Below are 71040 nucleotides of genomic sequence, written 5' to 3'. Positions count from 1 at the left end.
TTTCTAGGACCGATTGTTATTAAATTTTGATAATGAGATACAATGATAATGTTAAATATAGAAATTGATCATATTTGCATTATCAAAATTTAACACGTAAACTACAAACACAAAATTGAAAAATCCTAAAATTCAAAAAAAAAATTATGTGCAAGAAAAAGATTAAATAGCTGAAGAGCTCACCTACAAAAATCTAACGGTTGATGTACCTAAAATTAAACTACGTACATGTGAGAAAATAACAATCGATCCTAGATATCTATATCTATATGCTTTAAAAATAAAACTAAAATTCATTTTTCTAAGAAATTAAAAAATCCGAGGAAATAACTACCATTTCCACAAATACATATTTATTTATTTTTAAAATTTAAAATAAAAATTTAAAAATAAAGAAAACTCAGAAAATCAATAAAATGGTGAATGATCCCACAAATCTATAACTATATATTTATAAAATTCAAAATTTTATTATTTAGAAAAAGCTCAAAAAATTGAGAAAATTTCATTTAAAAGAGAAGTGTTCTGGGACTATTTGGCACGACTCACTTTTGTTCTGCTTTTATATATATACAGATAGGAACTCAGACATATTATAGTGCAAAGACAATAACCATAATAAAATAATCGTTCCAGCAGAACTTCTGTCCAACAAGTTGAACCATGCTAAAATTTTATAGAGATTGGTCTGCACAAATTTTGTTGAAATGGTTATGTTGGCATGATATGTCTAAGTTCCTATATTACTTAATATAATAACAGATGTGGACTTTTTTTATTTGCTAATAACAAACTTATAACTGTTATAACACTTCTTTTCTATTTAATTTTTTTTAACATTCAAATCAACATACATATATATATAAGTACCTAATTCAAACTTATAATCATTCAAAGAAGTCATATTTTGGTAGATGTAATTTTTGAAAGAAGCCATATTTTGGTAGATGAAGGAACAAAAACAAACTATGTGATTTTTTAAAATTATTGATATTTTGGTAAATGAGGGAAAATTTATTGATATTTTGATAGATGTGGGAAAAAAGCAAACTACGTGATTTTTTGGATTAAAAAATTTGTGGCATGCCATTCACGTGGGCAACCGTCTGCCACATCAGCATTGTTAACGACCACGTCAGTAGTTTTCACGGTCCCATTAACAGATTGATAGATGAGAGAAATTGAGGCAAATATTGTGATTTTTCAGGCCAAAATTTTAAAAAATGGTATATCGAAGAATTTCATGAATGTAATTGATTTTTCAGTCTATTTCAAAAAAAAAAACAGTTGGAATGATTTTGCTTTCAGAAAAGCCCTCCCTTTTATTTAATTAATTAATTAATAATCTCAATTAGAAATTAGCGTGTACCATGATATTTGGAAACCTAATTAGTTTCGACTAATTCAGTTCGAACTAAGTCGGCTCACTGAGAGGTAAAAAGTCTCTCAGTCATTTTTTTCCATTCAAAATACTTGAATCAAGACTTTTTATATAAAGAACAAGTGTGCAACCACTTGAACTGATACATTATTTGCGAAGACCAAGAAATTGACATAAACAATAATAAGATAAGCATCACGGTGAGTTGCTGATGGGGACTATTATTCTAAAATGATTAGTCCCGTCATTAGACAGTGCTTTGCAGCCTATACAAATTTATAATCTCGACAACATTCTAGGGAGGTGGAGAAATCCTCTTCCTTTGGGAAATTAAAAAAAAAAAGAACTGTTCAATAATTCTATAATGATGATATTTAAGGCTGTCAAGGGTTTTTTTTCAAAGGCCCTTTTTCCTAAATTTTTTATATTATTTTGAGCCATGGAATATTGGGAGCAGCAAAACAAAGATGAAAGCTGAGGAGAGCTGTTGTGTTGTTGCAGCCAGCAGAGAATTGTGATGTGGAGGAGACAGCATTCTTCTGAACAGCATGGGAGGATTGATATCTTATATATAAGGCTCGTTTTCAAGTAAAATTGTGCAAATGTTTCAATTTTGGTTGAAAGATATGCCTTCTATTTTGTTTCCTTCTCCTATCCATTCTGCTTCTAGTCTGCTACATTGTTCGATTCTTCCGATGTTATTTATCGATATCTAGAGAGCAAAATGTAACACAAAAAAGAATCTAAATTAAGGGGTTTCTAGAGTTAATACGATCGAGTTGAACCAAGAACGGACTGAACCATGTGGGAGACAACATTCTTCTTAACAGCATGGGGAAATTGATTTCCTAAGGGCTGAAACTATGCAAATGTTTCAATTTTGGATGAAAGATATGTCCTATTTTGTTCCTTCTCCTAGCCATTCTGCTTCCAGGCTGCCAAATTCCCTTTTCTTTAATGTTTTTATAGATATCTGAAAAGCAATCTCTCTCTTTTCCCTTTTAATGTTGTTTAAGGCATCAAGTTAACCTAAATTTAGCGTTTGTGAGATGTAATGGCGAGTTGAGTGAAAGCAGGGACCGATTACTCTCTTGGAGGATACCAGCAAGAGCACTAGACTGTTATTTATAAGTTTGAAAATTACGACCTATCATGACTCTCTTCTTAGTTCAATCTGATAGTAAGATTTTCAAACTCATATTATGAAATCGCAACTCATGATGTACCATAAAGTACTAATTTGATTGTGCATGTTGGGATGCCAAACATGTCTTGTATGGTCATTAGAAGAATTAAGTCACTGAAAAAACAACGCTGGCATGATCAATTAAATCAGTTAAAATAAAAATCATAATATTAGTGTTACCCTATCTAGCCACACATGGAGGTGCCTAAAGTCCACTAGACTGCCCTTTCTTGCAAAATCATAAAAGGAAGAGAGAAAATGATGCATTTAGCAATCTTATTCTCCCTGAATTTATCTCTATGACCTTATTTGCCTTTGCATTACTCATATTTGTCCGTAATGATAATGTGGTCAAAACCTAGCTACAAAGGCTAATATTGAGCTAACTGCGAGCCCGATATCTCGAGGATTGTACCTTTGGCTTTGGGATAAATCACATGAACACCCATTATTAGAATAGACCCACTGCTTTTTCCATGGAAAGTCGAGGAAATTCTAATTATTAATTTACCATACAATTTATATATATACATGAATCTTTTGTCCCCACCAAAAAACAAATGTCACATATAGATCTAGTGTGGCATAAATTAGCAGCCTTTACTCCATATTGTAATTTTCGATGTGGGCCAGCTTTCACTGTAAAGAAAATGACAGAAATATGAGAGTGAAAATAAAAACAAGAAACAAAAGAAAGGAAAAGGAAAGGAAAGGAAAGAACAATTTATGGGATAAACATAAAGTAATCCTAGTGGCCTTTGTTTACATTAAATAATGTCTCCAGTTCGAGTTTTGTGAATGAACGTTCATATTGAGAGAGTTTTAATCATTAATAGGCTGATTCGACTCGAATCAGATTAGTCATGATCATTGAACATCGGGACTCAAAAAAAAAAAGCCATGGGGGATGGTACCAAAAAATTGTCCTAGGGAAGCCCAAAAGGTAAAAGGGGGCTGCCTAATTTCTCTTCTTGAATCGAAAAACTTGACAGTCACTAAGTTGTAGTTTTCAACGGTAGAGAAGAATGAGGCACAGTCGTGTTATATCTATTTTGTTCCCATGAAAAGGAGGAACAATTGCACTCTTCTTCAGTTTTTGTTCTCTTTGGTCGTATTAGAATCGTCTCATCTGTCACTCCATACAATAACAAAGGAACCTAATGGATAACTCCGATATTTTTTGGATTATAATGGAGCCCGAGAGTATAATAAATTAAAGATATGAAAAGGTGATGCAAATGGGTTTAGAAGGTATAAATTTTACAGAAGATCAATTAACTAAATGAGATTTGAACGAGTTAATAACCTTTATACAACATAATGTGCAAAATATAGGTTTTTTTTAATACTATTCATGAAGGCTATATGGAGACTCAATGAGCAATATATAAAGGACTTTTCATATTGTGAATGTTAATCAAATAAACATCAGGTTAGATCTCGATGGAGTTATATAATGCTGTTCACAAAGTTGTCGCAAACAGTGAAACAGTGAAATAGCTCAAGAACTTAAATCCCGTTTGGTTTTGCAATCTAATTTTAAGATTTTAACTCTAACTTTAATTCTACTCACTATATAATAAAAATAAACTCTTCTAATTCAAAAAGGTGGGCCTCATATATAAACTCACATACAACTTCATTATACTAAATTCAATGTTTAATACTAAATTCTCTCAACTATTCATTACTTTTTCAATAATTCAACAACACAATTATTACGCAATCATCACTTTCTCTTAACTATTCATTACTTTTTCATACTTTTTCTCATAATTCAACGACACAATTATTACAATCCAATTAAAATCAAAATTCAACTCCACTCAACTCTAAAATCAAACACACATTTAGTATTGGATGCATTTTAGTGCAATTTTAATCATCAATGGAATTGTTCACCTAAAAAAATCATCTATGGAATTTTATTGATTACCTTTTATATCGTACTAGGGAACGTGCTTGCGCTTCGCCGCAGGTACAAAAGTTTCCTCAAATAATTTGTTAGACAAATGCAATATTAATAAATTATTATTTATAGTACCAACTTATATTTATATATGATTATAATATCCGAAAATAATAGATTTGGAATATTTAAAGTAGTAAGGATAAATGGAAAAAATATTACTTGTAATTCAAAAAGTATGTGTATAATAACTCTTTACGCTTTGTCTACAATTTATTTATAATAGTTATAAATCTATGTTCTATTTTATTAGGCTATTTTCTCAATCGATATTTGCTAAGATATTGAAATATATAAAAAGAATTTATTTGATATTTTATTAAGAAAACTATTATGATATATCATGACTTATTATATAACCAGGGTATACACCTAAAAGTATATGGTACTCTAAATTACTTTCAGAGCTATGTTACTATTACAAAAGTATTAAATGAATTGCTTAAAAATTTCATTATATTAAAAAACCTTATTAACTCTCAAGAAACCACCGTATAATCAATTTAATCAATTCATTAAAAAAATAAATACAATAAATATTATTATTTTAATTAAAGAAAATATGTCCAAAGAAATACTAAAGAAAAATGCCAATCACATATTGTTATTTTATTATTAAATAAATATGCATATTTTTTAGGAAATTAAGAATTATTTAAATTATATTAAACTTTTCTTTATTTATTTTAACAATCATTATTGGCCTTATAAAAGTTACATTAAGTAAATCTCTCAACAAAATGATTGGTTATTTTATTTTAAATTATTCATATTCAGAATACTTAATTTATGAAATATGAGAGAGTATAAGACAGTAATAAATATTTAACTTTAAAACTTTATAGAATTTATGATTATCACAATATTTTTTTTGATAACAACAAGTTTATTCTCTCTAGGCCCATGAACACTTCAGAAGCCCATGAATCCAAGTAAGTTCATGTGCAAGCACATGTGCAGGTGGCCTTACCAAGAGCTACGCGCGCAATGGGGAATTTGAACCTACAACCTTGTGAACTACTCACAAAGCGTACGCAAGTCCTAACCACTTACGCTAACCCTTAGGGGTTAATGATTATCATTATATTAATATATAGAAAAATTGATTTTATATTGTATAAACTTTAATATGGTAAATTTCAAACTTACGCTAGATAATGTAATTGAAGTGATCATAAGCAAGTATTTCATGTAAAATATGTCATAGACATATAATCCCAATTATCAATTTAATCAGTAAGAAAATTAGAATTATAAATATTCAAAATTCCTAGATTTAGGGTTTTAGGTTTTTTAGGGTAAGGAGATCTCATTACCCTAAAACCACAGGTTTCCGCAAAGTCGTAAGACCATGTATGGGGGCTGACGCTTGCCCTGTGTCGGAAGGTCAAGGAAGTTGATGACCTGATGACGAGGGAGTCGACGATCGAAGCCCCGGTGGACGAAGACTGTAACTATAACAGTCCTAAGGTAGGGAAATTTCTTGTCGGGTAAGTTCCAACCCGCACAAAAGGCGTAACGATCTGGGCACCACATTAGCATAGAACACATATTTCGATAAGAAAATGGAAGAAAATACTTAAAGTCAACCCCTTATTGAGCCACTTTTCTTTCTATAAACGTATAACTTAGTTTTTATGATATTATGATATTATTTCAAACAATATTATTCTTTAATAATTTTTTATATCACCACGCATGGTACGTACAGTCTCGGGCGTGAGTCTTATAATTGGAGAATATTCACGATCGGGGAAGATTTATTCCTTAGTGGGTCGTCTTCACTCGAACCTAGATTAATCGGACCTATTGGACTTTCGAATATTACATGGAGCACACTGAAAAATCAAAAATGAAAAGTGACTATTTCAATTAATGACTAATTGTTGAGCCGAAAAATTGATGATGAATTGAAATAGACTTTTTATTAACGTGGATTGATCACGTTGGTTTTAGGTGAGTCGGCACTTATTATCCTTCGATAAGGCATCAGTGAAAGATTTGTGATATGAGAAAATTTACAATTGGGAGAGATTTATCCCTTAATGGGTCGATCTCGCTCGAATCTTGATTAATCGGACCCAATAAATTTCAGAATAACAAATACTATACACTAAGGAAAAATGAAATCCGTATAATTAAATTTAATAAGAATAGAAAATACAAAAAAAATTAAAAAAACAGGAGGAATGCGGCTGCGGATGGGAAAAACCCACCTACGGTCCCCCTCCATCAGACGGACCTTTCATTTTTTAGTCTAATATCATGTATAATAGTATATACGATACAAAGCTTGTCACTCTTTATTTCCTTAGATGATGGACCAAAAGATTATGGTGCACGTTAATATTACTGCAATGGCTAGATATCTCATCTCAAGAATGACTCTTTCAGGGATGAACTCAAGATTTAGATTTAGGGGTGATATGAGGGGCAAATATAAGATTGTTTTACTAAGTTGGAGGCCAATATGAGAAATTTCATCCAAATTCAAGAACTATATATGAATTTCCTTAATTTATGAAAATACTTGGGGGTGACTGCCATGGTCCATCCTTGGACTTCCCCCATTAAAGAGCGGGACTTCTCAACTCAAAGTCGATCCTCTTCTATAATCATTGGAATTGAGTACTCATATATGACATAGACAATATATGCAAATGGAGAATTTGCATGTTTGCCAAATTACACTAATTAAATTTAATTTCTCAAAGCAAGAGATTGTAGCGCAATGACGCATATCTTCATCTGTCAACCAAGAGATTTCAGGTTCAATTCTCATGGTAAGACTACTAGTGCGTCTTTATTAACTATATTGGACATTCTAATAGGCCCATGAGCCCTCCTCATATAATTTTAATCTCTCACCGCTAAATAGCTAGAAATTAATATTTATTTATATACACTTATTTTAGAAATCTACTAGGTGTAAAGTTAATTGTAGATATCCTACCGAAAAAGTTGATTGTTGATAATAAGGCAGGCGGAAATCCTAATAACTGGGGACATGGCCCAAGGTGTAAAGCCCAATTTCCAGGCCCTTTGCTACAAGATCCTAAGCCTACATGTGTTGCTAACTTGCTATAAATTGAAGGGTCCCGAAAGGGGAAGTGCAAGTCGCATTGTTTCCCATACAATATAGCAATAGACACAACACTCGCCGCTACCTCTCATCTCCGATCACCAGAAATTCATTGCTTACCGTACTGCTGACCATATTCAGACGTTTATCACCGTGACACTGCCGTATAGGGCTTTAGCTCTATCAATTTTAATATCGAATTATATTCTCAAAGTGATTAATTAAAGAAATAGATATGATTTCTTGAGGTTACATTCAGTTTAAAACTGTTATGCTTGAGATAAGTCCATCAGATAAGCGTTCGTTGAGTTATCCAATTGTCAATGGCAAGTTAAATCAAGCAGGGACCGACTGACAGGTGATAACTCTCATGGAGTAGCAACAAGAGCATTAGAATGCTATATATGCACTCGAAAGATGCAGCCTCTCAAGACTCTTTCTCAATCCATTCTAACAGTGAGATTTTCAAACTCATATTATTAACTGATCGCAACCCAAATGTATCGGAAGATACTGATCTGGTTATGCATGTTGGGATGCGAAACGTGCCTTGATATGTTCACCTGTTAAGAACTAAGCTATTGGAACAATGACCTTGCCATAATCAAAATCCATCAAATGAGTCGTAAAATTAGCATATGTGACCCTAGCTAGCTACACACATTGAAATACTTGACTGCCCTTTCTAGCAGAATCTCACTTTTGACCAAATAATTTGCGACTATCACATATGAGGAAGAGAGGAAAATGATGCATTTGGTCATCTTATTCTCCCTGAATTTATCACTATGACCTTATTTGCCTTGCATTACTCGTCCTTGTCCATAACGATAATGTTGTCAAAACCTATAGGCTAATACATCTTGTGCTAATTGGGAGCCCGATATCTCGAGAACAGTACCTTTGGCTTTGGGACAAATCACATGAGCACCCACTAATTAATAGAATAGACCGACTGCTTTTTCCAAGGAAAGAAGAGGTCCTGATTATTAATTTACCGTACATTATGTATATATATATATATATGTATGTATGTATGAGCTTATTCGGGTGCAGGGACGGAACATGTTCATAAGAATATAATCGATTACAAAATAAATATAGTCGATTGGAGTAACATGTTATTTATTATGTTACCCTGGATCGATTCCGTTTCGAGACTGAATAAATTTTCATATATATATATATATATTGAACATATATGAATCTTTTGTCCTCATCAAAAAGCAAATGTCACGTATGGATTTAGAGAGGCATAAATTGGCAGCCTTTACTCCATATTGTAATTTCCGACGTGGGCCAGCTTTCACTTTAAAGAAAATGACAGAAATATGAGGGTGAAAATAAAAAGAAAAAAAGGAAAGGAAAGGAAAGAACAAGCTATGGGATCGATCCGGGTCTGTTAATAGTTTGGTACTAATTTTCTTTAAATAAAATCTAGAATTCGAATCTTGTGAGTGAAAAAATTTCATATTTCAGAGTTTTATCATCTAATAGATTGATCTGGTTTGAACTTAATTAATTTGACATTGTGTATGTCATGATACATATAGAAACAAGAAAAAAAATTATGGGGATGGCATCAAAAATTTGTACTAGGGAAATCTTGTTTCGAGTAAAATCAAGAAACTCCACTTTCGATGCCTGCTAGGTGAATCTCTCATGAGATTAGAGTTGCCAAGCATGCTAGGGCACAGTCCCAATGATTGGTTGCGAAATCACCGGCTGACCTCACGGAGATAGAGCATGGCGCCACGGCCTGTAGGTCTAGTTGATAGATAGGTTTAGGAGAAATGTCATTGAAGTGGTTGACAATGCCAGTCGGACGATTATGCGACCTAAGGATTTGGCCACTAGGATTCTTCCCAATACAGGTGCTAACAATCGGATAATTTCTAGAAACGGCTAGAAGCCGGTCTTGGATGTGTGATCTCACGGCCTTAGTTGGCTCGTGAGGAGTTGTATGACTTCGTGGGGAGTTGTATGACTTCGTGGGCTAATTAGCCGGAAGTGGCATAAAGTACTGGGTCTCAGCTATTAGAAGCCGAAAAGGGTGAGCGCAAGCCGGAACCCTAGCTCATGGAAACCTCCTTGATCTTGGAACCAAGACGGATAAAAGGACATGCCGATGGATCGGCAGGATTTTGTCGGAAGGTTAGTGCATTTTAAGGAAATAGTGCATGGAAAGTAGATATTGAAGATGCAAGTTCAAGGAATATAAAGACTGATGTGCCGAAGGGATAATACAATAGATATATTTAACTTCAATAGGCAAGACATTAGAGTGCTGCCCAAGACGACAAAAACTGGAAATAATATAGCAAACTAAGCAATTAACTACCCTAGGACAATGGAAAATATTGTTCCAGTTATTACCTAAATGCGTACGACTAATTAGAGAAAGACGAATAGAATGTGGACATGGGCAGCATGTCCAAGTCTTCTCCAGCAATGCAATCTTCCATATATATTGCCATGTATATCTTCTTCCTTGGAAATTATCTTCCATCTTGGGCTCCTTGGACTATTCATCTTCCAATTCGGTATCAAGGACGCCATCTTAAGATCAAACTCGAATAGAAATTCCTTGATGCTCACTCAATCTTCGTACGTGCTCAAGAATTCATCCACGTCTGTTCTTGCCTATGCTTGAAAATAATCCACGATTTTCATCTTCGATTCACCCACCCATTTCACTGCATTTCGGGTCGGGTATTATCGCTAATTCGGATTGGGCATGTCATGGGCTTCGATTGTGGGCTATCCTGCTTGCATAGGCCAATCTCGTGGACCTTACATGCCTAATTCTCATTTATCGCAAAGTGCGAAAAATGGATATAAACAATACCCCTGTATGCCTAACAATACGAGAGCATTAATTAAGGCTAGAGATGTAATTATGATTTGCCGCACGAGCCTAACTTAAAAATGAGTGTAAACAATATCCTTGCATGACGAGCAGTCCTCGAAAGTGCAAAAAATGACCATATCCTCTCTTTTGTCTTCTTTCTTATCCAAATAAACAGGATAAAAGAAATCGTTTCATGTATGCGCCTTCAAAATGGACCTTCCATTTGGGCTTCAATTTAATTTCAATTCTAGGCCTAATCAGCCCACTCGGCCTCAAATCTCAACGGGCTTTAATCCAATTGCATAAACCTGGTTGTAGTTTCGGGAATTCCGAAACATGGTGTCAGTAGTTCCCAAGGATCCCCTCCATGCGAATTTACTCGTACCACAGCTGGTCTATGCGAGGGAGGAGAGAGACAGCACGGTCCATTACATTCCTGGCGTGGTTGATGAACTTGTTCTTCATCTCCATCTCTGCATATTTAAGCCACAAAGTGTGGTTCCTGTAATCAACATCCAAGGCACGTTCCTACACCACGCAGGCCCTGTTGAAGTCCTTATGTGACTTCTCCCACTGCGCATACATCACCCGCACAGCAACGTTCCATCTAACTCCGCAGATGAGATCCTCAAATTCCTTACACCTCCTCAAACAGTAGTCTGCAAGCTCAGTGGAATCCGTAAATTTCTGCTTTGGGGGCTGGATCTCAGCCTCCTGCCACTACCAGTCCTCACGTAGAATCTGCTCCGCGGTGATTTGGAATGGCACAGGCGCCTTGTTCTTAACCCTCGTTGGACGTGGGAGCAGCGGTATTATGGAATAGCGACGAACATAGCGAGGGATCGGATCTATTGCTAATCTGTCAAAATATTTTACCGGCGGATTAACGAGGGATTAGTGAGGGCTACTTAGCGAGGGATCGGATCCCTAGCTAAGAACAACATTTTTAGTAGTGCCACCTGTGTGGGAGTGGACTGCGCGACCAAGGGAGCTAATTCTCTCAATGACTGATTTTGCTGACTTATAGTATATTTAGGCTAAAGAGATATATGAGCCAGAAAATATTAGCTTGACAACTGTCCCATATAAACAAGAGATTAGTTTTATATAGCAAAGGAGTCTGCTGGATGCCGCGGATCTTCAAAATAGATTTCAGTCAAGAATATTTTCATATGATAAAAGTGTGATAAATGATGTTAGTAATATTGGAAAGTATAAATATTAATAAATTAATATCGCCTCACTTATTTTAAAATTGTGATAACACTCTAAATTTGAAATTCCCTTAATTTAATAAACATATAGAGATATAATTAATTTTATAGAGAAAAAATGAAAAATTTAAATAAATAACATGACAAGAAAGTATGAAATTATAAAAGTTTATATGTAATATTAAATATAGAGATATAATTAATTTTATGAATATTAAAATATTAATTCGTGCTTTACAGGTATGCCATATCTATTTGTGTTACACATAGAATTGTCACTGTATTTATTAGGATATAATTCTACTTAATTCCTTTGCATTAGTATCTCATATTTTTTTATATGTTACTATGTAGTTTGTCCTTACTGCAACGTATTTCATTTGGTCCCGATACCTTTTTGACACATGATATCATGCTAGAATTAACTCAAATATTATGAGGATTCTTTTATTTAACAATAAAATGCAAAAAATATATGGGGCGTATTATAGCATTTGAAAATATGCACCATATTATAATAATATAATAAACCTATAATTACGAAATATTATAATTATTATAATTTTATTAAGTACAAATTTAATTGAAAAATCATTATTGAGAATCCCGTTAATTTTAAATGGTCTCCGAAATTCATTTAAAGCACTAGCGACCATGACCGATCCAAGCGAGGATTATCAATAGCCTCCATAACCCTGCATTTCACCAAAAATTGGCGGCGAATTAAAATATAAATGTATGAAAGCATTAGATGACATTATAAACTAATATAAAAATCAAAATAAAAAAATTATTGCCTTGACCAGTGTCCATTAAAACAAGAGATTTATTTTTATTGATAGATACATAGATTGGTGGCTACTTAAAGTAAAAATTTTATATTTAAGTAAATAAATTATTAAAATATAAATATATATAAGCCTTCGAAGAGATTATAAACTAATATAAATTTTTTTTTAAAAAAAAGTAAAATTTTATTGGCTTGACATTCAAACAAGAGATTTAGTTTTATAGATAGAGAGATAGATAGATGGTTGGATGGATTGTAAAATAGAAAGGTCAAAAATTTGAAAAATCTCTATTCTAATCCCATCAGCCGAACCCACCTCAGGTCCACTATCACACACACATATATACATATACATATACATATATATATATAATAAATTGTTTACTACTTCTCTATTCCTATTCCACAAGAGGCAGAGCAGCTCGTTGGGGAAGGACGAGATTTTTTTTTTTTGCGCTGGATAAAAGGGGTCGAGGGCGACCGGTGTAGCAACCTCCACAAGGTATAATCATACAGGCTTGAACCCCGCTGCGGATGTCAAATTTGTGACATAACTATACCATGACTCAAGGTCATGTGCTTGTTACCGCAATGCTAATGAGGTATCATAAGAACACCATCAATCAGAGGTCCTGGGATTTACATGTGTCCATTCAAACAAGAGATTTAGTTTTATAGATAAACAGATAGAAGATAGATAAATAGATAGATAGATAGATAGATGGTTGGATGAATTGTAAAATAAAAAGGTCAAAATTTTGAAAATGCTCTATTCGAATCCCATCAGCCGAGCCCACCTCAGGTCCGCTATCACACCCGCATATATACATATGTTATGTATAAATTGTTTACTACTTCTCTATTCCTACTCCATAAGAGGCAGAGCAGCTTGTCCGGGAAGGAGGAGATTTTTTTTGCCAGATAAAAGGGGTCGGGGGCGACCAGTGTAGCAACCTCCACAGGACGTAACCATACGAGTCCAAACCTAACTGCGTATTGTCCGATTTGAGGCATAATTGCACCATGACTCAAGGTCTTGGGCTTATCATTGCAATTCCAATGAAGTATCAGAGGAATACCGCTTGTCCGTAAGTTGATAATTGGAGTACTACTTTCGCAAGACGGCAAATAAGGGGGACATTTCCCCCCTATTTGCTCCCAAGGAGACTTGAACTTCCAACCTTAGTACTTGGAATATTAGCATATTACCAGCTGAGTTAAAGCTCATTGGTGGAGAAGGAGGAGACTTGTTGCTGAAGAGTGGTGAGGAACTCAAGAAGGGAAGTGTTGGGCTCAAGAAACAAGTACTGGAATTACTATGTACTTGTGCCTGGTCAGTTATATTAAAAGGGCAAGAATTTCGGGGGTTGAGGAAATGGTATCAAATTGAACATGTCAAGATATTATATCTGCATTGTAAAGTGAAGATAAAGTTGCAAGCCCTTTCAGATGACTATTCAGAAACAATAACAATTCAGAATTCATAATATGAGAGTTTTGCGTGTGTCCCTTTTCCATAAATTGGGCATAGATCGTAGATTTATTATTTATACCGTTGTATGGGCATGCATTAATATCCGGGATTTGAGCCAACTGAACAATCTATGTACAATTTTTTGGCATCCAACATCTAAGTCCGATCGTGTAAGACAATAACTGTTGATTTTTGTGCAATCTAACCTCAGAGTCCATATTGAGTTTTGCCCATATACTTCATCAAAGAAGGTCTCGATAACCAAGATATTCCAAATTCGATATTCAATTGAGTTAATTGTGTCACTTTATTAATTATTAGAATTTATATCTCATTGTATCAGACCACAAGCCTTACTTGTATTCGAAAGAAAAAGAAACTATAAGGCCCTGTTTGATTTGTAAATTTGATTTTAGAATCATGATTTTGATTTTAATTCAACACACTCCACAACAAAAATACATGTTTTCCAAGTCAAATTTATAATCTCATCTCATTTATCATTTTTCACAATCAAAATCAAAATCAAAATCAAACTTACTTTAACTCTAAAATCAAATGCACCATAATTTCTCTTTCTTCTATATTCTCTCCGCTCTTCGAGAACTTGCTCTCTTCCTTAGTCTTGTTGTATAAAAATTGATTTTTTTTGTCCTTGTGACTCTCCTTGTCACAGCTGACATATTTATTGCAATTATATGCTAGATTGAGAATGTTATGATATAAACTAAGAGAGTTTACAATCATGCCTAACCTGTATAACCATGAGGTGTAGTGCAACTGTAATATTGTCCAACAGTGCTTAATTTGCCCATGAGGCGGGAGCTAAAAATACACCAGAAAAATCTTATGACTAAAGTGAGCGGATATCTAAATGGAAATTATCAGTTCAAACCAAATAGTAATTTGTATGGGAAATGACATTGATGCCACACATCCTCCATCCGGCAAGAAGGGCCTCGGGGAATTGGAGGGGGAATTTTATTAGCATGGAATGGTTCTTCGCCGTAGATATTTTCTTTTTCTGCTTTTGATGAGATCGATCACGGATTTTCTTGTCCGAGACTAATTACATTTTTACGTCAATCCAATCTTGGTCACGAGATATTTTCAATGAATTTTTTTTCTTATCTTGTTTTCGTTTACAAGGAGGTCACTGACCTTACGCAAAAAGATAGAAATTTCAATAACTAATAAATGAACACATGTACTCCACTAAGTATAGAATATGAAATCTCTTAATTATCAGGTGAGAGCGTATATTTTTTTTTCCTTATCTTTAAATGGTTAAAATTTACGAGTTTAGTAGGGTTCAGGAGAGCTGGAACGGATAACAAAGAGAGAAAAAGCATGTCTAGGTCGGAGTTGGAAAATATAATACATGTATAAGAAATTTTCTATGTAATTCCACCGTGTGATATTTAATAAAATATCGATACGATTAAAGTGTCTCCACCCTATTAAGTACTTCATATTACAAGGTACATATAAAAGAGCAAGTGCTGTCACATAGCAAACCAACAATCACAACTTCAACACCATCATTTTTTGTAAATTTTAATGTCTCTCCATCTCGATTCCATATAGTTGCTAGATTTCTCCGGTGCTGCATAGACCCCGCACTTGAAATAGAGGTCTCCCGGTCCCTGGTCGTGCCCTTCATACTTCTGTTCGCCGTCAATGAAAACAGTCAACTTGCCTTTGCCCACATCGTGGATCACGTTCAATCTGAACCACTTGTCGTACAGATCTGTAGCCACCAGGTCGTACTTGTAGTACCTCATGACCCCATTGTAAATCCTTAGCTGCAACGTCGTAGCCCCTTCTGCTGCACCATGGATCTGCATAATGGTTACCCCAGAAGTGCCTCTTGGCACATAAGCGTAGCCCTCAAACTGCCATACTCCCGATGAATAGTCGCATCCCTACCAAAAGACCATGCATTGATACATACAGTAAATCTCATACAATGTCTAGTAAATGTAGGAAAACTAGGAATGCATATTTGTGTGGGTGTGATGTTAGGCAATACTTTGATACGAATCTCTGTGCGAGGTCGGGTGTCGCTTCCTGGCTTGAAGGGCTTGTCATGGTTGTATACCCAAAGCTTGTTAACTCCATCCACATGGCTGTAACGATCAGTCAGCGGCACGTTGTATGGTTTCTCAAGTACAAAATTTCCATTCTGCAATGGAACTGGTGTAAATCCGTCGGTTGGATCAGCACTAGCATAGCGCTGCGGCCCCAGGAAACTCACAAGTAGGGCAGAGAAAAAGATCAGACGGTAATAATTGAAGGAACACATCGGTTTTGCGAATTCTTGAATAGTTTTTGGTGAGAATATTGTAATACGCATGTCGAACTGATTCTAGTCCTCAGGGTTTGGAAATATGGTATTTATAGAGACAGGCCTCATATGTTTGATGATGGAACATGTCGGCCCGATAAATTCGGAAATAATTTGGAGATATCAAAGGATGTAACTTGTCCAATTTTGAAAGTCAGGAAGGTGATAGCGTTGGGCTCGTCGATTGTACTTTTCGTAACCTGGTTAGATCATAGATTCCAAATTAATCTTCTTTTACCCTTCCCATATCCCCGCTGAGCTCATTTTTGTCTATTTCGCTTCTTTCATATAATAAGGAGGGAATCAAAGTTCCCTTGCTTATCGGTCTTTCATACCATAACAGACTTTTATATTGTAGATGGTTCGTGAAAACTAATTTTATGCTAACGATTTCTGTAATCGCAACACGTGTATTATAGGTGTTATAAGAAAATGAACTCTACAACCGAGAGGTTTGATATGCCCGGAAGTTAATAATTCGGCTGACATTACTCGATTCCAAGTTTTACGTGACAATCAGATTACATGCTTTACGAAACATGTAGCTCCAGCGGGTTTACACTCATAGGATTGGGTTTGCATTTTTTTGTTTTTCAATTTATTTAATTTTTGGCAATATTACTATTTTTGTGGCAATATAAGTATTTAACAAATTTGACAAAATGTCAATATGAACGACCAGTATCAAAGAGGGTGTAATATAATCAAAAGAGAGTGCAGTGCAATTATAAGAGAGTGTAGTGCAGTAACGTATGTTTTCGTCTGACAATCAAGAAGTTGCAAGTTCGATACTTATATACCCCTTTATTAGCAATTAATTTTTTTTATTGTACTAAATCCATGGACCTCCCGGTAATCAAGAAGTTTCATGTTCGATACTTGTTGTGGGATCATCCGTGCCTTTTTTTTTTTCTTTGTGAACCCCAGTATCCAAAAACTCAGTTGGAAACCGACTAATCCAATCGAGCCGAATCGGCCCAATAAAGAGTAAAGTTCTCATAGCGAGAATTTTCTACTTTCACATGGACTCGACCCAAGGCCTTGCTTAAGCAAGACAAGCGCCGAATCGCTTAAAGCAATCCACGTGTCCCTTTATTAACTATTAAAATTCCTTATTTTATTGTACTAAGACGATTGACTTTCCTTGTAACTGAAATATGATCCGCAAGTGGAAAATATAGTTGCGTATAGAAGGGGACCGTGGCACGATATGGTAACAACTTATGAAGATGGATTTACAGCATTAAGCAACAACTGAAGGCGACAGGGGCAAGGTATTCGTGGCAGAGACGGCTGCAAAGTAATTAACGTCTGCTTTCGTAAATCTGATAATTAATGTGGACACTCATAAGCATTACATAACGTACTTTGCGTTGTTGAGTTGCATATGCTCAATTGGTTACTCAATCATGTTTAGTCAATTTTCTTATGGCACGAGTATCCATATACGCAGATGGGAATACTAATTTGGCATCTTGCTCATTTTAAGATGCTAGCTCTGAGAACACCTTTGCAAAGAGATCGCTTAATATTCCCATATGTCGCTTTCGAATGTAGGAGTTTCATAGCATAACATCTTAGTGAGTAAATAAACTTTTGAATGTGGATGTGATGTTGCGAAAGCGTGGATTACCGGCCATAACCATAGATCAATTTAGAACATTGGGTTGGACGTAATAAGAGCATCTAGGGGAACCTCTAAGACCCAAAGGTTAGTAGGTGTGTACGGCAACGGCCATCCGTTATTGTTTTATAATCTTATTATACTGGGCATGGAATTCGTACATCACAAGGGATAGAAAATGTTCCATTACCTTTTTTATCAAGTTTATGATACGTGTAAAATTGTTAAAGATTATAATTTGACATCAATAAAATATATTATAAATATATAGATATACACGACTATTGGCATTTGAATTTACAATTTAATATTAAAGAAGTTAAAAAAATGTAATTGTACGTTACTAAAATTGATACTTTTATGATGAAATCTAAATTACGTCATTTGGTAACAATATTTCCTACTGATGAAACCGGTCATAATCTGAGACTAAAATTTCTATTTATAATATGCTGATAGATTGATTTAATAAATTATACCAAACGTACATTATACAAATATAATATCTTAGCTTAATATTAAAATTTGTGATTAAAACTATAAAATTAAAAACTTTCATAAATCTTCCAGATTTTACAAAATCTTATGTAGGAAATATTCTATAAATTTTTGGATAATCAAATTTATAAGAAACATTTATTTAAAATGAAAAACCAAAAACTAAGAAAATTCATTGAGTGATCTGGATGCTTTGACTTTTGTGGCCATTAAATCGAGTCCGGATAAAAACTACATTGAGTAGTAGGGTTGTGAGGCCATCAGGTCAAGCCTAGCTGAAGTCCGCTTTGATATATATATATTAGGAAATTAGCTTGTGTGTTGTCGGAATAGTACGAAATATATATTTACATGAAAAATTGATCAAACACTCAAAAAATAATTATATTATTAGGAAATTTGAAAATTTAAAATATACTGTGTATAAATTACTATTGCAGTATACTGAATTTTTCATCAGATCGAAAAAATTTATTGTTATTTGAATAAATTAAAAATGCAGAGCGTATTCTATAGAGTACAATATCTTAACAATTATATTATATGCAAAACTAAAATTTCAAAAGAAAATTTGTAATGTTCAAAATATTCACATATATTTTACAAATTATTGTATATTACCAGATTATATTTATTTGAAAAATTTTAGATTTCAGATTATATTGTAAAGATTATCACATCTTATAAATTATATTTATTTGAAAAAAATTAAAATTTCAAATAATTATTTAAATTGTAATAAAAAAAAACCCAAAAAAAGGAGAGAATTCCAAATTTGAATAAACAAAATTTTGAGAAGTATTTTATAGATTACCATATCTTATCAATTATACTTATTTGCAAAATCAAAGTTTCAAATAGAACAGTTGACATGGGGCCAGTGCAGGATGTATTGCATATACCTGTCCTGGATGATGCTTGTAATGTTGGAAATGATACAGAAAAACTTCCTGTGCCATCTGTAACATCTGATCGTTGAAATGAATCCGCACAAGGTATTGAGGAAGCTATCTCCAACGGGTCTACTCAGACTACTGAAAGTACCCAATTGGCACAATCTGAAGACACTGGTCCACATCGCTTGACACATGCACAGTGGCAAGCAACTCCTGGAGTCCAGCACACTACTCTTAAAGGTGATGATATCACCAAAGGGGAAGAAATAGACAATATCTGTTGGATCAATGAGATCAACAATACGGTCCCACCCTCCTTTCTCTATACACCACAGAGCCTAATTTGTGAAGGTGCATCTGTCAGGTTTTCTCTTGCTCAGATCGATGGCTGAAGCTGTTGTCCAAGTTGCAGTGTTGATTGCCTGTCATCAACTGTGCCCTATGCTTGTGCTGGTGCAAATTAAATGGAGGTGAGTTTGCATATACAGTAAGAGGCCTTGAGAAGGAAAGTTTTTTTGGAAGAGTGTACTGCTATGATTCGTGAACACAGAAGGCGCTCCCACTTCCATTGCCAAGAGTGTCCCCTTGAAAGATCAAATGGTGGGGCTCTACAAGCCTGCGAAGGCCACCTAAAAAGAAATTTATCAAGGAGTGCTGGAGAGAGTGCAGCTGTAGGAGGCGCTGTGGCAATCGGGTGGTTCAGTGGGGCATAAGTTGCAGTTTGCAAGTATGCAAATGCTTGGCACACAAGATTGTCTGTTATTGGCTTTATATTCTCATGAAGCCTGAAAATATGGAAACTCGTAAAGATACAACAGCAGCTAAAGACCAAGTCCAAAGGCCGCCGCATTGTATAAGGAACAATGTTTCATTTCACCTCTTCCTCTCCACAATAGTGCCCAAATGCTAAGGACTCTTATCCAAGACCGAGCAGGAGCTTTAGTGCAGCCAGGCTCCATTCTTTGAAAATGATCAGATTCAGGAGCGCAGCCGCCACTGGCAAGCAAGGCTTGACCAAGTAATCAAACTTGCCAACAAACTTAGAGAGAGTAATCCTGAAAAGTGCAAAAGGGAAGTTTTCCAATTCCACCTCCAGTGCATGGAAAGCAATGAGAGAGCCCAGCATATGTGTCCCTTGGAGGAAGGCTATGGTTTGCTGGGCAAATACCTCATTTATATGCTTCATAAGGTAGCACTAAAATCACATATTCTCCTTATCTTCCTTCTTATGATTTTTAGTTATTCAATTTCATGAACATCAACGCTCCTATTGCTGTACTTTTCAATTATAACATTTTATACTGCATAAACTACTGAGATTGCAAACTGAGTGTTCGTGTTGAATCTAATACACAAGTAAGTTCCTGAGCAAGCCCGAACTTGACTTTTTTCAAGGTATGATCCAAGCTTGACCTTGCCAACACACGACTCGACTCGACTCGACTCAGCTCGGCTCAGGTACGTATACAAACCAGTACCCCCCCCCCCCCCCCCCCCCCCCCCCCCCCCTTAAGATGCTTTTGAAGGGGAGGGTGGTCAACTCACCCTATTTATTACATGCAAACTATTTTTGGATCTGAAAGGAAATGGGAGGGACAATCCAAATAAGAGATTAGTAAAATGAAATTTCACATATCAAAGAAGGTGTAGTGCAATGACGCACTCATTCGCCTGGCAATCAAGAGATTCCAAATTCGATATTCATTGAGACCACCTATATCCCTTTATTAGTTATTATTATTAAGATTAAGATTAAGATTTTCATTTTATTATAAGTGTGTGGTTGAAGGTCATCCAAAGTGGAAAGTTGCATATTCCATCTCATATCAGGTCTCCTAACCCGAATTACTGAGGAAGACTTCGCCCATTTCTGGCCTAGTCCATTGTCGAGGCCGAGATTTAATATTTAATTGATAACACCACAGTTAAATTGCTTATGCAGATGTTTTCAAGGGTGCATTTTACACAAGGTCAAGTGTTAAAGTTTATGTTGTCATGTGAGGATAGCGTGTGGTGATTGAAATCTTCAATCCAAAGACAATAAAAGAAAACCCTGGATGTATAAGAAATTTGGCTCCATTCATTTACCAGCTTAAGCAGATCTGGGTTGGGTATAGACCTTTATCATAATGGCAATTTCATTCTTTAAAATTGTTTAGTTCTTCAATCCATGGGTCTCTTTATAATTGAAATAGTTCAGTTCTTTGATATTTTCTAGAGAAATTTAAATAAAAAAAAGGGATAGTCCAATTTGCAGTGACAACGACGCTATTGATCCCGACCTTGAGTTATAATTAAGACATTAAGAATATAATTGTGTACATGGCGCGACTTCCATGGTCATCTTCTGTCGGCCAGATGTCTCGGTATCACCTTCATTTTTTTTTTTTTGCTGCATTGTAAATTTGGATTTACATACAATGTTCTTATGTTTTATCCGGTTTTCGTTTTATGGAAGTCCATCTTAACATAGTAACATTATTATATTATCTTATAGTTGGATTAGTTTTCCTGGCAAACTAAGTCAACGATTGGTGGATTGTATGCTATCCATGCAAATAGCCAAGCGGATGGAGAGATAGCTGATGCACCCTTTCGCATTACATGGTAAATGATCAAAGCACAAAAAAACTCTTTCCCTATGATTTAAGTTTCTTTTAACCTCCGTTTGGATAGAAAGAGAGACGAAAGGAAAGGAAAGAAAAGAGGCAGAAAATTTTATCAGGGATCAGTTCTCGAAAATTCTATAAGACTTTCCTTCCCTTCCCTTCTTTGCCCTAATTCATGGATAAATTAAAAGCTGCACGATATATCAATTAAGTAGAGACTTGATCATGAATTTAATTGGTATATGTATTTGAAGAATACATATACGCATTCTACACAATACTTATAAAAATTAGGCATATGTATTCGAATAATCTCTTGTACTATATATGTATTCTATATCTTGAGATTGTCTCCCTACCCACTTTCATCGATTATGTACCATCCATGATTCGTATTGACAATCTCATATGGGACCCCTGCGTATATATGCTGCACGCACCCAGAAAGAAATTTATATGTTGAAACAGAGCACGGATATTTAGATTTTACATGGTAGGCACGCACCTGCCAAAGGAAGGGTATCCAATTAATGTCAATTCTAGAGCGGACGAAGACCAATTCCTGGCCTTAAAATAGGATTTCCATGGTTAGCTCAGATTATGTGCATTTCATGGAGATCTGGAGGATATTATAGTTGATCCATAGCGTGCGAACTCCATCATGGTAGTGATTATCAGCCCAATCCTTCTTCCATGGTGTCGATACGAGTCGAAAAATTCTTTTCAATTTATGACACTAGTATCCATCCTTTAATTGGTAAGACCCATCAAAGCTAAATTCCACCGATTGGTACTCCGCAGGAGTTCACTTAAAAACACCATATAATCTATAGTATTCATGTAATAAAAATCATGGAGGCGAAATAGGACGGGGTTTTATTTAACAGTTTGCATTCTGATGCTTTCAAAGGAATAAAGGTTGTGATGATCAATTGAAAGTCGTCCGACCAAAAGTAGAAACAAAATAAATTGGAGAACAATTGAGATAGACGTGGACTGTGATTGGTCATAATCCCAAACAGCGGTAGTTGAAATTCATATGATAAGCTACTCGGGAGATCGAATGAAAACGATTCAAATACTGAACGACAATGTAAATTGGTCCCTAGAACATTATCTACCTTAATGACCTGAAATTATCTAATCAATGGACACCATCAATCAAAATGCATTCAGTATATTGATGGGAAATAATCCACTGTAGAATGCCAAGACCACGAATCGTGTAGTTTGTACTTTCTATCATAGACCAATTGCTGTCAAAGAAATCTTCCGAGTATAAATCATTATTGGATGCTTTCACCTTCTTGTAGTTGAAATTTAAAAACAAATACGAGTGTTTTTCCCCATAGTCCGAGCCACGACGTCTGACATTACACACAAACCCGAAGCACACCATGATTTCTCCGAAGATTGATGAGATGCCTTTTGGCGTAATATTTGTGACTAGTTCGCATTAGAGCTTGCAAATCTTCTTAAATTAAATGAGGATTTCAACTGGCATTGGCAATAGAATTTCCACCAGAATATATAGTTTGGCATAACTTGATATAGTTCTTCTCCTCGCCGAGCTTCTTTGTTGATGTTCGCTCCATAATCCAGGTTTGCATTCGCAACAAAACTAGGTGGAGTGATAAATGTTTATTCCAAGAAAATAATACAAAGAAAATGGAACTAATCAGAACTTATGAAATCGATTTAAAAGATTTTATTGTTTTTGCAATACAATTATTATTTATGTTATTTTAGAAATTATATTGATTTTAGAATAACCTTACATTTGAAAACAATTCTACTCAATGTTTTTAGTATATCCTCCAAATTCACCGATTTATCAACAAAAGGGTTTGGTATATAAATTTTATGGTATAAAAGCTGATTTCTCTGGCTAAACCCACCACAAACCCATCGTCACATGGGGCATATATCGCTACGGGTAGGCACGGAACTGTTCGGTACTGTTTTTGGCATAAACCGTAACCATTCCGAATTTTCAGTTCAAGAATTTCAGAAACCGTAACTGTATTAGAATGAAAAAACCTTCTCAAAATATAATCGGTTTTCTGATTCGGTAAACCAGACCGTACCGATATTTAGAAAATTTTAAAAAAAATCTAAAATCAAGAACAAAAAGACTCCAAACCATTCACTAACAATTCAACACATCACAAAGATAAAAATGGGAATTAGCCAATTAGGAATTTAGATTATTAGTTTGACATTTCTTTGATTAACTATAATATAATATTATATATATATATATATAATATAGACAAGTATGTAAAAATGAAATGGGAATCGCTAAACTAGGATTTTTTTTTCAAAAGACGAAGATTCCATTGACTTTCATATTATATTAATATTAACTATAATAATATAAATTAAAAATATCTATATTCAGCAAGAAATGGTTAATTGCAGTTTCTAATTTTAAAAATCATAACCGTCTCATGACCAGTTTTTCTTTCAAATTTCCGAACAGAATTATTCCCGTAACTGATTAATTCGGTTTTTCCGGTTCGGTTAGGAACGGTTTTGCAGGATGATTCAGTTTTCTTGGTTTGTGAAGATTTCTGGAGAACTTGGCAGGGGCAGGGCAGATTGGACGACTGCTTTATGAGTGATCATCTCGTTGACTTCCTTATCAGTGCTCGTCACGTTAATAGCCTAGTTAGATTCAATGAAGCATTTAACTCAATACCTTCTCGCGTTCTATTTCCTCTGGTTCTGTTTAAGGAGAGAACTAGGTAATAATATCGGTTACATGGTTAAGTTACTATTTTGAAAGTTCGGGAATTGATAACATTAAGGTTACATTCATGTCATCCTCTTTTCTGTTCTAGCTGATTTAGTGCGTATAACTTGCCCAAACATGTAATACGTCGAGCAATACAACCTGGAAACTTACCGGACTCCAGTGGTCCGACCCATGACAATTAAACTTTTACTTATTCTAAAATTAGCAGTTATTTTTCTACAATTATATTTTAGCACTTTTTGTTTCAGCAACAATACTTCCAAACCAAAGCCTTAAATTCTTGGTCCCTTCCCATTCCCTCCCTACCCTCAGCACATAGGTACACTATAATAAAAGGCAAGAAGTCACACCGACGTTTTATTATTATACTATATATTACACGGGGCCATTTTATTTCTTGTAAATCTTGATATCCCTCCACCTAGACTCCATGTAATAGCTTATATTAGCAGGAGCAGCATATACTCCACACTTGAAGTACAGGTCTCCTGGCCCCTTGTCCGGCACTTGAAACCTTTGGTTGCCATCGAGGAAGACGGTCACGCTCCCTCCGTCGACGTCATGGATTATGTTGAGCCTGAACCACTTATCGTACATGTCTGTCGCTATCAGATCCGTGCTGTAGTACCTCATGTCCCCATAATAGATCCTCAGTATGATTGTGGTTGCTCCCTTAGCCGCTCCATGTATTTGAGCAATCGTGGCCCCTGATGTCCCATTTGGCACGAAACCATACCCTTCAAACTGCCATACTCCGCACGAGTAATCCAGGCCCTGTATTTATGAGAAATTTCCAAACAACAGGCCAAGCGGCAAATACATTATAATTTATGCATTTGAGATTCGTTGTACTAGGAAAACCAATATTTATGATATCATATTTCACATACCCGGATGCGGATTTCAGTCCGTGGCTGGGTATGGCTGTTGGGATCATGTGGCTTGTCATCAGCATAGACCCATAACTTGCGGACCCCATCTATGAAACTGTACCGTTGCTCGAGCGGAATGTCGTACGGCTTCTGCAGCTCAAAATTGTATTCCGTGAGCGGCACCTCGGTGAAGCCATCGATAGGATCAGCATTGGAATACTCTCCCAAGCTCGAGATTACGAAAGATAAGAGCATTGGGCAGATCAAGGACAGCTCTATGATCATGGTTGATTATCCCAGAATCAGAAGTTTTTATGGAACTATGAGAAGTTGAAGCGCTCTATAAGTAGGGAAAGGGAGTTGAGAAGGGATTAATCAAAAATTAGAATGATCAGAGTATAATATTAAGGTAGAAATTTGGATTTTTGTCTTCTGGATTTTTGTGTATATTTAATATCAAGTTCATTTCACCTACTGACATGGAAAATGACATGAAACCGATATATGTGGTGTCGTTAAATAAACATATTAAGGTCCAAATAATAACATCATGAACGGGACCAGTTCATTTAAGTTCATGGCTTCTGATGCCTTGTAATTTATGCTGGCAGCATCAAATTTATCGCGGGGAATCTTTGATATTTCACCGAGAAAGGGATATTATGATTAGCTTTAAAGTTTCGGCCCGCTTCCTGCTATGGAAACAAGTCTGGTCATTCCGGTGAAACAGAGCAGCACACTCAATGTTCATGTCAGATAGTCTAATGAAACTACGAAGATATGAAATACTTATAATTGATAATTTCACGAAGAATGTAATAGTTCGTAGTCAAGAGTGCTGATGCTGCAAATGCCCTTTTATCAATCAACTTGGTAACTCTACTGCTTTGTCGTTTGATTTTTTAATCATCGTCAGCTGGTCTTGGTTAAGGACTCCCTTGCACTAGCAGCAATTGCTTGTATATCGTGCATTATGGTCGAAATACAAGTTCACAGTTAGGTGTATCTCATTCGATTCACTTCTATTGGAAAGATGGACAATTATATGTCAGCAGTAGCATGTCAGTATCGCTAAATCCTGTACTTTTCAAGAAAAATATGGGCTGAATCTTCTGCTTTCTTTAACAGCGCATCTAGGAAACCTTTGGGAGGCGTAGCATCCCTTTACAACAGCGAAAAGGATTGGAAGAAATAAGACCATGACAATTTAGTTTCGGCTAATAGAGCTAGCGAGTCATGATTCATAGCCATTTTATTTCTTGTATATTTTGATGTCTCTCCACCTTGATTCCAAGTAATAGCTCACATTAGGAGGAGCTGCATAGACTCCACATTTGAAGAAGAGATCGCCGGGCCCACAATCTTCCGTCACGAGCTTCTGAACACCGTCAAAAAAAACCATCTCTGTCTCTTCATCCATTTCGTGGATTATGTTCACTCTGAACCATCGATCGTAGACATCCACTACCACCAGATCCCGGAGGTAGTAGTGCACATCCCCCTCATTGATCCTCAGTATCAGAGTTGTGGCATGTTGCTCACCACCATGGATCTGAACGATGATCGCCCTGGAGGTTCCATTCGGCACGAAAGCATGGCCCTCTAACTGCCATACTCCGGATAAATAATCAAGCCCCTGTATATAATCCATCAAAAAATGAAAATGAAAATGAAAATGGACTAAGCCAATGAAAGAAAAGCATGTTATCTATATGCACCAAATCATGTTTTCTGACAAGTATGAATGAAATCGAACCCCGATGAGATTGGAGTGTTGGGGTAATTATCTAGATATAATCAGACATAACGCGGTATAGCATTAGGTTTCGAGTTTCGACAAACTAGACATAAGAAAGGAAAATAATCTTATGTGGATTTCTGTGCGAGGCATTGTTTTACTGCTGGGCTTGTGAGGCTTGTCATCAGCATAAACCCACAACCGCCGGATCCCATCCTTGTAACTGTACTGTTCATCCGGTTCTTTGTCTTGAGGTTTCTCTACCTTGAAATTCCAGTCCGTTAGCGGGACAGGCGCGAATCCATCCGTTGGATCCGCAATATGTAATGGAATCGCTCCATTCAGTCCAACAAGACAGAGGAAGAGAAGGTGGCTCTTAGCATGAATGCTTTTCATTCTTAATTTCTGCAAATGTTCCAAAAACAATGAATCTGTAATCAAACCATGCAAGAACAAAACAAGTTTAATATATGTGAAACTTTGGACTGATGTTCGCAACTTCTTTCCTTAAGGACAATGCAAGGGCGTAGGGCAGTTAATTAGTCCATGCAGGGGACCAAATTATATTAAGTTGACGTCCGAATAGGATTAGTCTTGGTCATTGGACTGAAAATATATACAAGACTTGTATTTTCAATCGAAAACTGCCCCTGTGCTTATGTAAACAGGGAAAAAATGTATTAAGATATTTTGGAAAGATATTGTTATAGTTTTTTCAGTGAGTACACTGGTATTTAGAAGTCTAATGCCCAACTAATTCAATAAGGAGTAAAGCTTTCCAAGCAAAGATTTTTTTTTCGATTACAAAAGAGGCCCATGAACCTAGTACATTGAAATAAAAATACTAAATATCTAATAAATAAGCACAGATAGTTCCACTGGGTATCGAACCTAGAACCTTTTGATCACTAGATAAGAGGTGCACTACTGCGTTATGCCCTCTCTTGATTCCAAGCAGAAATTTTCTCTATTCACAAGACAAATATAATTGTACTGTTATAAGTCAAGCCAGTTTTAATCGGATTCTTATTTTGTTATGAGGTTATCGATTTCCCTTTGCATTCTCATAAGTGGAAGGGTTTCTTCACTCAACTTTCTCGGTCTTATTATCATATTTTATGTTCTTAATATGAGCTAATCACTTATTTTATGCACATACAGTGCAAGGACAAATACTTCTAACTAATCCCAACGTAATCACCGAAAATCTTGTATTCTTATCCTTTCTCCATCGAGGAGCTCAGCATTCATCCATAAGGTCATATATATATCCAGGTGAACTTCCACATGGCCATAAGTACGGACTATGGAGGGCCTCGGCGAAAAATCTATGGGTTGTAAACTTGAACAAACGAACTTGATGCGGGGCAGTGGGGCAGCGGGGGCCCGACACTAACCACTACCATGGCCAACGTAGAACCTCCACCACCGCTCTCCTCCATCTCTGATTATGTTGTTTCTTTCCAACGAAAAAAGTTAATATTTTTTATTTTAGGGTAAAATGCATGAGCCTCCCTTAGGGTTTGGTGTAATGGCACTAACCCCATTTGTTGGAAAAATATGCACTTCACCCAAGTTGATTGTTTTGACCAAATCTTTATTTTTTTGCAAAAATAACAATTAGGTCATAATATTTTGGTTTCTTCTTCTTAAAGGCCATGGTATTATTTATTACTTAATAAGGTCACCAATTCACATCAATTTTTCTTCTTATTTTTTTATAAAAAAATCTTTAACTTGACATATGAAAAAAAAATAAAATAAAAAAAGGTTGCAGAGAGAGAGGAAAAGCCTCGATAACATTGTTGGGTCACGACCACGCTTGACGAGTCTCCGGTGCCCTCTGATGGCCGGTAGCGGACCACTGCCACCCTTTCCTCCTTTATTTCTCTTCTTTGTTTGATGCATTCAATTTCATTTTTTTTTGTAACTATGTCTTATTCTTTTTTAATTTCTCAAACTAAAGAAAATATTGAAAATTTTTGAAGGGCTTTATACAAAAATTTTATATAAATTAGCGGCTTTATTCAATAATAAATAATTGTACGGCCTTAAAAAAAAAGAAACCCAAAAATTATGTCTTAATTTGTTAATTTTCAGAAGATATAGATTTGGTTCAACAGGTCAATTATGGTTAAATACATATTTTTCAAACAAATGGGATTGAGTTTCATTTCACCAAATCTCAGGGGAGGTTTTTGCATTTTACCATTTATTTTATCTTATTTTCATTTTCTTATAATTTTTTAAAATATTACTTTAAACTTCAAAGAACTATATGGCCATTTTACTTTCAAATGGAAATTATAATCCCTAATAAGATCCAAACATCTAATTGAGATATTGCAAGTTAAGAGAGGGATCCACCATGAATTATGAAAATTTTAACAGAGTAGTCATATTTGTTATCACTTCTGTCCAACGTGAACTAATTCAAAGAATTCTGGTCTACAATGGACATTGAACCACTTTTATCTTTCACTTGCTTTCATTTGTCAAATGAAGTGAAAAATTGGCACAAATAAAATTATCCCAACAATCTCTCTTGGGGGGGGGGGGGGGGGACAATTTTAAAATGCTCATATATATTCAGGTTTCAACGGCTAAGGCTATATTTGATCACCAGGCTAAGGATTGGGATAAGGTCGGGATGGGATGAGATTTTAAATCCCTTGAATTTATAATGTCCTAGTCAAGCGTTTGAAGTATATTTAGGTTTAGAGTTACAATATTAAAGTGAAATGACCAACTTATCCCTTAAAATAAATATTTAATTTTATAAAAATAAAAATAAATGTTGAAAATTAAATTTTAATTTTAATTGAAAATTGAAAATTAAATTTTAATTGAAAAAAATCATGAAAGATGGAAGGAGGGCAGTGGATGCCAGATGCCGCGAACACCGCCCCGCGCAAGGTCGCTAGCGCGCGCCAAGCTATCTCCGGCGACCTCGTCTTGGTAGTGGTACTGACGCTTGGCCACCATCGCCGCGAATTATCCCTCTCTCTCTTCGCGAAGGCAAAATATCAAGGCTGTTGTGGCCCAATTCCGTCCACCACAAACCCCAAATGAGGTCGCAGATGGTCTATGTGACCACCGACAACGTCGATCGAGGTTGTGATGGCAAGAATCAGGCCACCACAACCCCAATCTACTACCTTTCTCTCTTTGAGAGGGACAATTTGAGGTGGTGGGGGCCCGACATCGGCCACTACTACCTTAGGCAATGTCAATGGCGACCCGTGGGTTCACCGACGACCTCGCCCGGGGGGGGTGGTAGTGGCCAACGTCGGGCCCCACCGCCCCCCTTGCTTCTTCAATAGTAGGTAAAAATAATTGTTCAATGGTTCAATTCAAAAATTTGATAGAAGGCTATGGACATTTTCGTTGTAAATAATTATATCCTAATCCATCCTTATCACACCTCCTCCTTGAGATTAACTTCTTAATACTTTTATCCAAGTATATCCTAAACTGAATCCTAACCAAGTTGGCACCAAGTGTAGGATATTTTAGAAATCTCATTCGGCCTCCCAAACATAGCTTGAGTTTTATATAGGGGTTTTTATCTAAAATGACCCATGGTTTGTTCGTTTTGTCAAATCTATCATATACTTTTTTTTGTCAAATCTATTCCATGGTTTACTTTTTGCATCAAATCTATCCCGGCGTTATCTTTTCCGTCAACATCTAACGGCCGTGCTGACGTGGCACGTGGAGAGATAGTGGGCCACACTTGCCACATGGGCGCCACGTCAGCACGGCCGTTAGATGTCGACAGAAAAGATAACGCCGAGATAGATTTGATGCAAAAAGTAAACCATGGGATAGATTTGACAAAAAAAAAGTATATGATAGATTTGACAAAACGGGTAAACCATGGGTCATTTTAGGTAAATACCCCATTTATATATCATAACTTTATCATTTTAAAATATATCAGCTTTTATTACTAGGTCTTGAATCTCCTTTATAACCGAAAAATAAACCAGCTTTCATTTCTTCTTAAATCTAACATCCATCAATTTTCATTTATTTTTGAAATACAAAAAAATTACAAAAAAATTTAGAAAATTTCCCAAAATTCAAATATAAAAACATAAAATAAATTCAAATTATTAAAAAAATAAAATTCAGAAAAGTCGAAGAACAAAAAATTACAAAAAAAATCGGTGTAAACCCTAGCATTCGAAAGCTCAATTAGGCTCTGATTAATTCAGTCGAACTGGATCGGCTTACTGAAGGGTAACGCTCTCCCAGTATGGATTTTATGCATTTCAATAACTCGAACCTGAGACTTTATTTAAGAGGAATGAGTGTCGAACCGCTTGAATTAACTCGTGTTGTTAAAAAAAATGAAATGAAAACGATAACCAAAATTGTTCGTGCAAATACGATAATACAAAATAAAATTATGGTAAATTAAATATAAATTATCGATTTAAAAAATTTTAAATGTCCCCAAAAATATCTTACTATTTCATTTTTTCCCCGAGATTTTTTATAATATTATATATATAATCATATAATCACTTTTCAAATCGCATTACGACAAAATCAGCTCTGACAGGCGATGTACCTTCCACGGTTCCACCAGAGACCTCAAGTTGCATGCTTTATCCCCCACATTGTTGGAATCGCATTATTTCCCTCTTGCAGCCTTTCAAGACCATTTCAAACTCCCGAGAGATGCCAAACATGTGGCTCTCAGTGTTGCTCTTGTTAATCCGAAGTTCTACACCCAACATTCGAAGATCTTCTCATCCCTTTCGAGTACGTAGAAGAAGAAGGAGAGGAACTGGTTTACGATTTTAGAGTTAGAGGTCAGAGTTCGATCATATGGAGAGAGCACCGGAGAGGCTCAAGTTCCTCGGGGTGTGCGGGATGTTCGGGAAGTCATTCCGGGTGATCTCCACGAGGAAGAAGCTCCTTGCCCAGATCACCCTTGCCTTAATCTTCCCAGTCGGCATCTTCTTCCTCGCCGAGCCAAAGGTCACTTGGCTCGTCTTTGAGAACACCATCAAGACTGCCGACAGAGTTTACCCCATCAAGCTCATCATATATGACAACGAGCACGGATAGCATGTAGTCCTCCACGACGATAACTATGATTGGGTGATTATCACAGCCATTAAGTTATTTTACTTCGCGGTTTGCTGCATCTAATCCCTCCTAGAAGAATTGGCCGTTGTCTACACCATCGCTTGCGTTTACACCTCCACCGATCTCAAGTTCAAGAAGGTCATGAGGGTCGTGCCCAAAGTTTGGACGAGGCTCATAATCACATTCCTGTTGATCTTCGTCATTTACTTTGTCTACACCTCAATTTTCGTAGGGCTCCTCTTGCTGTGTCTTGTATTTGTCGCTCACCTAGTCGGGATTATCCTTGCAGTCATCCCAATTGTTGCCTCCATTGTGGGCATTGTCTACTTAACTGTAGTATCGGCCTTGGCATGTGTTGTGTCTGTCCTAGAGGATGTGTATGGCAGGAAAGCAATGTCTAAGAGCAAGGCCCTGCTCAAGGGCAAGTTATGGAGTGTTGTTGGCTGTTTCGTGTTGCTCATTTTGTCCTACGTGCTGGTTGAGTACGTCATCTACTTCGCTTGCAAGTCCTACCATCAGGAGAACCTGGTTATGTCCTACCTCGCGGACCGCCTCAAGGTTAACTGCAAATCCAATGATATCCAGCTCCGAGCAATCCCAAGTTTAGCTGCCTGTTAATTTTTCGCCTACTGTAGAGGTAGCTAGTCATGCTGTCTATGTTGCTATCTATATATGTCTCGTTCGAATTTAGAGTTGGTTGGTGTCATGTGGACCTTGACCATGAGGTAGTTCCAATGGCGTATAACTCCATGTACACTGTAATGAAAGTCCACTCGCCGGAAAGGAAAGTTACCAGTTGTACCTGCATACATCTCGGTTGCTTTCCAAAGTATGATATTTGTGTTTGTGTTTGTTATATTTTTTTTATTTCACACTCAGACTTTATCTTTTAAATATTTAGTTTGTACTTTGTACAATTTTTTATACTTTGTGTGTAATTGATGTACTTATAAGTTCTATTATTAAAAGTATATAATTAAAAGTTTCCATAGACAAAATTAAATGATACAGAGTTGATGTTATTATTATAAAAAATAAAGAATTGACTATCATGATTTAATAAAAAAGGATAAACTTCACGTTCATCCTGATGTTTCGTCGAAAACAAGTGCATACTCCCTTTAAAACAAGACACCTACCATCCCTAATTTTGCTGAGGTAACAGATTATTAGGAGCCACGTGTGACACGAATCCTGACATGGCATTCACATAATATTTTTTTATTTCAAAAAAATTAGAATATTCTAAATAAAATGTAAAATTTTCTCACAAGAGGAAATCAAGTGTGGCCTATCTTGACTTCCGATTATCCTTGTTGTTGCTTTAGTAAAATACTTAACTTTGACTCACATATTCAGTAATTTATTTGATAGTATGGTACCATTAATGTTATTAATTGCACCATAGAATTTCCCACATTCAAATTCTATCCCCACCTATTTCAGCCAAATCTTCCCCTCTCAATCACTTTCTCACAAAGATGGATCCAGTTAATGCAACAACCCAAGGGAAATAAAATCTCAAAACGAACAATAAACGATAATTAACAGATTTTTTTTTTTATTTTCATTTCAATTCTTTTCTTTATAGTTTTTCTTTTGCTTTTCCAATGCTGCAAATGTCAGTTTTATTAGATAAATTAATTAGGCTTAAGGTGAGATATACATCAAATCTCATTTTTGTGCCCATCGATAAGTGTTTTAGAAATTTACTACCTATCTTTATCTGTCTTGATTCCGAAGCTTTTAATCAACCCTCATTATCTACACTTTTCCTTTCTTCGTCCTAATTTTCATCATGTTGTAACAAGTTTAAGAGTAGTACCATTTTTTCTATGAATAAGAAAAAACATATTTAATTTACTGTATTCTTATTAGCAATATTTTTTTACACTTATTCTGATCCATTGTAAGCATTAAGTAATACCCACTGTGATACACTATTAATTTTTGCCAAGACACTTCCAATTGTAAATACACCTAGTATTCTATAAAAAGACAACTTCTCTCATGTATCATATATAAGATGAAGAAATTACATATTGGGCACGAAAAATAGATGCAGAGCAAATTTTCTGCTAGACATAGATAGATAAATATATTGAATTATCACAATACATAAAGAATGATGAAAACGGGTTTGAATGACAGAATTTGATAAATGGACTTATAAGCTAAGCAATTGTAAATTGTGTGCAAAAAATTGATTATTGTCTCATATGCTAATATATTTTATATGAAGTCCATGAACCGAGTTAAGAAATTTATGACTTTTATAAAAATGACCTCATAAAATATCGTGATACATATAAATTAACATATATATTATAATATAACTATTGTAAGAAACTTTTTAGGTCCGCAGCATTACTCGGAATGTTTGCCAGTTAATATAAGTCAAAATCACTTGTTAATTAAAAAAAGTAAGAAAACATGGATTAAGAGTGATATTTAAGTTCCTTTTCTTCACTTATAAAAAAAAGTTCCTTTTTTTCATTATTTAATTCTTTGAACTTCCTAGAAAGTGGAAGATAATAAAACAATTGTGCTTATAGTAAGGTTAAACTTTAAAAAATGAATGGGTAATTACAGCATGAAAAATTCTTTTAAATAATAGTATAAAATAAAATAATCAGTACATATATCAAAAAGCCGTGTACTGCACAATACATGATATGAGTACAAAACGACGGAAAAAATTAGTGTTAAAAACAAGAAAACAAAAAAAGCAAGAAAGAAGCCCAACCCGTTTTTCAGTTTTTCAGGTAAAGTGGAAGCCCAACCCAACGCGCAGGGGGGCGAAGGGAAACTGTCCATGTCTTGCTGCTATTGCCATTGCGTTCATTAGGGCCGATAATATTTCACACGACACGATAACATGACACGGAGTTAAAAGGGTTTGAGTTGGACATTTTTGATAATCGGTTTAAACGGATCCAACCCGTTTAAACACGGTTAGTAAGCGTGTCTTACCGGGTTAAACCCGTGTAACCCGATTATACACGATTAAACATGTTTATTTAGACATGTTTAATCGTGTTACTATAATCATGTAACCTATTAACCCGTTTATGTATTTGAATTTATCAAAATATCATTATGTAATCCTAACTTTCTAAGTCCCTAACCTAATTTCCTTTCATTTCTTTCACCCAATCTAACACCGCACAACCGCACTTCCACTTCTATTTTTACTTCTCTACTACCCTCCATCAAATCTCATCTACGATTTGATTTCCTTCTTCTCATCCATCAATGGCGAAGTTCTGCTTCTTTACTCTCATCTCCGTGTACCTCACATTGTCCGTAGATCCGCCTCAGATCTTGCCCTCCCCTGCTCCCAAGCTCGTCGCCGACTCCACTCCCACTATCTCCCCTTCGAAGCCCACCGCTTCGCTGGCTCCCGCTCCAGCCAATGCGCCTCATGGCTCGATCTCATCCTCACCGTCGCTGTCTCCCTCGGATGCGGCTCCCGTCTCTTCCCCATCCACATCCCCTACCCTCCATCTCAATCTCCGTATTAACGTGTAAACATGTCGTGTTAAAGTGTTCGGGTAAACGAGTTAATCGGATAAACACGTCGTGTTAATGTATCCGGGTAACTGGGTTGATCGGATAAATAAGTTGTGTTAACGTGTCTGGATAACGTTTATAATCGTGTCATGTATACGTATATCTATTATGACACGTTTCGATAAACATGTTTAAACGTGTCTAAACGGGTTGACACGGATATAAACGTGTCGTGTATGGATTTTCAAAACCTAACTCGTTTAATATTCGTGTCGTGTACGGGTTATGACTTCGATGATACGAACCTGTTTAGACACGACACGTATAAATACGACACGGCACGAATTGCCACCCCTAGCGTTGATGCCTAAAATATTTTTATGTTTTAGTTTATTTATATTTACGGTTAATAAAAAAATATAAACTTTTTACATTTTAATAATTTTAGTACGTAATCAATCTAAAAATGCACAAACTTTCGATTTGATAATAATTCTAACACGACGTCAAATTTCTCGTTAATTTGGACAGAATCGAGGCCATAGAGGACGCTGATGACCCCAATCAGGGGTGGTGGCCGGAATTGAGGCCTGCATCCCCCGAAATCGTGAGAACTCTCAAACTGTGATTCCGAAAATGGAGACACGACTCCGGTCACCACCCTCCGATTGGAGTCGTTGGCGATCTGTGTGGCCTCAATTTCGTTCAAATTAACGAAAAATTTGACATCATACTATAATTATTATCAAATAGAAAATTTATGTATTTTTAAATTTTAAAAAATGCATGCTAAAATATTAAAATGTGAAATGTCGCTATTTTTTTTATTATTGACCCTGATATGTTTGAATCTCTGCTGATAAAGTACTTTTTACGACGAGCAACAATGGAAATCGCAAGACCCGGCAGTCGACACCTGCCATTCCCTAGATCCCAGCAGCCCCCCAGCTCCTTCCCATGCGGCGGTCGCTCCCTAGATCCGGCGGCCTTGGACTGGCCGCCATTTCCTATGTCGCCGTGGACTACCTCCGGCACCTGTCCCCAACATGGCACGCCCGCCTGCAGCCTGCTCTGTGGTCCGTGCTCGCCCTCACCGCAGTCGCCCGGGTGCCCTTCTACAAGCACTGGTCGGCTGAGTTCAGGTCCGCCATACCCTTTGTCGCCTCCATGGTGTTCATGCTCTTGGCTCTGCTCTACGAAGCTGTGTCCGTGCGCTCCGTCACCGCCGTTCTTGGCCTCGATTGGCACCGGTCAGTATCTACCAGCTTCACCCCCATTTGCCCACTTAATATAATTTTCTTACCCTGTGGCAAGATCTTTGCTATTTTGGCCGTACAGTTAAGATTCTTTGGTGAATTTAATGAACCATATGATTGAAGTTGATCCCATCAGATCGTTATCCAATTGGACGTTTCATTAATTGGAAACACAAGATCTTTAGTTACTCTATTTACTGCTACTTGATAATAGATATAATTGTTGTGCACCACTTTCTTAAATGTGGGTTCAATTGTCTTGTTTTTTCCTTTTTTGGGTCGGAAATGGCTTAGTTCCTTTCCTTGTATGTCATCTAAGAACCTATCGATTTGCATTTGTGGCATTGTTAATAGGTCTTTGGAAATCTGGTAGAAGATAGCATTACTTCAAGTTGTTTCCTTTACTCTTACTTTCCCGAGGGTCGATTTTGTGGATGCCGGTGATTCTAGCTCTGCATGTATACTTCGTCGGTTACTAAAAAACCCCGTAAATCACCCACATTGTCCTGGACGACCATCGGTGGAGATATATCTGGGTACTAATTTCTTTAAAGATGATTAGGACCTATGATATAGCTTTTGAATTGTCTTGGTTAGCTTAAATTTGCATGAATAATGATGTTTTCGCTATAAAGTCGTTTCATAATCAGTTGTGCTCCATCCTCTGAAATTTCTGAACAGGGAGGCAGCTCCTCTTCCTGACCCCGGGCAGTGGCTGCTTTTGGACCTGAATGAGAAGCTACCTCAACCACTCGTTGATCTGCTGAGAGCCCGAATCATTGGGCTTCACCATTACCTGATGCTCTTCATGATGCTAGCTTTCTCGGTGCTATTTGACTCAGTGACAGCCCCTGGCCTTGGGCTCGGTGCGAGGTACATGTTCACCATGGCAATAGGCCGCCTTCTTCGCGCCATAACTTTTTCTTCCACGATCCTGCCGTCTGCTCGGCCCTGGTGTGCTGCTTCTCGCTTTAGTGTCCCCACGCACCCTCACCCTTGGGTGCAAAAATATTATGTCCCTTACACCGATTCTGACTCCATTCGTCAAGTGCTAAATCTCGACATGGCCTACGGTATGTACTCTGTTATCTGCCATTTTCTACATTTGGTCTTACTTAACTCCCCTGTAACTTGGAGATAAGATTTCTATCGTAGCTGTTATGTGAAAGGTTTCAATAGGAATTATAAATTTATAACGGAAATGCACATTATGCAGACAAAGCTCTCTATAAGACATACAGAATAAGGAAAGGACCATCTGTTTTCTGTTTTGAATACTTGACCTGAAGCAACATTTCTTCGCTATGAAATCTGTCACGTGAAATTATGTGTTTCCTGCTTTAAAGAAAGAAATTTAAGAAGCATGTTTATTCCATTTTCCTTTGGGGGTAGACGGACCTAATGTTTGCGCATTTTCTTTCATGATTTTGCCAGCTGATACTGGAGAATATCTTGGAGAACACCAACCAGACTGGGGCGTGATGAGCTTCCTAATAGATTTCCTGCGACCAACTGCTTCTGATGATTCTTCATGGTTCAGTCTGTTGAAGAAAGCTGGAGGAGGCTGCAATGACCTCATGTACAGTGGCCACATGCTTGTAGCTGTTCTGACAGCTATGGCTTGGACAGTAAGTTCCAGATGTTGCTCCTGATTTCTGTAGTTGTAGGATGCTAAATTCGAGTGGCTGACGCCTGATTGGCTTCTACTGAAAAATCTGCAAGTTCAATGAAACTAATCTTTATTGTATTTTGGGGTTGCAGGAGGCGTACAGCGGCTTCAGCTCAGTCCTCATATGGCTGCTCGTGGCACATAGCGCACAAAGAGAAGTAAGGGAGCACCACCACTACAGCGTGGATTGTGTCGTGGCCATCTACGTGGGCATCCTCCTGTGGAAAATGACAGGATTCCTTTGGCCACCCAAGGACAAGGAGAGAGCAAAGAGGCTCTCAAGGCTTGAGAAAATCCAGAGCAGACTTGTACAGGCAGCAAAAGACTCGGACATGGCCCAGGTCCGGGAGCTCCTTGAGGGAGTCGAGCTGCGGACTCAGGAGGGGCCAAAGAAACGCCCAATCTGGGTCGTGTGGATTTTTCCCTGCGTGACCATTTTTGCAGCTTTAGTCATCGTCTTGCTTGCCTTCACGCTGACAAGCGATGGCTGATAATTTTTTTGTTCTTCCCCATTTTCCGGGAATCTCTTGTCCACTGCCACGGCTTAGTGTTTTCTTTTTTTTTTTTTCCTTTACTTCTGGATAAAAGGGGTTGGGGGACTATCCACGTAGCAATCCCCATAGGGCTTGAACCCTGTCAAGGAACGTCCAATTTGAGCCATAGCCACACTAGGACCTGAGGGTCTGGGCTCGTCCCCGCATAGATTATTAGGTTAGGAATGGGATGTGGTTTGTAACCTTTTGTAACATATTATTGTTTAAGTACGCAAACAGTTTCAGTGTTACATTTCTTCCTTGTAATGAATTGCTCGTACCAAAACATAGTTCTTCCTGAAAGTTTGGTCTATCGCTCTTGGCTGTAAACACGAGTTGTATTGGAATTTTCAGCATTTTTTTCCCCCTGATGCCATGCACTGTTAGGCAAACTGCTAACGTCTGATACTATGATTGATAAGTCGATATAATTTGGATCGGTCATTTTACTTATAAGAGACGTTAGAGGAATCCAGGGCCAGTTCGCTTTAGGGATCGGAAAAAGAAATAGAAACAGATGGAACGGGACGAAACTGAAAATGAAAAGACAAATTTATTTTTTGTTTGGTTTGATAAGGTACCATAATGCCGTTCCATCCAATTATGTTTAGTTCATTTCCTACCGAATCGAAATGCCCCGTTGGAAATGTTGAGTTCAAACATAAATTAGCTTGCATAATTTTATTATGATTAGCTCAAGTGTAGGCAAGTTCAACTTAACTCGATATGGAAATGTTATGCTCGAACTCAAGCTTGAGCTTTGGCCGAGCTCCGAAATCCCAGCTCAAGTCGAGTATCGAGCTCGAGTAACTCATTAGTAGCTCATCTCTTTGGCTCCTCGAACTTGACCCCTAAGTCTGATCTGTTGCGTAACAAGTTCAATTCAAAATTTGCAATTGGAGGGCAAAAGCAAGCAAGTGTGATCCACACGCCCATTGTCCGTGACGTGGATTCTTCCATCAGCCCCGGGGTGGGGCTGCTGCTGCTGATGGAGATGGACTCTTCCGGTCTTCGCACTGTCCGGTCCACGTGTCGGTCAACCGCTCGCCTCAACGACCAAGACCATCTCCGGCCGTCTGATATTACATCTAGAACATCGCCTCCAGCCGCCCGATGCCAAGACCATTGACCAGAGAATCGATCGGACGGCTGACAGTTCACTATCCTGAACTGTAACCGAACTTTCCCTGCTTGAAAGTCTTCCTCCCGTCGTCCAATCGCATAGATCCCGACGATTGACGGACGATACATACACCGACACATACATACAGCCCCCCGCAGATATTTTCCGCTCCGTCGATTTATCCGAACTCGTGCCGTGTGATTGTCTCGTCTTCCCGTTCCCGTGCGCGAGCTTCAGCTGCTTCCGTCGTCGTTCGTCCCCTTCAATGGCGATTTCACTCACTGCCGCCGCGGTTCCTTGCGTAAAGTCCGAGCAGTGTATCAGCTCGTCGGCTTCCGCGAAGCTGTCTGCGCTATCGTCGCTTCAGCTCCGGTTCCCTGCGAATTCCGGGAAGATTGGAATCTCAACTCCGCGAATTGCCGTCTCCTCCCGGGCTCGGAATGCTACCGTCGTGGTAACCCCCCTTTCCCTCTCAGCATTACTCGGAAATAGCTTGCTGGTTAAGGATTACAAGTCGAACCCATCGTTCCAGACACAGCTGTGACCTTCGATTGTCGGGAAATGTTCATTTTCCCCTGTCATGGCATGGAACGTTCAGAGTTGAGAGGGAAAGTGTTTTTTTTTTTTTTAAGCCCATTTTTCAGCGTGTGAATCTTTAGTTTAGCTGGAATTGTTCTGCTGGAGTTGTAGCTGATTCCTTGCTTTAGTTTATGTCATTGTAGATAGATTGACTGATTCATTGTCTAAACCTTTCATTGTGTGTGCTTCATTCTGTGTTGGTCGATCATAGTGTAGGATCCTCGGTACGAGGAAGCTTAGGTGGGTCTACCGAGAGGTCAAAGAAAGCTCCCCAGAAAGGGGAGAGAAAGAAATGGAGGTCAAAGTTTAGAGAGAGGATGAGTCAGTTGGCAAACCAGACTGGAGTTAAATACTGGGCTGTTCGATGCTGACGTATTCAGGTCATAGAATGATGATAGTTCGATAGGAATAACGGCTACTTTGGGAAGTGGAGAAGAGTATCTAGAGAAAATCATGCCGATCATTTGTTTGGGAGGATCGATATGTGTTATTAGATTAACACGAAGAAGGGGTTAAAACAGATGAAAGTTGGACTAGGGAGAAATTGGGAGTCAACATGGAAGAGTTTGCGTGAGCTATGGGCTCCTAATTTTATCAACAGAGAGCAAGAATTTTAGTAATTACTTCATTTTCTGAGGAAGGATCTGGTGAATGAAGCAGTAAGCCTAACCGTCATTGGTTTCGTAGTTTACGGTTCCATGATGGTGTGTCTCATAAGATTATCTAAGATATACTGGTGTATTACAAGATTGAAACAAACTGATGTATCTCGGACCACATGGGTAGAAAAACTGCACATAAGTTGGATTGAATCTTGTCCATATGCCATGCTTCCTTCCTTGCAGCGTCTTATTCAATCTTGGTCCTCTCTTATTCATTTTCACCTTCGAATATGTCTCTGATCCTCCTGATGCTTTACCTGACAATTTTTTTTTCTTTTGTTGGATAAGTGATGGTTTACCTGACAATTACCATGACCTACTTGAATCATATTGGTATGAACTCAAATGATTCTCGTATTCTTGGAAGTTGGAATCTTTATGAAGACGCTCAAAGTGTTTTGAGATTTTTGCATGTTGAGAACTCTTTGTAAGGTAAAGAAAGTTTGTAATGATGAGAATATCTACTGTACTTCTGCATGCGTTGGAATTAGCCGCGTGGAAATAGGATTTCCGTGTCAGATAGTGTGAACTCTGTCCTGCAGTGGGCCACTTAACTCCTCTTAACCATTTTCTCAAGGACCAAAATGGGACAAAATAGGGAAAGATATTTCCCATTTTGAGTTAGTTGAATTGTGGACTGACTGATATGATTGCTTTTAGTAGTTAGTTCAAATTTGGTTTCTTGATTTTTGTAGGCCCAAGCAAAGAAACAAACATATTCCTCCCTGGACGATTTGCTGGCCCAGGCGGACAAGCCAGTGCTAGTTGACTTTTATGCCACATGGTAACATTCTCGTCTTAATACTCAAATCCCATGTCACTTTATAATCCAAGAAGACATAAGTTTTGGTGCAACAGAATCACTCTATTTGATAACAGCGATTTATCGCTTGATATAATCACCGATTTCACCATATGGTTGTAGCTTGGGTGCAATTTAGTTTGATCCTTTTAGGAAATGGCTGTCTAGGGAATTTCTCTACAAACAATTGTCTTCTTAATATAAAACTCAATGGTAACTGAACTAGCAATTTTGTGAGCAGGTGTGGTCCTTGTCAGTTCATGGTTCCTATCCTCAATGAAGTCAGTATCGCACTCAAAGACAAGATCCGAGTGGTGAAGATTGACACTGAGAAGTACCCGAGCATCGCCAGTCAATATGCAATAGAAGCCTTGCCTACGTTCATCTTGTTCAAGGATGGGAAACCCTTTGATCGCTTTGTAAGTCACCGCATGACCTTAGAGAATACCTCTTGCATTAAGCTGATGAAACTTCTGAACTTAATCTAACCCACCCTTGGGTTATTCATTCGAGAACTTTAATACTAAATTCAAGCGTTTTGATTGGTCATCCTCAGGAGGGGGCTTTGACAGCAAATCAATTGATTCAGCGGGTTGAAGAGTCGCTCAAAGTTAAACAATAGTCCTCGTAAAACTTTGGATTTGAATCATGTTGTCCTCCCATCAACCTTGATGAGGGAATTCATCCTAAGAACGTATTGGTTAACATTTTTCACTCTCTCTCGACTTCAGTTCGGGTGTGATTAGGCGAATTGGATTAGCAGTAATGCAATATAAGTTTCAAGACGTTGTCATCTTCAGCAAGGTGAATCTGCTTCTCGTTTTCCTACATATATATATATATAATGTATATTTTATCCGTTGCTTGACATAAAGGTGAAGAACTCTTCTTTGCTTCTAAAACAGAGCATTATCAGATCGGCTCATCTTTGTTGATTTCATCCGAAAGGAATCAGAATGAATCTTTGAATACCCTAAGGCGTTATGTGTCAAGCCAATTTGAGGGCAATTATCTTAATCAAAAATTTTATTTCATAATCATCGTTGTTGATATGGCTTTAGTGAAACGGTAGCGAGGGCACTAGATGAGTACAATTTTCTATGTTAAATGTGGCGATTGGTATTGGATTTTATCAGTGATATATTTGTGTGCACTCGTTTCTCGCTTGTCTCATAGCGAAGGACAATGCAGCAGTTCCTTTGGTGATTCAATCTCGAAGTTTTGGACAACCACTAGTCTCTCATCAATACTACGGTTATGGCTAGAGCTGCCCAGATTTGATCCTGTAAGTAACCTTTCGTATTTCATTTCAAGGGAGAGCCGAATAGTTAAATAGAGACCGCATTTCAGGATTAGACGGGGAGCATAAAAGAGAGAGAGAATAGAAAATAAAATAGTAAAAAGAAAAAAGGAGAAAAGAAACTGTGACGTATTTCGTTTGGACATAAAATCAATCCCTGTAATTACTTTCCCGGATTAAGATTTTACAGTCATAATTGATTGGGGTGGCAATTCGTGTCGTGTCGTGTTTATACGTGTCGTGTCTAAACGGGTTCGTGTCATCGAAATCATAACCCGTACACAACACGATTATTAAACGGGTCAGGTTTTTGAAACCCATACACGACACGTTTATATCCGTGTCAACCCGTTTAGACACGTTTAAACTCGTTTATCGAAACGTGCCATAATAGGTACACGTATACACGACACGATTATAAACGTTATCCGGACACGTTAACACAACTTGTTTATCCGATCAACTCAATTACCCGGATACATTAACACGACATGTTTATCCGATTAACTCGTTTTCCCGAACACGTTAACACGACATGTTTACACGTTAACATGACATGTGTTGGATTAGGTGAAAGAAATGAAAGGAAATTAGGTTAGGGACTTCGGAAGTTAGGATTACATAAGGATATTTTGATCAATTCATATACATAAACGGGTTAACGGGTTACATGATTATAGTAACACCATTAAACATGTCTAAATAAACAGGTTCAATCGTGTATAATCGGGTTACATGGGTTCAACCCGATAAGACACGCTTATTAACCGTGTTTAAACAGATTTGACCCATTTAGATCGATTATCAAAAATGTCCAACCCAAACCCGTTTAACTTCGTGTCGTATCCGTGTCGTATTATCGTGTCGTGTGAAATATTGCCAGCCCTAATAATTGAGGAAGTCTTTGCTGTCGAAACACTTGGGGGCATTTGGTTTGGGAATCCTTAGATTATAAGGAATATAAAGATTATGGTTATTTGGTTTGATCTAAAGTGAGGAATTAACATTTTAAAGCGGGGACTTTGTATCGTATTTTACGGGGTTTGGTTGTAAAATTAATCATCGTAATCATTTTCTCAAGTTAAAACTTTACAATCGTCATTAATAGAGGTTTTGCATTTGAAACAAGTTGAATTGTTAGATTATATTCGTGGAACTCACATCTTATCTATGCATAAAATAAATTATATATTATATCACATTTCCAGCAATCCAATATATTTATCATAGACAACAATCTCACATTTCGACCTCCAATTCAAATAAAATGATTTCACAGTTAAGTTTTCCCTTCAATCTTCACTTTTCATGTGTTCTAACAATACTCAAACCAATATTAGATTACCGGTTATCCATTATATTTACCAAACAACAATATTACTTTTCGGCATTTAACCGCTACAACACAAATGACTTATAAATACATAAATTAGAAACATTTAAATGTTTTTTTTTTCTAAATTTTCACTTTTAGAAACAAAAAAGATATAAATTCCTATACATGGTGTTATTTGTCCATAAATCTTTACTTACAAGGACAATAAAAATGTGTCTCTATATAGTATATTATTTGCTTCAAATATAATTAATTTAAAAACAGTTTTTTATTAGCAATATAGACTAATATGTACACCTACGTATCAATGTATAGAGACTAATATAAAGTTGCTAAACTGAGTTTCAAACTTTTGTTTTTCAAAGGCAAAAATATTACAACTTAAGAATAAATAGGTGCATAATTCGTTATTTTTATTTCATTCATTTTCAATTTTTCACTCACTTTTTTTTTAGGGACTAAGAACCGTTTCTCTCATATATATATATATATATATATATATATTCTTCATTCACTATTCTTTTCAATGCAAGCATTTTCCCGTCATATTTTATATGTTCTTCTCGATTCTTTCTCCTTATCATATCTCTCTTCTCATTCACTAAATTCAACGACCATAAGAATTCCTGATTGTCAGCACCCAATTTTGGTCCACCGGCTTCAGAGGGGCAGAATCGTCGTTTTTGCCACCCGTGAGGGAAGTATTTCCAATTAACTACTTGAGTATTCACGACTTTTTGAAAATGATATTTTCTTGATTTAACACCAATTTTATAATTTTTCAAAAATAATACTATTTGGGGACGTTTTTGAATTTCGTGTACATCGACGTCAATTTTTAAAATTCGAGACAAAATTCGAGATTGAAAATATTTTCATCGCATAATATCGATCATCAAATTTTTCGGAGCGTGATGGCGGTCTCGAATTTTTTTCCGAAGTCCGATCGAGAAGACGGAATTTTCAATTTGTACGCGCGTCAATTTCGAAATTCGAAAAAAAAAAAAAGTAAAAAAAAGTCAGAGCCGGTAAGAACTCAGTGACTTCTGACCGCTGCTTCTCCTTCATCATTTCTTTCCCTTTTCTTCTTCTTCCTTTTTCTCTTTTCCTTTCTTTCCTCTTTCTGTTCTTTTTTCTTTCTTTTCCTTTTCTCCTTCCGCTCCTGGACGGCGACGAACCCGAGCCCGTGACCGCGCGGCGTCAGAGGCCTGCCACACGCCAATTCCTCTGCACACTCCAACGTTTTCCTCTGCACACGTTAACTCCGGCTCGCACGGAAACTACCAAACTGACTCCCTCTCCTCGCCCGGCTCGGGATCCCGCAGCTCGGTCGCCCCTCAGCGAACGACCCCTCCCCACAGCTCGACTCGGCTCGCTCGCTCTCTCTCTCTCTCTCTCTCTCTCTCTCTGTGTCTCTCTCGTTTAAAACCGGTACCTCGGCTCGCTCGCTCTCTCTCTCTCTCTCTCTCGGCAGCTCACAGTTCGGCCGGGAGTTCACGAAAAAAATCCCTCAACTCACACGCGGTCTCCCATAGCTCACGGCTCGCAGCTCGATTTTTCGCGGAAACCCGGAGCCCGTTCGGTCCGGACGCTCGCAGCTCCCGATCTCGAACCCCCGCAATTCGGATCCCGGTTCTCACGCCTCCCTCCGCACATTCTCCGGCTTTCCCTCACCTCGGCTCCCTCAGCTCCCCGTTCGGCCCTCAGCTCACCCGAGCTGCCACCCGAGCCGCCCCGAACCGCCTCCCTTCTTCTCCTTCGTTTCATTATTTTTGCTAACCGTCGGCTCCTCCTCTCTGGGCCAGCACAGGTAGCCGCCCAACCGCCCAGCAGCCCAGCCATTCGGTCCGACCCAGCGGTAGCCGTCCAGCCCGGCCCAGCAACAATCCCGTTCGGCACGGCCCGACCCACCGACGGCCCAGTCCAGCACCCAACAACCCAATCGGCCCAGTCCAAATCTCAAGGGCCCAGTCCGGCCCAATTCTCCCTCAGCAGCCCAACTCCCCGGCGAATTCTTAATTTTTTTTTAATTTTTTTTATTTACAGAATCACCCCTCAACTTCCCGAACTAGGTAAATCTCCGACTTAGTGGCATGTTTAGGGCTCCGATTCTGAATATTAATGCTTGCTTGGACGAATATGATGTGAAATGAGCGTTATTGGGTCGTGTGGGTGATCGGATTTGTTGCGAACTCGATTTTACGAACTTTTCATTTTGTCTCATTTCAGTCCAGAGGACGCATTTTTATTTTTCTAGATCTGTCCCAAATTTTAAAATTCCTTTCAGCCAAGTCCCAGTCATTTGTACCATTTCCCATTCAGTCCTGGAATTTTTCGAATTTTTCAAGCACTCCAAGGAACTTTTCAAGTTGTTTCAATTTAGTCCCGGGGTCATTTTCGCCTTTTTCAGATCAGCCCTGAATTTTGAATTATTTCGGTTCAAGTCCCGGTCATTTTAATATCTTCAAATCAGTCCCTGAACCTTTCGAAAATTTTAAATCAGTCCCTGAACTTTTCGGAATCTCCAGATCAGTCCTGAACCTTTCGGAATTTTTAAATCAGTCCCTAAACGTTTTGCAATTTTCAAATCAGTCCCTGAATTTTTCGGAATTTTCACATTAGTCCCTGAACTTTTCGAATTTTCACATCAGTCCCTTTAACTTTTCGGAATTTTCAAATCAGTCCTGAACATTTTCCAAAGACATCCAGCCCTTTCCTACTTGGATCACCGACCGACAGCGTGTGTGCCATGTTTAAATATTTCATTCTTGTAATTATATGTATACGGCATGACAACGTGTGTGCTTTGCATGATTTTTCGCTTTCCATGAATCGGTGCCGTTTTATCGATTTCGTTGATATCGTGTTTGCGTGTATGTTTGTATGTGTTTATCATGATCATGGCGGCACCGGTTATGTAAATTTGTACGTTCGCCGTGCTTGATGTGGTGATATGCTCTTGATCGGTGCTTAAAATGCTTTATCGTTTAAATCGAAACCTCACATGAATTGGGTTAATCATGCAAACTCGACCTAAAATTAACTTTTAAATCCTAAGGCGATCGGGAATTAGGATTCGCATCGGACGGTCCATCAATGATCGGCTCGACGGTCCGAAACTCGAATATTTAGAGCATCTGGCAAAACATTAATTAATTTAATCAATAATTCCACTAACGGGGTAATTGAACGTTCACACGATTAATTAATTCACTTGGCCCTAATAATTTTGTACGAATTGGTAATAAACCGGTAACACGCGTCGATAGGTTGCAAACGTGCGTTGGTGCCCTTCTCAAAACTTGCAAATTTTATAAAACTCGAGACACGTAGTTCGATGTGACATGGATGTCCAGGAAGGACTTGCGCGTCTTGACTCGAGGCCTCACCTGATTTCAGGAAACTCAGGTCGGGATGTGGAAGTTCTTCTTAGATCACTTCCGGATAGATTAACCGATCTTTTGGTTTTCTGGGGTTCTTGACAACCTTGGAGGGTCCAGGGGATCGGTTAGCGCCGGTCACAGGCCGAGGCGGCCCGCGCCGCATGATCTCTCTTTTCTGAAAATATTTTCACCTCAAGGGCAAAATCGTCTATTTGCAACTTAGCGACACCCCTAGGGTTAGAATAATAGAAACACTACGGTATTAGGGTAGGGATGGGCTACCTGTCTAGGCGCAGCTTCATCTGCACAGCCCGCTCTATCCGACCGATGAGTTTTTTATTACTCTAGCATAGTCTCGGGTAGTTAGTTCGGGTGGATTAGCTCAAAATACAAATACCGAATTAATTGTATACTCGGCTAAGACAAAATGGGCAATAGTGGGATAGGCACTAGGTTTTAGGATGTACAGGCGGAATCAATGTTTGGTAATAACCTGTAACAACCGTAGTGTCACAACATAGAACAACCCTAAAAATAACCCACAAACACAAGGCTTGACAACAGACGTCACGTACGTCAGGTCCTCATAAAATAATGCCAAATGCGAAATACCTTCCCGAGGCGATCCTTGATCGATTCACACCTTGTACCTACTTTGTTTGTTTTAGGGTAGGATTTGTATGCCAAGATACCCCGGTTAATAATCGGTTAATTCACGTAAATTCGGCAATAACAAAATCCCGTTGTTTGCTTATTTATGCCCGTTTTGTTACATTCTTGCACTTGTTTTGTTATGCGGATCGAGCTCGATCCCTTAGGATGCGACCCATAGGGGATCCAACGCCCCACCGTAGATCACGGGGTCCAATTCCCCTAACACTGAGCGCGCATATTAATTTCAATTTTGGTCTTTTCAAACCACACGGTGAGCACGAGTGGAATAATAACCGAACGCGATTCGACCGGGATTCAGTTGTCGTAATTTGTATTTTATTTATTTGAGAGGACAATGTAAGGATTTATGTTGTACATTTATTCATGTAAGAATCCCGGTCGGAGAGTGGACGGTCGGAGTGTTCCTTCGAATTTACGGTGTCAAAACGCGTAAGATGAGCGGAACTTAATTGAGCGGTAATTAAATTAAAATGGCAAGCTTAGACAAGCTAGAGTACCGATAGGGCATGCGAGATATAGGCTCGCATGTAACAGAACCCCCGAATTCGGAACCTCGAGTTTCGCAGACCATATGCCTTAGCAATTAGGTGTACCCCGTACCCCTAGACCCGGGTAACTTGCCGGCCCTCGACCTTTCGGGTCGTAAAATGGCAAGTGGCGACTCCTTCTCACGTGCGTCCGTCGCGCATCCCCAGGAAGGTGGACACTCCCAAGCCGCGTTGCATAGGCGCGCGCACGCGTGCCCCGACGAGATGAAATTCGGGTGCGCACAGCTTGGCGACTCCACTGGGGACGCTTAGAGGGTTCGGGCTCGTTCCCGCTTGCTTTGTTTGCTTGTTTATTTACCGCTTTCCGCATTTCCCGCTTATCTACTTAACGCACTTTTATTTCCCGCACATGCATTGCATATCATACTAGCTTCTAGGTACCTATGGGTCGCGTCCCACGACCGGTAATAGGAGCATAGGTTAGATAGGGGTTCGAAGTAGGGGTGCGGCGCGCAGTTCGACTGCCGTTTAGGCCTTGAAAAGAATCCCGCTCGGTTTCAAGGAATTAACACCCTTGAGTCGAGAGCCCCCATCCTTACGTAGCACGGTCCCTGTAGCACTATAACCATGCATTCTGCAGGAGCTTCATGCCATCCTCCAACTCGGCTTCAACGACAGTCCATTGAGTCGGCCTGCGCGCCATTTGAGTCTTTTCCAATTTCGAGAGACATGTACATACACCTTGTAATTCAATTAAGCCGTGGGCATTTACATTTCCGCATGCATACATCATATAATTTTCAAAATTAGGGTGTCACTCGCATTGATGAGTCCTAAGTCGATTTTCCTTTCATCTTGGTAAGGGATGTCGCGCCCGGCCTCCTTTCCGCGCCTCGACAGGATCACACCACCACTGGACGAAATCAACCGCATATGGATAAGCCTGCGCCGAATTGATCAGGACTACATCACCACCTTCGTCGGAGATGTACCTCTGTTGTCCGCTCGTCGGGTAGACTGGAATTTTCTCGGAGCTGCTGTAACGTTTTGGGATCCAGCACACGCCGTCTTCAACATCCAGGGCACCGAGCTCGCGCCTACTATTGAGGAGTATAGGACCCTCATCGGCCGGACCACAGTCACTCACGGAATTATGGAGCCTAATTTCCAGACTACTCGACCAGTTCTAGTTTCGCGCCTACTCGGGGTGCAAAGGTCTTCGCTGCAGGCCGAACTCGCATATTCCGGCGGTACAGAGATAATAACTGCGAAACTACTCCGTTTTATCGATTCACAATCACGCGTGGTCCGAGGGGATCTTTTCCAAAAGAATTTGTGTCATGCAGTTTTACTTTTGATTTTTGGGACTCTTTTATTCCCTCGCGCAGCTGATCGTATAGACGCAACTTTAGCTAGCGTCGTCCTCCAAGTGGTCGGAGGCCGCGAGTATGAGGTAGGCCTAGTGGCCGAGACTATCCGGTCCCTCGACCGCATCACACGAACAGCTGATCGTAGGTTGAGAGGGTCCCCAATCCTCTTACAAATGTGGCTTCAAAGTCATGCAAACCCCTTCGGTCTCGTGAGGCCAGTCCTGTTTTTCAGTCGCTCGGGGTCGATCATTTCGCAGTTATTATCTCTGATACGTGTGGAAGAACGCAAGGTTTCCGAGTGGATCAAGATTTTTCGCGAAATACCACCTAGGGGCTTTAAGTGGCGAGCCGCGTGGATGCCACCCGGACCCGCAGCCCTTAGGTGCCCTGATTTTAACGGAGTACCACTCGTGAGTCATGCGGGGTCCACCACATATTTTCCGGCACGAGTGATGAGGCAGTTTGGCAGCCTGCAGACAGTCCCCGAGGACACGGCACGGGCTAAATTCGAACACACTTGGCGGGAGGATCAGACATCCGTGGATCGCCAAAGAGACATCGAACGGGTTTTGGACGCGTGGCGAACCGTGGTCATCGAGCGTCCGTATTTCCCCGAGCATCCAACCCTTGAAGAACAGGATTTCCAGGCTACCGAGGAATATGTCCTCCGTTTCTATCGGTGGGGTCCTACAGCACACGAGGATCTCGCCGACTCTCCACGAGCTGAAGATAACGGACCAACGGGAGCGTCTTTCACCCCGAACGTGGCCATTCAAGCAGAGCTTGCTAACCTCAGGGCCGAGAGAGATCACCTTCGTCGGGAAGTCGCAGAGAAAGACGAGCAGCTTGTGGATCAACGACAATTACAGAGAGAGCTCGCCCAGGCCCGCGCCGAGCTGCAGAGGCGCGAACAGGAGCTGGCACGAGCGAATGTCGCCTTGGAGAGGTTCAGGAAGAGAGCCCGTGGAGGTCCACGCACCCCTTAGGATAGACGCCTCCACCAGGCCCTCACCTGAATCGGTGCTCTCCACGGCAACAGTCACTCGCACCCTGAGCGCGGTGGAAGAACGATTTAGGGCTTGTTTTTAATTGCATTGTATCTTAGAAACCTTTTGAATCAATGCGAGTGACAACATTAGTTTTCAAATCCATGCATCTCATGCACGTCATCCCCTTATTTATTATGTCACACGTTTTTATTTTTAGAACGTAACTCGTTTGCGTAGATATTTACACACTTGTTAATACAGGTAACCATAACTGGCGCCACACCGTTATCTCACTCGTCTGCAATCGAAGATGGCACAGAACAATCAGCTTGCTAGCTCCGAGGAGAACACTCCACCGACGCCGGTTTATTATCAACCGTCCATGACTCAAGCACTGCCACCACTAACTCCTGCAGGCGCACCCCCGGTACACTCGGGAGAAATCCCGCCACCAGTCCCAACATCGGAAGCCCAAGCACCGTCCACCTCTACAGAGGGTGCGGCCCGCATCGTCGCACTGGAAGGCGATATCTCCACATTAAGGGGCACGGTCAATCAGATGGCTGCCGACATGGCCGAGCTCATGGCCCTACTCAGAGCTCCAAACCGCACCTCCTCGAACTCTACTCCGCCTCCGGGGTACGGGCCAACAGTCGACCCAAACCCTTGGGTCCCGCCGACCCATGCTCCGGAAGGTATTGAAGCGCCTGCGATACACGCACCGGCGGGCCTCCCAGCTAACGTCCCTCCGCCATCGGTGACTCTCCCGGCAGCCATTCCTCTTCCACCGTCGAACCCGACTACTCTAGTACCGCCGCCGATGTCCATACCGGTTCCGGCACCGGTTTACGCGGCTCCTCCGCCGATGGTCTTCCCGGCACAGAGCCCCCACGCTCCTGCTCACACAGCCGAGCCTGTCCCATTCCAAGCTCCACAACCCCACATCAGCTTTTCTTACCCAACTCTACCTCCCCTAAACATTCCCATCCCTGAACCGGGCACGCCAACCCAGGCTGTCCCCATAGCTCCACCGACAAACTTTCTCCCGGAAATGGGGACTGAGCAGGAGCAGAGATTGAAGAAGATGGAAGAGAACATCAAAGCCTTACAATCAGGTGGTCCTCGCCTCGATGCCGGCGATTGCGATTGGAGTCTTTTTCCGGGTATGCGGCTACCCCCGAAGATTAAGGTGCCTGAATTCCAAAGGTACCATGGCACTACCGACCCCCGTCACCATCTCCGTCACTACAGGGGAAAGATGCTGCAGTACTGGGACTACGAAGAGTTCGTCATCCACACGTTCCAGGACAGTTTGGCGGGAGCGGCTCTTGATTGGTACATGTCACTGAAAGCCGCGGATATCCCTACATGGACGGACCTTTCGGGCAAATTCATCGACCAGTACAAGTACTGTGCAGAAACGCCCCCGACCCTGTTGGAGCTCAGTACAATGGAGATGGCCGAGGATCAGGGCTTCGAGGCCTACGCAGTAAAGTGGAGGGCTAGAGCGGCGAAACATGTCCCCCCGATCAGTGAGGCGCAGCAGATCCAATTATTCCACTCTACCCTCAAAGGGGCCTACTACTTGCACCTGTTGGCTCACACGTCTTCGTTCTCCAACCTTATCGACGCCGGGAAGAAGCTTGATATCGGCGTTAAGCTCGGCAAGATAGAAGGACCGGCCGAGAAGAAAGAGGGAGAGTCCTCGAAGAAGGTTGCTACTGGGACACCCTCCGCGGGAAACAGGAGAGGAAAAGACGCGTCCGTCAATGCTGTTAACTCAGGGCGCCAAGCCCCCCAACAGTATTCCATCAATTACACGCCCGCACCACCGACCACTCAGGCGTATGCCCCACCTCCGGTGCATTATCAGCAGCAACTCCCAGCGCAACAAGTATATTATTCCGCCCCGCCGGCCTCCTTTCCGTTGCCGGCCCCGCACAATTACGTCCCTATTCCCCCTCCGATCCAACAAAGCAGGCCTCCGGCTTCGAGAACTCCTCAGCCGGTGCAACGGGCTCCGGCCCCGCAGGACCAACAAAGCACTGCGCCGCGGCGCAGACAATTCACACCCCTTCCGGCCCCGCTCTCCCACATATACCGGCAACTCCTCGCAGGCAATAGGATTAAATCAGTAGCGCCTAACCCCGATTTCGACCCCACCATTCAGGATCAGAGTCGGCACTGCGAGTACCATCAGGGCGCACCCGGTCACACCACCGACGATTGTTGGAAGCTGCGGGAGAAGATCCAAGCTATGATTGATGGCAAACAACTCACGTTCAACGCCGTCAAACCTCCGAACGTGCAAGTTAATCCTCTTCCCGATCACGGGTCAAGCTCGGGACCCAGCATTAACATGATCAGTGTTTGCGCCATAGGGGAGTACGAGACCGGGCAGGAGCCATCCGCCCCGTTCGTAATCGAATATGTGCCTGCGGAAACCGGTATAGGGTACGCGGGGTTTGATGCCACGCCCGCCCCATTCGTGATAGATGTCCCCGCACGAGAGCCATATCAAGATAGCAAGGTTCCGTGGACCTACGAAGGGAGTGTCGGGAACCTCGAGCGTCAATTCAGCGTCATGGGCGTGACGCGCTCGGGACGAGTGTATGAAAACCCGGAGGTCGCGAACAAAGGAAAGGCGCCTGCTGCGACATTAGGAATCGCCCCGGAAGCTACGCCGATCCCACAAAAGAAGGTGACCGAAGAGGAAGCCGAGGCTTTTATGAAGATCATCAAGGCAAGCGAGTATAAGGTTGTTGAACAAATGGGCAAGTCTCCGGCCCACATTTCACTACTCGCCCTTCTCTTAAGTTCGGAGCCACATCGTGAAGCGCTCCTGAAGGTCCTGACGGCGGCACAGGTCCCCAAGGAGACGGCTCCAGATCTCATTGAAGAAACCGTTGGTTCGATATTCTCCAACAATATTTCATTCTCGGATGACGAGCTTCCCTCCGAAGGGTACGCACACTCGCGGGCGTTGCACATCGTCTGTAAGTGCAATAACTTCGTGGTAGGCCGGGTCATGATCGACAATGGTTCGGCTCTCAATGTATGCCCTGTTTCCACCCTGAAGCAGATGAATGTGGATCTGAATCGTATTCGTCCAAGCAAGACAGCGGTTCGAGCCTTCGATGGCTCGCGGAGAGAGGTGAACGGAGAGATCGACCTTCTGATCGAGGTAGGTCCATGTTCATTCAATGTCACTTTTCAGGTGCTCGACATCCCCAATGCCTTCAGCTTGCTGCTCGGGAGGCCATGGATCCATTTTGCGGGCGCAGTCCCCTCCACCTTGCACCAAAAGCTTAAGTTCATCGTGGAAGAGCGACTCATCACGGTCAAAGGTGAGGAGGACTATGCGATTTATAAGGAGACGGCTGTCCCCTATATCAGTATTGGGGACGATCAGAACCTCCCCTTCCATTCGTTCGACACCATCTCCGTCATCCGAGACTACGGAAAGGCCGGTCCGTCCCGCGCCGACCGCATGGTGGGGAAGATCTTGCTGCGCCATAATTACATTCCGGGTTCCGGACTCGGAGCACGTGGGCAAGGGATCAACCGCCCAATCGAGATCGAAGAGTACAAGAACAGGAGGGGACTCGGTTTTCGCCCTTCCTGCCACGAGATTATTGAAGCCCGTAGAGGCAAGCGCCTCCACCGTCTCGCAGCGTACTACGGGAAGATCAACAGGGGCACCCCAGTTCCGCCACTCTCCCACTTCTTTTCAGGATCACAGCACATCGTCGGAGGTACTCTTGACGGCCCCTCCTCGGATTTAGACGACGCGCTTGTCGATCTGCCAGGCATATACGCCGTCACCGAGGAGACTCCTTCAGGGGTCTACATCCGCCTCGCGCAGGAGAATGAGGAGCTCAACAACTGGACCTCAGTCCCGCGCTACTCGGCTGTAATCGCCGATGTGTAAGGCTATCTTTGTAGACGATGTTTCCCGCGTGTCGGCAAAGTCATAAGCCACACGACGGAAGAGGGGTTTTTGTTATGGCATCAATGTTCCCACCTTCAATGAAATCCCTACATGCATTTTTGAATTCTCGTGTCTCCTTCGTTTCCTTCTCTCTTACTCATTCGCAGCACTTTAAATATTTCTAAGACGACTCGTTTAAATTTCCAGGCTCCACTCGAATCCAAATCTTCGACGCGTCGATTCGAACCCATCCGAAGAACTCCTCGAAGAGCCCCAACCCATATACTTCGGGGAAGGGCTCGACGAGGACGGTCGAGTGCCTGAGATAGAGGAGAGTTTGCACCGCCTCGAGAACCGTCAACTCACCTCAGTTGAGCCAACAGAAGAAATCAACATAGGCACTGAAGAGGAACCTCGCACGCTAAAGATCGGGACGGGCCTCGATCCAACACAACGAGCTCGGATGATCGATTTCTTGAAGGAGTACCAAGAGGTCTTTGCCTGGTCCTACGCCGACATGCCGGGCTTAGATCCGTCGATAGTCAAGCACTCTCTCCCACTCGATACAGAGAACTTCCCGCCCAAACGGCAACACCTACGGCGGCAGCGAGCCGGCCTTCTCCTCCGCATCAAGGAGGAGGTCGTCAAGCAGATAAATGCGGGATTCCTAGAAGTCTGCAATTACTCTGAATGGGTGGCAAACATCGTGCCCGTGGAGAAAAAGGACGGAAGGGTCAGGGTTTGCGTCGACTATCGGGACCTCAACAAGGCTAGTCCTAAAGACAACTTCCCTCTGCCTCACATCGACGTCTTGGTCGACAACACCGCGCGCCACAATCAGTTCTCCTTCATGGATGGCTTTTCGGGGTATAACCAAATCCGGATGGCTGAAGACGACAAGATCAAAACGACTTTCATCACGATGTGGGGCACGTTTTGCTACAAGGTCATGCCCTTCGGGCTCAAAAATGCCGGGGCAACCTACCAACGGGCAATGGTTACGCTCTTCCACGACATGATGCATAAGGAGATCGAGGTCTACGTCGACGACATGATCGCAAAGTCCAAGGAGGGAGAGGATCACCTCGTCAATCTGAGGCGTCTCTTCGAACGTCTCAAGAAGTACAAGCTTAGGCTCAACCCGGCCAAGTGCACATTCGGCGCGAAATCCGGAAAACTGCTAGGATTTGTGGTCAGCGAACGAGGCATCGAGGTCGATCCTGACAAGGTGAAAGCGATTAGGGAGTTACCTCCGCCATCAACAGTGCGCGAGGTACGGAGCTTCTTAGGACGACTGAACTACATCGCGCGTTTCATCGCGAACTTATCAGATAAGTGTCAACCCCTCTTCCGGCTGCTTCGTAAAAATGCAGCAATTGAATGGGACGACGATTGTCAGAAGGCCTTTGACGATATTAAGACATACTTAGTTCAGTCGCCGGTGTTGGTCCCGCCCACGCCAGGTCGACCTCTCATTCTTTACCTGACGGTGCGCCGGCAATCATTGGGGTGCATGCTGGGACAAGAAGATGAGTCCACACGCGCAGAACATGCCATCTACTATCTGAGCAAGAAGTTTACTGAAGGGGAATCCAATTACCCGGAGATTGAGAAGATGTGCTGCGCACTGGTGTGGGTCATGCAGAGACTTCGACAGTACACCCTCTATCACACTATCCGCTTGCTGTCGAAAGCGGATCCCCTGAAATATCTACTTGGTAGCCCATCCTCCATGAGGAACATTGCAAAGTGGCGCTGTCAACTGACGGAGTACGACATCGAGTATGTGCCCCGCACATCAGTCAAGGGGCAAGCAATTGCAGACCATTTGGCGGAATTTCCCATCGAGGATGACACGCCGATCAACTCCGACTTTCCAGACGAAGGGATCCTCCGAGTAGATGAGGAGGAGGATGGGACCGCGTGGAAGATGTATTTCGACGGCGCGGTGAATTCCACCGGTTCTGGTATCGGCGCAGTGCTGATATCCCCGGACGGACGTTATTACCCGATTGCAGCAAAAGTTAATTTTCTCTGCACCAATAATGTGGCCGAATACGAGGCATGCATCCTTGGCTTGCAAGCAGCGATTGATTTCAAGGTGAAGGAGCTAGAAGTGTTCGGAGATTCAATGCTCACAATCTTCCAAACGTTAGGGCAATGGAAGACGAAAGACGCAAAGTTAGTACCATACCACGAGTATCTCGAGGAGTTAGCGGAGAACTTCGAGAAAATCTCGTTCACCTACACGCCACGTATCAAGAATCAGTTTGCAGATGCACTTGCGACACTGGCATCAATGGTGAGCATCACAAAAGAAAACCTCATCGAGCCACTTGAGATCGAGATTGCCAAAGGCCCGGCTTACTGCGACACAATCGAGGCGACCGATGAACAGCCATGGTACGAAGACATCAAACATTTTCTGCAAACTGGCCAATACCCGACATTTGCCAACCGTCGGGACCGGAAAACACTTAGGCGACTCACAGCGCATTACTTCCTGAGCGGAGAGACTCTCTACCGCCGTTCCTTCGACGCCACGCTACTCCGGTGTGTTGACGAAAACGAGGCACAACGCCTCATGGGAGAGATACATGAAGGGAGTTGTGGACCCCATATGAGCGGTCTCATGCTCACCAAGAAACTCATGCGCCTAGGTTACTTTTGGTCCACCATGGAGGCCGACTGCGCCAAACACGTCAGACACTGCCACTTGTGCCAGGTCTATGCCGATCAGATCAAAGCACCCCCCAATGAGCTACGCCCGATGGCGGCCCCGTGGCCCTTTTCAATGTGGGGCATTGACGTGATCGGCCCTATCAATCCCAAAGCATCCAATGGACACATGTTCATTTTGGTGGCAATTGACTACTTCACCAAGTGGATCGAGGCCATAACGCTCGCTTCGGTCACCGCAAATGCCGTGGCACGTTTCCTTAAGCGCGACATCATCGCCCGATATGGAGTCCCCGAAACAATCATCACCGACAATGCTAAGAACCTGAACAACAGGATCATCGATGAGCTTTGTGAGCGATTCAAAATACACCACCGCAATTCCACACCATACCGTCCCCAAATGAACGGTGCGGTGGAGGCTGCGAACAAAAACATCAAGAGGATCATCGAGAAAATGACGGTGACCTATAAGGATTGGCACGAGATGCTCCCTTTTGCGCTCTTGGCATATCGAACGTCCATCCGCACTTCAACCGGGGCAACTCCGTACTCCCTAGTCTACGGCATGGAAGCAATCCTCCCAATCGAAGTGGAGATTCCCTCCATGAGGGTCCTCGCCGAGTCCAAGCTCGAAGAAGCAGAATGGGCGAAGCAGCGCTACGAACAGCTCAATCTCATTGACGAGAAACGGCTAACAGCGCTCTGCCACGGTCAATGCTACCAACAAAGAATGGCTCGAGCGTTCAATGCAAGGGTTCGCCACCGCGAATTCCGCCCCGGTGATCTCGTCCTACGAAAGGTCTTGCACATCACACCTGACTCTCGGGGCAAGTTTGCATACAAGTATGATGGACCTTTCGTCGTCAGGGAAGTCTTCTCCGGAGGGGCAATTATCCTAAGCGATATGGACGGGACCGAAAACGCACTCCCGGTCAATGCCGATGCCCTTAAGAAGTACTACCCTTAATGGCCTCTTTGTCATCCGGCGGTTTCTTTGTGTTCTCGGAGGTTTCAGGCTACCGTCCAGGCCCTTATCTTCCTCTGTCTTCCTTTGGGCTCTGTGCCATTTCACCTCACCACATTTTCTATTTATCACGCACGTGTCCTGTCCATTCAATTCTTCTCATCTAAGGATACTTCAGAGAGAAAAATAATAATTTTCCCGCTAGGTCGAAAACCTCCTTGAGGCGGCCTAGGCAAAAGTTAGGGAACGAGGGGCACGACTTAAAATCCCGCAAAGGGGAGTCGTGGCAAAAGGAGAGCGCAAATCAATTTCTCGCTAGGCCGAAAACCCGCAAAGGGCGGTCTAGGCAAAAGTTAGAGGAACCGAGAGGTGCGATCAGACCCGGACAGGGGCGATCGTAGCAAAAGGTGAGCACTCATGTGAGAAAAGTCAAATAAAATACCCCGCTAGGTCGTTACTCATCCTACGGCCTAGGCAAAAATTAGGGGCAATTGTCGGCTTGACCACGAAAGAACAGCGGCACTTCGCGTGAAGCTACAGCTAGTAGTGGTTCGGCAGTCCTCGACGCAAGCAAACTCTCTTCGACTCTCCAGGCTCGAGACATGCCTCGAAATGGGGTCGAATCGTCGTATCCTTAATTTGGAGGATCCTAAAGATCCCTCCCTTTACCTTTACTCAAAACTCTGCGGGCCATGCCCCTCCTTGTAAAAAAGCCTTTCTTTTAGTCAAGTACATGTCACATTCGGGGACACGGCCGCCCCTCAAATGGCCACTGTGTCCAAATCCCCGAAGCATCGCTACATAGATTTCCTTTGCACATCGTAATTCCAGCGGTATTGCGTGACTGACAACGACCGTTAGCCGCTATTCCTTGTGTGCAGGTGTGAGCATTCGGATCCTGAAAGGTGTCTCTTCCTGACGGACTCATGTCTGCCTTATGCGACAAGCGAAATCCCAATCCGAGCGGATGACCCTCAAGGAGACACACAACGCCCAATCCTGCGACAAGCGACGAACAACGCTTGCCACGGCACCGTCATAAGCACAATATGAGCTCGAATCCAACGGATCATGGCCTTCGCCCTCCGGCGCCCTGCGTCGTCCCCCAACATTAGTCATTGCTTCTACATTCCATCTTTACCGCTTTTCGGACTCCGCGTCCAGGACTCCGTGTCCCTGCTTTTCGGACTCCGCGTCCAGGACTCCGTGTCCATCTTTATTTTCCGGACTCCGCGTCCAGGACTCCGTGTCCATCTTTACTGCTTTTCGGACCCGTGTCCAGGACTCCGTGTCCATCTTTACTGCTTTTCGGACTCCGCGTCCAGGACTCCGTGTCCATTTTTACTGCTTTTCGGACTCCGTGTCCATCTTTACTGCTTTTTCGGACTCCGTGTCCAGGACTCCGTGTCCATCTTTACTGCTTTTCGGACTCCGCGTCCAGGACTCCGTGTCCATTTTTACTGCTTTTCGGACTCCGTGTCCATCTTTACTGCTTTTCGGACTCCGCGTCCAGGACTCCGTGTCCATCTTTACTGCTTTTCGGACTCCGCGTCCATCTTTACTGCTTTTCGGACTCCGCGTCCAGGACTCCGTGTCCATCTTTACTGCTTTTGGACTCCGCGTCCAGGACTCTGTGTCCATCTTTATTGCTTTTCGGACTCCGTGTCCATCTTTACTGCTTTTCGGATTCCGTGTCCATTTTTACTGCTTTTCGGACTCTGTGTCCAGGACTCCATGTCCATTTTTACTGCTTTTCGGACTCCGCGTCCATCTTTACTGCTTTTCGGACTCTGCGTCCAGGACTCCGCGTCCATCTTTATAGCTTTTCGGACTCCGTGTCCATCTTTACTGCTTTTCGGACTCCGCATCCATCTTTACTGCTTTCCGGACTCCGCGTCCATCTTTACTGCTTTTCGGACTCCGCGTCCATCTTTACTGCTTTTCGGACTCCGCGTCCAGGACTCCGTGTCCATTTTTACTGCTTTTCGGACTCCGTGTCCATCTTTACTGCTTTTTGGACTCCGTGTCCAGGACTCCGTGTCCATCTTTACTGCTTTTCGGACTCCGCGTCGAGGACTCCGTGTCCATTTTTACTGCTTTTCGGACTCCGCGTCCATCTTTACTGCTTTTCGGACTCCGCGTCCAGGATTCCGTGTCCATCTTTACTGCTTTTCGGACTCCGCGTCCAGGACTCCGTGTTCATCTTTACTGCTTTTCGGACTCCGCGTCCATCTTTACTGCTTTTCGGACTCCGCGTCCATCTTTACTGCTTTTCGGACTCCGCGTCCATCTTTACTGCTTTTCGGACTCCGCGTCCAGGACTCCGTGTCCATCTTTACTGCTTTCGGACTCCGCGTCCAGGACTCTGTGTCCATCTTTATTGCTTTTCGGACTCCGTGTCCATCTTTACTGCTTTTCGGATTCCGTGTCCATTTTTACTACTTTTCGGACTCTGTGTCCAGGACTCCGTGTCCATTTTTACTGCTTTTCGGACTCCGCGTCCATCTTTACTGCTTTTCGGACTCTGCGTCCAGGACTCCGCGTCCATCTTTATAGCTTTTCGGACTCCGTGTCCATCTTTACTGCTTTTCGGACTCCGCATCCATCTTTACTGCTTTCCGGACTCCGCGTCCATCTTTACTGCTTTTCGGACTCCGCGTCCAGGACTCCGCGTCCATCTTTACTGCTTTTCGGACTCCGCGTCCAGGACTCCGCGTCCATCTTTACTGCTGTTCGGACTCCGCGTCCGGGACTCCGCGTCCATCTTTACTGCTCTTCGGACTCCGCGTCCGGGACTCCGTGTCCATCTTTACTGCTTTTCGGACTCCGCGTCCATCTTTACTGTTTTTCGGACTCTGCGTCCAGGACTCTGCGTCCATCTTTATAGCTCTTCGGACTCCGCGTCCAGGACTCCGTGTCCATCTTTACAGCTTTTCGGACTCCGTGTCCAGGACTCCGTGTCCGCCTTTACTGCTTTTCGGACTCCGCGTCCAGGACTCCGTGTCCGCCTTTACTGCTTTTCGGACTCCGCGTCCAGGACTCCGTGTCCATCTTTACCGCTTTTCGGACTCCGCGTCCAGGACTCCGTGTCCATCTTTACTGCTTTTCGGACTCCGCGTCCAGGACTCCGTGTCCATCTTTACTGCGTCCAGGACTCCGTGTCCATCTTTACTGCTTTTCGGACTCCGCGTCCAGGACTTCGTGTCCACCTTTACTGCTTTTTAAAATTCTTGTTCACTTTTATTGCTTTCCGGACTTCGTGTCAACCTTTATCGCTTTTAGGACTTCGTGTTCCCATTTATTGCTTTACGAACTTTAGCCCTGCATTTGCTTGCCATGACTCCTTTGTCTTTTTCCTCCCACAAACAGGTCCGTTGCTTCTGAGAGAATGGCTAGGTGGTCGTCAAGACCGAACGGGTGCTTCTCATTATCTTTGGCTACATCCTCTATCCGAGCACGCAACCAAAGAGGGGCAAGCTGTCAGCACCCAATTTTGGTCCACCGGCTTCAGAGGGGCAGAATCGTCGTTTTTGCCACCCGTGAGGGAAGTATTTCCAATTAACTACTTGAGTATTCACGACTTTTTGAAAATGATATTTTCTTGATTTAACACCAATTTTATAATTTTTCAAAAATAATACTATTTGGGGACGTTTTTGAATTTCGCGTACATCGACGTCAATTTTTAAAATTCGAGACAAAATTCGAGATTGAAAATATTTTCATCGCATAATATCAATCATCCAATTTTTCGGAGCGTGATGGCGGTCTCGAATTATTTTCCGAAGTCCGATCGAGAAGACGGAATTTTCAATTTGTACGCGCGTCAATTTCGAAATTCGAAAAAAAAAAAAAGTAAAAAAAAAAGTCAGAGCCGGTAAGAACTCAGTGACTTCTGACCGCTGCTTCTCCTTCATCATTTCTTTCCCTTTTCTTCTTCTTCCTTTTTCTCTTTTCCTTTCTTTCCTCTTTCTGTTCTTTTTTCTTTCTTTTCCTTTTCTCCTTCCGCTCCTGGACGGCGACGAACCCGAGCCCGTGACCGCGCGGCGTCAGAGGCCTGCCACACGCCAATTCCTCTGCACACTCCAACGTTTTCCTCTGCACACGTTAACTCCGGCTCGCACGGAAACTACCAAACCGACTCCCTCTCCTCGCCCGGCTCGGGATCCCGCAGCTCGGTCGCCCCTCAGCGAACGACCCCTCCCCACAGCTCGACTCGGCTCGCTCGCTCTCTCTCTCTCTCTCTCTCTCTCTCTCTCTGTGTCTCTCTCGTTTAAAACCGGTACCTCGGCTCGCTCTCTCTCTCTCTCTCTCTCTCGGCAGCTCACAGTTCGGCCGGGAGTTCACGAAAAAAATCCCTCAACTCACACGCGGTCTCCCATAGCTCACGGCCCGCAGCTCGATTTTTCGCGGAAACCCGGAGCCCGTTCGGTCCGGACGCTCGCAGCTCCCGATCTCGAACCCCCGCAATTCGGATCCCGGTTCTCACGCCTCCCTCCGCACATTCTCCGGCTTTCCCTCACCTCGGCTCCCTCAGCTCCCCGTTCGGCCCTCAGCTCACCCGAGCTGCCACCCGAGCCGCCCCGAACCGCCTCCCTTCTTCTCCTTCGTTTCATTATTTTTGCTAACCGTCGGCTCCTCCTCTCCGGGCCAGCACAGGTAGCCGCCCAACCGCCCAGCAGCCCAGCCATTCGGTCCGACCCAGCGGTAGCCGTCCAGCCCGGCCCAGCAACAATCCCGTTCGGCACGACCCGACCCACCGACGGCCCAGTCCAGCACCCAACAACCCAATCGGCCCAGTCCAAATCTCAAGGGCCCAGTCCGGCCCAATTCTCCCTCAGCAGCCCAACTCCCCGGCGAATTCTTAATTTTTTTTTAATTTTTTTTTATTTACAGAATCACCCCTCTACTTCCCGAACTAGGTAAATCTCCGACTTAGTGGCATGTTTAGGGCTCCGATTATGAATATTAATGCTTGCTTGGACGAATATGATGTGAAATGAGCGTTATTGGGTCGTGTGGGTGATCGGATTTGTTGCGAACTCGATTTTACGAACTTTTCATTTTGTCTCATTTCAGTCTAGAGGACGCATTTTTATTTTTCTAGATCTGTCCCAAATTTTAAAATTCCTTTCAGCCAAGTCCCAGTCATTTGTACCATTTCCCATTCAGTCCTGGAATTAATCGAATTTTTCAAGCACTCCAAGGAACTTTTCAAGTTGTTTCAATTTAGTCCCGGGGTCATTTTCGCCTTTTTCAGATCAGCCCTGAATTTTGAATTATTTCGGTTCAAGTCCCGGTCATTTTAATATCTTCAAATCAGTCCCTGAACCTTTCGAAAATTTTAAATCAGTCCCTGAACTTTTCGGAATCTCCAGATCAGTCCTGAACCTTTCGGAATTTTTAAATCAGTCCCTAAACGTTTTGCAATTTTCAAATCAGTCCCTGAATTTTTCGGAATTTTCACATTAGTCCCTGAACTTTTCGAATTTTCACATCAGTCCCTGAGCTTTTCGGAATTTGCAGACCAGTCCTTTAACTTTTCGGAATTTTCAAATCAGTCCTGAACATTTTCCAAAGACATCCAGCCCTTTCCTACTTGGATCACCGACCGACAGCGTGTGTGCCATGTTTAAATATTTCATTCTTGTAATTATATGTATACGGCATGACAACGTGTGTGCTTTGCATGATTTTTCGCTTTCCATGAATCGGTGCCGTTTTATCGATTTCGTTGATATCGTGTTTGCGTGTATGTTTGTATGTGTTTATCATGATCATGGCGGCACCGGTTATGTAAATTTGTACGTTCGCCGTGCTTGATGTGGTGATATGCTCTTGATCGGTGCTTAAAATGCTTTATCGTTTAAATCGAAACCTCACATGAATTGGGTTAATCATGCAAACTCGACCTAAAATTAACTTTTAAATCCTAAGGCGATCGGGAATTAGGATTCGCATCGGACGGTCCATCAATGATCGGCTCGACGGTCCGAAACTCGAATATTTAGAGCATCTGGCAAAAATTAATTAATTTAATCAATAATTCCACTAACGGGGTAATTGAACGTTCACACGATTAATTAATTCACTTGGCCCTAATAATTTTGTACGAATTGGTAATAAACCGGTAACACGCGTCGATAGGTTGCAAACGTGCGTTGGTGCCCTTCTCAAAACTTGCAAATTTTATAAAACTCGAGACACGTAGTTCGATGTGACATGGATGTCCAGGAAGGACTTGCGCGTCTTGACTCGAGGCCTCACCTGATTTCAGGAAACTCAGGTCGGGATGTGGAAGTTCTTCTTAGATCACTTCCGGATAGATTAACCGATCTTTTGGTTTTCTGGGGTTCTTGACAACCTTGGAGGGTCCAGGGGATCGGTTAGCGCCGGTCACAGGCCGAGGCGGCCCGCGCCGCATGATCTCTCTTTTCTGAAAATATTTTCACCTCAAGGGCAAAATCGTCTATTTGCAACTTAGCGACACCCCTAGGGTTAGAATAATAGAAACACTACGGTATTAGGGTAGGGATGGGCTACCTGTCTAGGCGCAGCTTCATCTGCACAGCCCGCTCTATCCGACCGATGAGTTTTTTATTACTCTAGCATAGTCTCGGGTAGTTAGTTCGGGTGGATTAGCTCAAAATACAAATACCGAATTAATTGTATACTCGGCTAAGACAAAATGGGCAATAGTGGGATAGGCACTAGGTTTTAGGATGTACAGGCGGAATCAATGTTTGGTAATAACCTGTAACAACCGTAGTGTCACAACATAGAACAACCCTAAAAATAACCCACAAACACAAGGCTTGACAACAGACGTCACGTACGTCAGGTCCTCATAAAATAATGCCAAATGCGAAATACCTTCCCGAGGCGATCCTTGATCGATTCACACCTTGTACCTACTTTGTTTGTTTTAGGGTAGAATTTGTATGCCAAGATACCCCGGTTAATAATCGGTTAATTCACGTAAATTCGGCAATAACAAAATCCCGTTGTTTGCTTATTTATGCCCGTTTTGTTACATTCTTGCACTTGTTTTGTTATGCGGATCGAGCTCGATCCCTTAGGATGCGACCCATAGGGGATCCAACGCCCCACCGTAGATCACGGGGTCCAATTCCCCTAACACTGAGCGCGCATATTAATTTCAATTTTGGTCTTTTCAAACCACCCGGTGAGCACGAGTGGAATAATAACCGAACGCGATTCGACCGGGATTCAGTTGTCGTAATTTGTATTTTATTTATTTGAGAGGACAATGTAAGGATTTATGTTGTACATTTATTCATGTAAGAATCCCGGTCGGAGAGTAGACGGTCGGAGTGTTCCTTCGAATTTACGGTGTCAAAACGCGTAAGATGAGCGGAACTTAATTGAGCGGTAATTAAATTAAAATGGCAAGCTTAGACAAGCTAGAGTACCGATAGGGCATGCGAGATATAGGCTCGCATGTAACAGAACCCCCGAATTCGGAACCTCGAGTTTCGCAGACCATATGCCTTAGCAATTAGGTGTACCCCGTACCCCTAGACCCGGGTAACTTGCCGGCTCTCGACCTTTCGGGTCGTAAAATGGCAAGTGGCGACTCCTTCTCACGTGCGTCCGTCGCGCATCCCCAGGAAGGTGGACACTCCCAAGCCGCGTTGCATAGGGGCGCGCACGCGTGCCCCGACGAGATGAAATTCGGGTGCGCACACTGATCTTTCAGCTAGATCAACAAATTACTTATAAAAATTCTATCGTAAATTTTTCAATACAAATTTCAAACGGAAGTCTATAAAAAGTTTTTTCTAAAAAATTAAATTGTCACAAAATATTTTATTGGAGTAGATATATTAATTCATGAGTTACTTAAAAAAGATAAAACTATAAATATAAAATAATAATGATTTATTTATAGCGTTATTATTAAAATATGATAAATAAAAGTCATGAACTTAGACAGGGAAGGAGCATTGGAGGTTTGGTTAAGGTGATGCTATATTAAATTGGAGGGAAACGGTTCCAATCTCTTTGTTGTAGAACTAATTCTATTTGTGGATTGAGTTAGTTTGTTTGAGTTGAGACCCACCACTCAATTTTTGCAAAAAATTTTGTTTCTAGTTGTGCACTAATTGGAAAGAAATAAAAAAAAAGCTTATCTCAATCTATAAGATAACTAATTGAAATATAATTAGAGACATAAAATATTGTTTTAATAGCTCATTTCGGTTGTGCTGAGTCTACGTAAAATGACTCTATAATTAAATTTTGCGTGTACTTTTTACCTTCCATGTAATCTAACGATCTCTAAAACCCAATATCTCTTCCCCCATCCACAGTTCTTTTCGCTGTTGTTAGAAAATGAAGTCATGGATTTGGAAGCAAATCGGTAAGGATGGGAAATGGAGAGGTATGGGTCTCTTCGGAGCCTTTTGATCCGAGATTAAGGACGATATCGCTGTAGTCTATAATATCACGTTCTAAAGCCCGAGACACTGTTTAGACTGTCGATCTAATAGCTAAGGTAGTGGGACTTGACATGATGACTCTTCACTAAGGTAGGCCTTGTTTATGCAAATGCGTGGTCTACATTCTTGTTGACCGTCATTATTTTGTTTTTTCCGATATCGGTGTACGTAGGGTTTACGCGACTTGGATGAAATGCAGATATATCATGATGGAAAATAGTGAGGCCTACCTTAATTGGACTTGGTTGGACTTCTATGAGAACCTCTCATCTTTTGGGTAGAAACAATATTTATATGGGAAGAAGACATATATATTGCAAGAGATCGAGCTGATAATTGTCCTTAGGCGACGAAAGGTGAGAACTTTTATGACCTCTTTTTTCCCGTGAACCCTCGTGTCCCGTGGGGTATTTCCTATAGGTGAATCGGCAGAAAGATTTTTCTTTTTTCTCTTTTTCTTTTTTAGTTAAAGTCAAAATTAATCTCCATTTTTCGTTTTTTTTTGCCTTTTAAGAAAGTGGTTTCGACCTGTCAGCTAACTCAAAAAAGTTGGAAGTTTGGAATGATGTGGTTTTGTGGTAATTATGAATCTGGACCACAAAAGCTACTGCATTCATTATTTTGTGTCCCATAATTATTTTTTTCATATTAAAATAAAGAAAAATTTTTTAGGAATCTTACTTGTTAGAATACTCATAAATCATGGTCTAATATAAAAAAATAAAAAAAAATTAAATAAAGGAGTACTAATAATTCCATTTATGAAAATCGAATCCGAAACTTTTAGGTTACCAGACGAGCGTGTTATATACTATAATACACCCCATTTTACCATAAATGAAATGTTAATTACACCAATAATTATTATTAATTACAAGAATCCTATTAATTTTTTCTCACTATATCACTTTGAACGAGGCAGGATTATTCTCCCTGAGTTCTTTCTCTCTTGAAGAGATGATGATTTGGCATCTCTTTAGTCCACCAAATACTTCTGGGAAATTTGACTACTCAAATATTTGTTTATCATAAGTTGAAACAAGAATCTTAAGAATCCATCCAAAAAAAAATCTTAAGAGCCATGTTTCCTTAAATAAAGTTTCAAGTTGAGTCTTGCGAATGAAGAAAAATTACGATAAAAAGTTTTATCCTTTAATAGATCAAATTCCGCTCAAAGTTAAATTATTTAGAACTGATTAGACTTTTAAATATCAAATGAGACACATAAAATAAAAAATAAAAAACTTAAGAGCCAAATCCATATAACATTCCATTCACACACGGCAACATGTACCTATAATTCTCGAGCCCCGACTACCATGCAAAAAGATATTAAACTTTTCAGCTGTTTATGACAATTTTCACTCTCTTTTTCCCCTCGAGTGACCAGAATGAAATTGATTAAGTATAACTATTGACAAGGAAGATCTTGATTAAATGTGAACTTTAATTCAAAGAATTCCTGTCGGCTCGGTCTCTGGCTCCCAGTCGTGTCAATAATACACATTACTAACTTAAATATATATCATCCAACATTTTTAGGCCATTAGGGTGTCATTAATTATATAAAATTAAAAATTTCGATAATATCCAAATCAATCAGCCACGGATGGAAAAATCCGTCCGAGCAAAGAATCCCGTATAACCAATGAAGGAATTGACACGTGTTCAGATACGGTCGGTGGAGTTGGCTGATGAAAGTAATTGCTCAACCGTTTCCATGAGATTAGGTCGGTCCCGTTCCTAACACTCTTCTTCTTGTCTTAAATCCTTGCCCATGATCTCTCTGTCTGTCTCTTGACTTGAAGAGCTGGACACGTGTTCTCGTTCTTCCCCCAATTAAGGCCATGTCGTGGATAACACAGGACATCGCACGCGTCAACGTAGCAAGTGCAAATTTTAAATCAAATGCTAAGGAAAAAAAAAAAAAATATATATATATATATATATATATATATATATAAAGAAGTATTGTAGGGTTTACAAGATAATGTATAGGCAATAGTTAGATTATCACAGTATAAGTTCTAAAACTATGCAACACATTAGATTTAAATCATAAATGTATCGGTTTGACGTATCAGTTTGTCTCAAGTAAATCAAAACGTTTAGTCTGTTAAATATTTTCAATTCAAACCTATAAATTAAAGTTAGCGCCGTCAAATCGATCGACATGGCACCTTCTGATTGATTGATTAAAAGTTTTATTTATTTTAAAAAATAAAAAAGAAGGGGATGAAGGGGAGTCATGTCGATGGGGGCTCCCTGGCCGGCCACTTTCTCCATCCCCTTGTCGAGGTCACTACAGGTATCTGAGGCCTCGGCGACCTCGCCAGGGAAATGAGGCAAGTGGGGGCGACGCAGGATTCCCTCCCCTTCTTCTTTGCGATTCCTTCCATCCGGCGAGGTAGTCATAGGTATCGACAGCCTTGCCGAGGAGGAGAAGGCCTTCGGGGAGCCCCCATCGAAGGGATTTCTCTGCCCCTTAGAGAAGGGAATCTCAGAGAAGGTGGGGTAGGGAATACCGCCAGTGGGGGCTCGGTGCCGACTTCCTCCCCCAAGTGAGGTCAGCGAAGCCTCTAGCAACCTCGGCGGAGGGCAAGGTGGCCGGTCGGGGAGCCCCCACCGACGTGACCTTAGGGTTTCATTATTTATTTTTAAATAAATAAAAATTTTAATCAACTAATTAGGAAACGCCACGTGTATCGATTTAATGGCATTAACTTTAATCATGATTTTGGACTGAAAATGTCTAACGGACTAAACTTTTAGGACTAATTGAACGAAACTAATACATTTAGAACTTAATTTTAATTTTTCGCATAGTTTTAGCCTTTTAGGACTTCTTGGCCTTATGTTAAGCTACAATAAATTTGAACTTCATAAGAAAGTGTCTTGGAAGCATCGATAGCATCTACTACGAGGAAATAT

At 40.9% G+C, this 71040-nt stretch overlaps 8 protein-coding genes across 8 annotated transcripts; 5 read left to right on the top strand and 3 right to left on the bottom strand.

Moving 5' to 3' along the window:
* Positions 1-15322: 15322 nt before the first annotated feature.
* On the bottom strand, positions 15323-16318 carry LOC116189087 (citrate-binding protein-like). Its single transcript, XM_031518616.1, has 2 exons — positions 15980-16318; positions 15323-15872 (listed from the first exon to the last, which is right to left on the bottom strand). Exons 1-2 carry the CDS (start codon positions 16301-16303, stop codon positions 15489-15491), a joined length of 708 nt encoding a protein of 235 aa, XP_031374476.1. The 5' UTR covers positions 16304-16318; the 3' UTR covers positions 15323-15488.
* An 8691-nt stretch (positions 16319-25009) lies between these two features.
* On the bottom strand, positions 25010-25877 carry LOC116189146 (citrate-binding protein-like). The gene is made up of 2 exons (XM_031518687.1): positions 25570-25877; positions 25010-25453 (listed from the first exon to the last, which is right to left on the bottom strand). The coding sequence occupies exons 1-2, from the start codon at positions 25834-25836 to the stop codon at positions 25070-25072; spliced, it is 651 nt and encodes a 216-aa protein (XP_031374547.1). The 5' UTR covers positions 25837-25877; the 3' UTR covers positions 25010-25069.
* Positions 25878-26634: 757 nt separating this feature from the next.
* LOC116189638 (citrate-binding protein-like) lies at positions 26635-27294 on the bottom strand. Its single transcript, XM_031519393.1, has one exon. It carries the CDS (start codon positions 27200-27202, stop codon positions 26804-26806), a length of 399 nt encoding a protein of 132 aa, XP_031375253.1. The 5' UTR covers positions 27203-27294; the 3' UTR covers positions 26635-26803.
* A 5239-nt stretch (positions 27295-32533) lies between these two features.
* On the top strand, positions 32534-33010 carry LOC116188740. The gene has a single exon (XM_031518222.1). The coding sequence runs from the start codon at positions 32534-32536 to the stop codon at positions 33008-33010; it is 477 nt and encodes a 158-aa protein (XP_031374082.1).
* A 3788-nt stretch (positions 33011-36798) lies between these two features.
* On the top strand, positions 36799-39693 carry LOC116189594. The gene is made up of 4 exons (XM_031519316.1): positions 36799-37155; positions 37843-38234; positions 38596-38789; positions 38923-39693. The coding sequence occupies exons 1-4, from the start codon at positions 36863-36865 to the stop codon at positions 39319-39321; spliced, it is 1278 nt and encodes a 425-aa protein (XP_031375176.1). The 5' UTR covers positions 36799-36862; the 3' UTR covers positions 39322-39693.
* Positions 39694-40563: 870 nt separating this feature from the next.
* On the top strand, positions 40564-43500 carry LOC116215861 (thioredoxin Y1, chloroplastic). Its single transcript, XM_031551656.1, has 4 exons — positions 40564-40940; positions 42423-42511; positions 42771-42948; positions 43086-43500. Exons 1-4 carry the CDS (start codon positions 40752-40754, stop codon positions 43149-43151), a joined length of 522 nt encoding a protein of 173 aa, XP_031407516.1. The 5' UTR covers positions 40564-40751; the 3' UTR covers positions 43152-43500.
* A 3267-nt stretch (positions 43501-46767) lies between these two features.
* LOC116188738 lies at positions 46768-52067 on the top strand. Its single transcript, XM_031518220.1, has 2 exons — positions 46768-47237; positions 50575-52067. The coding sequence occupies exon 2, from the start codon at positions 50577-50579 to the stop codon at positions 52065-52067; it is 1491 nt and encodes a 496-aa protein (XP_031374080.1). The 5' UTR covers positions 46768-47237; positions 50575-50576.
* A 313-nt stretch (positions 52068-52380) lies between these two features.
* LOC116188737 lies at positions 52381-59719 on the top strand. The gene is made up of 4 exons (XM_031518219.1): positions 52381-55062; positions 55153-55452; positions 55537-55965; positions 56327-59719. Exons 1-4 carry the CDS (start codon positions 52381-52383, stop codon positions 59648-59650), a joined length of 6735 nt encoding a protein of 2244 aa, XP_031374079.1. The 3' UTR covers positions 59651-59719.
* Positions 59720-71040: the final 11321 nt, after the last annotated feature.

This window comes from Punica granatum, chromosome 8 (assembly GCF_007655135.1).
Source record: "Punica granatum isolate Tunisia-2019 chromosome 8, ASM765513v2, whole genome shotgun sequence".
NCBI classification, from domain to species: Eukaryota; Viridiplantae; Streptophyta; class Magnoliopsida; order Myrtales; family Lythraceae; genus Punica; species Punica granatum.
This window is presented reverse-complemented; position numbering and strand designations above follow the sequence as displayed.

What these genes read in the sequence shown, in the direction of transcription:
- LOC116189087 (XM_031518616.1), bottom strand. Translation starts at nt 16,303, where the DNA reads ATGCGTATTACAATATTCTCACCAAAAACTATTCAAGAATTCGCAAAA. An exon ending in GCACAGAGATTCGTATCAAA is followed by an intron (nt 15,873 to 15,979) that starts GTATTGCCTAAC and finishes GTCTTTTGGTAG; the next exon opens with GGATGCGACTATTCATCGGG.
- LOC116189146 (XM_031518687.1), bottom strand. Translation starts at nt 25,836, where the DNA reads ATGATCATAGAGCTGTCCTTGATCTGCCCAATGCTCTTATCTTTCGTA. An exon ending in GGACTGAAATCCGCATCCGG is followed by an intron (nt 25,454 to 25,569) that starts GTATGTGAAATA and finishes TCATAAATACAG; the next exon opens with GGCCTGGATTACTCGTGCGG.
- LOC116189638 (XM_031519393.1), bottom strand. Translation starts at nt 27,202, where the DNA reads ATGGATTATATACAGGGGCTTGATTATTTATCCGGAGTATGGCAGTTA.
- LOC116188740 (XM_031518222.1), top strand. Translation starts at nt 32,534, where the DNA reads ATGAGGGTCGTGCCCAAAGTTTGGACGAGGCTCATAATCACATTCCTG.
- LOC116189594 (XM_031519316.1), top strand. Translation starts at nt 36,863, where the DNA reads ATGCGGCGGTCGCTCCCTAGATCCGGCGGCCTTGGACTGGCCGCCATT. An exon ending in CTTGGCCTCGATTGGCACCG is followed by an intron (nt 37,156 to 37,842) that starts GTCAGTATCTAC and finishes ATTTCTGAACAG; the next exon opens with GGAGGCAGCTCCTCTTCCTG. An exon ending in TGACAGCTATGGCTTGGACA is followed by an intron (nt 38,790 to 38,922) that starts GTAAGTTCCAGA and finishes TTGGGGTTGCAG; the next exon opens with GAGGCGTACAGCGGCTTCAG.
- LOC116215861 (XM_031551656.1), top strand. Translation starts at nt 40,752, where the DNA reads ATGGCGATTTCACTCACTGCCGCCGCGGTTCCTTGCGTAAAGTCCGAG. An exon ending in GTTGACTTTTATGCCACATG is followed by an intron (nt 42,512 to 42,770) that starts GTAACATTCTCG and finishes TTTTGTGAGCAG; the next exon opens with GTGTGGTCCTTGTCAGTTCA. An exon ending in GGAAACCCTTTGATCGCTTT is followed by an intron (nt 42,949 to 43,085) that starts GTAAGTCACCGC and finishes GGTCATCCTCAG; the next exon opens with GAGGGGGCTTTGACAGCAAA.
- LOC116188738 (XM_031518220.1), top strand. Translation starts at nt 50,577, where the DNA reads ATGTCGCGCCCGGCCTCCTTTCCGCGCCTCGACAGGATCACACCACCA.
- LOC116188737 (XM_031518219.1), top strand. Translation starts at nt 52,381, where the DNA reads ATGGCACAGAACAATCAGCTTGCTAGCTCCGAGGAGAACACTCCACCG. An exon ending in CGATTTATAAGGAGACGGCT is followed by an intron (nt 55,453 to 55,536) that starts GTCCCCTATATC and finishes GACTACGGAAAG; the next exon opens with GCCGGTCCGTCCCGCGCCGA. An exon ending in AGCTCAACAACTGGACCTCA is followed by an intron (nt 55,966 to 56,326) that starts GTCCCGCGCTAC and finishes CGAGTGCCTGAG; the next exon opens with ATAGAGGAGAGTTTGCACCG.